At 41.9% G+C, this 57,162-nt stretch overlaps 1 protein-coding gene across 1 annotated transcript; it reads right to left on the bottom strand.

The window, feature by feature from the left end:
- Positions 1-7,649: 7,649 nt before the first annotated feature.
- FBP2 (fructose-bisphosphatase 2) lies at positions 7,650-47,544 on the bottom strand. The gene is made up of 7 exons (XM_027550173.1): positions 47,257-47,544; positions 41,996-42,158; positions 39,929-40,021; positions 22,776-22,916; positions 17,805-17,942; positions 11,285-11,404; positions 7,650-8,052 (listed from the first exon to the last, which is right to left on the bottom strand). The coding sequence occupies exons 1-7, from the start codon at positions 47,424-47,426 to the stop codon at positions 7,858-7,860; spliced, it is 1,020 nt and encodes a 339-aa protein (XP_027405974.1). The 5' UTR covers positions 47,427-47,544; the 3' UTR covers positions 7,650-7,857.
- Positions 47,545-57,162: the final 9,618 nt, after the last annotated feature.

A 57,162-nucleotide genomic window follows, 5' to 3' on the forward strand; every position in this document is an offset into this window, starting at 1 on the left:
ATTTTCTATTTCTTCCCGGTTCAGTTTTGGAAAGTTATACTTTTCTAAGAATTTGTCCATTTCTTCCAAGTTGTCCATTTTATTGGCATATAATTGCTGATAGTAGTCTCTTATGATCCTTTGTATTTCTGTGTTGTCTGTTGTTATTTCTCCATTTTCATTTCTAATTTTATTGATTTGATTTTTTCCCTTTGTTTCTTGATGAGTCTGGCTAATGGTTTGTCAGTTTTATTTATCCTTTCAAAGAACCAGCTTTTGGCTTTGTTGATTTTTGCTATGGTCTCTTTTGTTTCTTTTGCATTTATTTCTGCCCTAATTTTTTAAGATTTCTTCCCTTCTACTAACCCTGGGGTTCTTCATTTCTTCCTTTTCTAGTTGCTTTAGGTGTAGAGTTAGGTTATTTATTTGACTTTTTTTTGGTTTGTTTCTTGATAAGGTAAGCCTGTATTGCTATGAACCTTCCCCTTAGCACTGCTTTTACAGTGTCCCACAGGTTTTGGGTTGTTGTGTTTTCATTTTCATTCATTTCTATACATATTTTGATTTCTTTTTTTTATTTCTTCTGTGATTTGTTGGTTATTCAGCAACGTGTTGTTCAGCCTCCATATGTTGGAATTTTTAATAGTTTTTCTCCTATAATTGACATGTAATCTTACTGCATTGTGGTCAGAAAAGAGGCTTGGAATGATTTAAATTTTTTTGAATTTACCAAGGCTAGATTTATAGCCCAGGATGTGATCTATCCTGGAGAAGGTTCCATGTGCACTTGAGAAAAAGGTGAAATTCATTGTCTTGGGGTGAAATGTCCTATAGATATCAATTAGGTCTAACTGGTCTATTGTATCATTTAAAGTTTGTGTTTGCTTGTTAATTTTCTGTTTAGTTGATCTATCCATAGGTGTGAGTGGGATATTAAAGTCTCCCACTATTATTGTTTTATTGTTAATTTCCCCTTTCATACTTGTAAGCATTTGTCTTACATATTGTGGTGCTCCTATGTTGGGTGCATATATCATTGTTATAGCTTCTCCTTGGATTGATCCTTTGATCATTATGTAGTGTCCTTCTTTGTCTCTTTTCACAGCCTTTGTTTTAAAGTCTGTTTTATCTGATATGAGTATTGATACTCCTGGTTTCTTTTGGTCTCTATTTGCATGGAATATCTTTTTCCAGCCCTTCACTTTCAGTCTGTATGTGTCCCTTGTTTCGAGGTGAGTCTCTTGTAGACAACATATATAGGGGTCTTGTTTTTGTATCCAGTCAGCTAGTCTTTGTCTTTTGGTTGGGGCATTCAACCCATTTACATTTAAGGTAATTATTGATAAGTATGATCCCGTTGACATTTACTTTATTGTTTTGGGTTCAAGTTTATACACCCTTTCTGTGTTTCCTGTCTAGAGAAGATCCTTTAGCATTTGTTGGAGAGCTGGTTTGGTGGTGTTGAATTCTCTCAGCTTTTGCTTGTCTATAAAGCTTTTGATTTCTCCTTCATATTTGAATGAGATCCTTGCTGGGTACAGTAATCTGGGCTGTAGGTTATTTTCTTTCATCACTTTAAATATGTCCCCCCATTCCCTCCTGGCCTGAAGAGTTTCTATTGAAAGATCAGCTGTTATCCTTATGGGAATCCACTTGTGTGCTATTTGTTGTTTTTCCCTTGCTGCTTTTAATATTTGTTCTTTGTATTTGATCTTTGTTAATTTGATTAATATGTGTCTTGCCTTGGGTTTATCCTGTTTGGGACTCTCTGGGTTTTCTTGGACTTGGGTGATTATTTCTTTCCCCATTTTACGGAAGTTTTCAACTATTAACTCCTCAAGTATTTTCTCATGGTCTTTCTTTTGTCTTCTTCTTCTGGGACTCCTTTGACTTGAATGTTAGGGTGTTTAACATTGTCCCAGAGGTCTCTGAGATTGTCCTCATTTCTTTTAATTCTTTTTTCCTCTGTGTTTCATTTAATTCTACCATTCTATCTTCTACCTCACTAATCCTATCTTCTGCCTCTGTTATTCTACTATTTGTTCCCTCCAGAGTGTTTTTTATTTCATTTATTGCATTATTCATTATAGATTGACTCTTTTTTATTTCTTCTAGGTCCTTGTTAAAACTTTTTTGCATCTTCTCAATCCTTGTCTCTAGGCTATTTATCTGTGATTCCATTTGTTTTCAAGATTTTGGATCATTTTCACTATCATTATTCAGAATTCTTTATCAGGGAGATTCCCTATCTCTTCCTCTTTTGTTTGGTTTGGTGGGCATTTATCCTGTTCCTTTACCTGCTGGGTATTCCTCTGTCTCTTCATATTGTTTATATTGCTGTGTTTGGGTGGCCTTTCTGTATTCTGGCAGTTTGTGGAGTTCTCTTTATTGTGGAGATTCCTCACTGTGGGTGGGGTTGTATGGGTGGTTTGTCAAGGTTTCCTGGTTAGGGAAGCTTGTGTCAGTGTTCTTGTGGGTGGAGCTGGATTTCTTCTCTCTGGAGTGCAATGCAGTGTCCAGTAATGAGTTATGAGATGTCAGTGGGTTTGGAGTGACTTTGGGCAGCCTGTATATTGAAGCTCAGGGCTGTGTTCCTGTGTTGCTGGAGAATTTGCATGGTATGTCTTCCTCTGAAAGTTGTTGGCCCTTGGGTGGTGCTTGGTTTCAGTGTAGGTATGGAGGTGTTTGATGAGCTCCTGTCAATTAATGTTCCCTGGAGTCAGTAGTTCTCTGGTGTTCTCTGGATTCGGACTTAAGCCTTCTGCTTCTGGTTTTCAGTCTTATTTTTACAGTAGCCTCAAGACTTCTCCATCTATACAGCACTGTTGATAAAACATCTAGGTTAAAGATGAAAAGTTTCTCCACAGTGAGGGATACCCAGAGAGGTTTCACAGTTACATGGAGAAGAGAAGAGGGAGGAGGGAGATAGAGGTGACCAGGATGAGATGAGGTGGAATCAAAAGAGGAGAGAGCAAGCTAGCCAGTAATCACTTCCTTATGTGCACTCCACGGTCTGGACCGCTCAGATATTTTCACGGAGTTATACAGAGAAGAGAAGAGGAAGGAAGGAGACAGAGGTAGCCAGGAGGATATAGGGGGGAATCAAAAGGAGTGAGACAGATCCAGCCAGTTATCAGTTCCCTAAGTGTTCTCCACCATCTGGAACACACAAAGAGATTCAAAGAGTTGGATAGAGAAAAGAAGGTGGAGGTAAGAGATAGAGGTGACCTGGTGGAGAAAAAGGAGAGTCCAAAGAGGGAGAGAGCAGTCAAGCCAATAATCTCGCTCCCAAGGAAAAATGGGTACTGAAGATTGGGTTCTTAAAGGTACAAAATTGATAACAAATACCAAAAAGCAAAGATTAAAAATCTAGAGTAGAGGTTAGATTTTCAAAAATACAATATTAAAGAAAAAATTTCACAAAAATTATAAAATATATATATGTGAAGTTTGCTTTAAAAAATAGGGTCTCTTTTTTTTTTGCAAAGTAATAGTAGGTTATAAAAAATGAAAATTAAAGGAGTAATAGAGGACTTAAAATTTAAAAAAAATAAAAAATATAAAGAATGATAGTAAAAATAGTAAAAATATATCTAGGACTTTCTCTGGTGGTGTTGTGGGCAGTGTGGGGTCAGTTCATTTTCGGATAGTTCCTTGATCTGGCTTATATGTCTCAAGATCTATAGGCCCCTTCCCAGAGAAGGCAATGGCAACCCACTCCAGTACTCTTGCCTGGAAAATCCCATGGATGGAGGAGCCTGGTAGGCTGCAGTCCATGGGGTCGCTAGGAGTCGGACACGACTGAGCGACTTCACTTTCACTTTTCACTTTCATGCATTGGAGAACGAAATGGCAACCCACTCCAGTGTTCTTGCCTGGAGAATCCCAGGGACAGGGGAACCTGGTGGGCTGCCGTCTCTGGGGTCGCACAGAGTAGGACACGACTGAAGTGACTTAGCTGCAGCAGCAGCAGCATACTGGGTTTTAATCTATTGCACCTGTCACTTCCAAGGAGGTTCCCTCTGTTTTAGCATCTTCTGTTTGCTGGTCTCTTCAGTGTCTAATTTCCACCCTGACACAAGGGGGCAGTGGTGGACACTTAAAAAAGCTCACTTGTTCAGTCTTGCTGTGGGGAGGGAGGGATGCTGCAAACATTTAAATAACACTGGCGTGTGCTCGCAGTGTCTCAGCCACACTGGGTTTGCCCCTGCTCACGGCATGTGGGCTTACCCTGTCATCACTGCTTAGGCTCTAGGTTGCTCTGCCAGGAACTGTCTGAGGCCGGCCCTGGGTTGTATGCACTTTTCAGGTCTAAGCCACTCAGATTCAGGTATTCGGGTAGTTCTCAGAGGTGCAGACTCAGTTGCACCTGCGTTTTGTGCCCTTCGCAGGTCCAAGCAGCTCATGTGACCAGGGGTTTGGCGAGCGCAGTTACTCGGTTTTCTGGGTGAACAACCGGCACACCTTCTCAGGCGGATGTTGACCGTCCAGAACCCCAAGAGGTCTTGGTTAGCAACAAAGCCTGCTTGCAGTTTGGTAGGTAATGCCTCTCTGGGGCCACAATTGCCCCCTTCTGGCTCTGGCTGCCTGTCACCAGAGGGGGATGGTCTGCAGCCGGCTAGCTCTGCTCAGTTCTTTGTTCTGTGAGAGGGCCTGGCGGTGCTTAGGTTAGGGCTTTTCGCATGGTAGCTATCCCACAGTCTGGTTTGCTAGCCCAAGTTAGTTCCTTCAGATTGCCCTCAGGGCATTCAGGCCGTGTCCTTACTCTAAGCAATGCAGTCGGTGCCTCCCTGCCCAGCCCCCGCTTGCTAGTGGAGAATGCAGGCATCTGCGCTGCTTCTCCGCTGGGGGAGTTACCATTGGGCATGTAATCTATGGGTTTTAATTATTTATTTTTTCTCCTGGTTATGTTGCCCTCTGTGGTTCCAAGGCTTGCCACAGACTCAGCAGTAAGAGTGTTTCCTGGTGTTTGGAAACTTCTCTTTAAGACTCCCTTCCCAGGACAGAGCTCTGTCCCTACCTCTTTTGTCTCTCTTTTTGTCTTTTATATTTTTTCCTACCTCCTTTCAAAGACAATGGGCTGCTTTTCTGGGTGCCTGATGTCCTCTGCCGGCATTCAGAAGTTGTTTTGTGGAATTTCCTCAGCGTTCAAATGTTCTTTTGATGATTTTGAAAAGACCCTCATGCTGGGAAAGATTGAAGGCAGGAGAAGGGGACAACAGAGGATGAGATGGTTAGATGGCATCACCAACTCAATGGACATGGGTTTGGGTGGACTCCAGGAGTTGGTGATGGACAGGGAGGCCTGGCGTGCTGTGGTTCATGGGGTTGCAAAGGGTAGGACACGACTGAGCGACTGAACTGAACTGAACTGAATCTGACGTTATTTTACTTATATTTCCCTGATTATCAGGGAGTCTAACCATCTTTTCACTATTTGCATTTTCTCTTCTGCAAATTGCAGTTTTTTATCATTAGTTTATTTCTCTAGGATGGCTTCTTTTTTCTCTCAATATGTATGATTCTTGGTGTTCATTTTTTGTTATATATTATAAATATTTTCTCCTAAGCTATCAATTGTCTTTTTTAATTTGTGGTGTATTGTTTTTATGTTGATGTAATCACATCGGTCTTTCCTTTATACCTTGGGCTTTGTGTTTTTGGTCCTGTTTAAGGTCATAAATATATGCTTTATCTTTTTGCAATGCCTTTACAGTTTTACTTTTTATGTTTTATTTTTGAATCCATCTGCAACATGTTTGGGGATCCAGGTTTTGGGATTTTTTCCCCCCTCAAATGACTAGCTAATTATTCAAACATCAGTCATTTCTTGTCCCACTGATTTGAAACAGCATGTTTTCTTTTTATTTTTAAAGAACACCTACTAAAATGTCTTTTCTCCTTTTGATGTGTTAATGGGTCTGCTCTGAGAAGCTCATCTGTACAAATCACAAAGGAAGCCAGTGAATGGTCCTACTTTCCTCAAGTGGGGCCACACCTGGAGACTGTACTGCTGGAAAGTGGAAAGAACTGGACTTCTCCTGAATTGGACACCAGCATATAAACTGTGAAGATATTCACGGGGGAATGAGAAACCAAGAGAAAAGCCACTCTCAGATCACTTAGGCCAGAAGGCACAACCTCTTTCTGATGGTCTTTCCAGACTCTGCTTATGAAAGCACTGGCCACTCAGGCACCATTGCACTGATACCCTCAAATCTTTGATATGTAGCCACTAAGAATTGAATGAGTGTCCCATGCTCTTCACTGGATTCCTGTTTTCAGATTTGATGTGCAGGGACCAAGGGTCTCAGCTTAAAGAAGGATAGTGAATGGATCTTTCCCTGAGCACCTACCATATTCATCAGAGCAATACAAATCATGACTGAAGGTGCTATCATTCAGCTTTGCTTCCTGAAAAACTTTCCTCCTGGTTGTGATGTCTTGAAACCATGTGTTATAAATGCACCATATCAATTTATTCCTAAGAAGCAAAGACTTCAGTTTGAATCTTTCAGATATAAGTTTCAGATGAACTGTCTAATAAAGCATTCATAGCCCATTGCTTAGCATCAGAATTTTTCCTAGAGAAAGAAAATCTTTGTGTTTTGTGGGGGGAGATGAAAACTTTTTGATTATGCTTAAATTTTACTGCTTCTCTTACTGCTGCCAAGCAGAGGTGGACTGAGGAACACTGTTGGGTCCTGAATTATATCCAAATTGAAATCTACCTCTGGGATGTATGAACCACCTTGTCCAAAGCTAAAGTGAGGAATGTTTCTTCCCATGGTTTCTCCAAGCCCCCACTTCCCCACCATTGCCTTTTGCCTTAATCTAATGCATTATGTAATGGATTTTCTAATATTGAATCATTCTTGAAATTTGGAGTTAAGCCTAATTTTGTCCTGATGTATCTTTGTTTTATATTTCTGGATTTGTTTGTGAATATTTCACTAGGCATTTTTTGCCTCCGGGTCTATATACAAATATAGCAACTCTTGGAAAAGCAAACAGATTTCTGATGCATATGCCACTCATCCCAATCATAACACAATTTGGACAAATGAAGTAATTAACCAGTGTACTCTGGTTAGGATCTAGAATAGATTAAAGTATTTCCCCAAAAAATTAAAAAGGAAAAGTCACAAGGCTGAGAAAACTAGGTATTAATTTTTAAATATTAACTCCACTTAGTATGTGACTTTGTCAATAGGTGACCACATTTTTCCATTCAAGTAGTTATTGGTCATCCAAATCATTGCTCCTAAAAATGGCTTGACTTTGTCCTGATGTATCTTTGTTCGCTTGATCCAAAATTTTACAATTTAATAGCCATGAGATTTATAACTCAAAGCCTATCCACAATAAGACAAAACTTTTAAGAAATTAAGTCAGGCATTTAAATATCTATAATGGATATACTTATATACATTAAATATATATGTATAAGTATATATGAAATGAGTATATATAGTAAACATATGTATCTATTTTATTAGAAAGAAAATTAATCACTATAGGATTAAGACATTAGGTTCAAATTCTCAGCCAAGACAAATTCTTAACTGACCTCTGTACTTTCTGCCCACAAGGGATAGCTGCTGATTACTTGGGCTGATAAATAACAATCCTATTTACCACTGTTCATGACAGAAGACAAATCACAGTTGTTCTTTTCACGTGTGGGTTTTATTTTCAGCCCTTTACATTGAGCACAAACTCGCCTCTGGTTTCTAGACCTGTCATGAGCAGTTCGCTGCTGCTCTTCTGCACACGATTCAGTGAATTTACTTTTTGTTTCTCATCACCAGCATTCACTCACTTATTCATCCCTAACAAAGCACATACAAAGAGAAGAGGGCTAGTGGGTCAGACTCACTACCTGCCTGCCTGATTTTTCTGTACACAGGTGAGATATTCCTGTACATCTTCTGGGGACCCTAGAATGAGGGGGACTCGTTGGTGAATGGCTTCAGGCTTCACGTCCAGCACGGGTTGGGTGCCTGTGGTCGCCAGCCCTCCCGCCTGCTCGATGATGTAGGCCACAGGATTGCACTCATACAGGAGCCGGAGCTGAGGAGAAACAGAGTCAGGTGGACAAGTGTTCTAAGTTGCCAAGACCCCCAAACCATGTGCCTGAAGCTCCAGGAGGAATTCCAACTGCTGAGCCTCTGTCTCATTAGTGTGAGTACATTTGCCCATCTCAGGGGAGCTGCTGCCAGAGACCAACACTCTCCAGAAGGCTGGGTGCCCTAGCTGATGCTGATCACATATGCCTCTGGGGACACCTCCAGTCGATAGCTACCTGTCTGCTGACCTTTGTGATTATGAGAGACTTGGGAGTATGAGATCTTAGTGTTCACTTCTCATTAGTTTGTTAATGAGGTGAAGTGATTCTGGGTCCAGATTAGGAGCCTCTACATGCCAGACCTTAAGGCCAATAGAGTCAAGCTTGGATGGGATTGGAGGGTCACCTAGAGAGTGCTGGGTGGTCTCTCAGGATAACCACATTGTCCAGGATGGTGGGGAGGAACAGCTCAAGTGTCAACTTGGCTGAAGAGTTTTCTGGTGTTTAGATGACCTTTTCTTTTGACCCCTTAGACTGAATTGCCTGGTCTCTTGTTGCTTGCTCTCCCACAGCATCCTGTACTTCCCCTTTCGTGATAATTCTGACTCTGAGGTTTGTTTAACATCTGCCTTCCTCCTTGGACGCCCTCCCTTGAGGGCAGGGGAGGCATCTCTTAAGGTTGGTCTTTGTGGCATCTTCATTCCTAGTACTGCCTGACATTTAGGAAGTGTCCAAACAAGGCTGCAGTGTATGCTGCACAAAGGCTCCCAGTGGAGGGCAGAAATGGGCGGAAATCAGTTGTACTATTTTTTGCCAAGCCAGGTACATGGATCCAGTGCCTGTTCTGAGAAAGAAATGCCCTTCTAAAAGGCACTATGAGATGACTAGGTGTCAATCCTGTGTCCAGTTAGTATATGGTGAGTTGAATTGAAACGGGCTGATTGAATGTCCTTTCTGGGTCTTTTTCTGTCATTATGTTTTGACTTCTTCCTCATCCCCTGACCCACAGCAGACACACGCACACACGTCACACAGATTCAGGTGACGTTCTTGCTGCATGCTCTGACTCTATATCACACTATCCTCTCCTTCCTTCCCTCATAGGTATGAAATCTGTAACTTAAATTTCCTCTTCTGTAATCAGCTTTCAGAGTGATTGATCCAGCTCTGCACAACTTCTTTCCATTCTTTTCTTCATAGTTACATCTTGTGCTGATTTTTAAATTATTGTTATTTCAAAGAGAGGAACAAACTATTTCCAATCTGAATTGGAGAGCCAGGCACTGAGCAGAAAGTAAGTTAAAACTGTAGGGGGCATTTATTTCCATTTGGGGGAAACAGAATAAGATGCTTTTATTTGTACCATGTTAATTCAGATACTATAAAAAATAGATAGATAAGGACATGGATACTTACATAAAACTTACCTTGGGACCAAGTTTTGTTCTGACCTTAAGATATTTTTGTAGTAAACTCATTTTAAAACACAGTGTCCAGATCTTCATGGTGCCTTTACCTGCAGGCTATGTGATCTATTTTTTTCCCCACAATTAAAATCTACATTGCTCTACAGAGACAATAGGAGGAGAAGCAGTCACATCCCACTACCCACCCACTCACACAAACATGGTCACAGAGACCATGAGAGCTAAAACCTGGAGATCAGAAATCAGTGGTACCTAGATCTTGTTATATAGACTGAAGTAAATCAGAAAGAGAAAAACAAATATCATATATTAGCACATATATATGGAACCTAGAAAACTGTACTGATGAACCTATTTGCAGGGCAGGAATAGAGATGCAGACACAGAGGACAGACTTGTGGACACAGCAGGGGAAGGAGAGGGTGGGACGAATTGAGAGAGTAGCAGTGAAACATATATATTACCACATATAAAATAGATAATGGGAAGTCTCTGTGTAACACAGAGAGCTCAAACCAGTGCTATGTTGGGATGGGATGGGGTCGGGAGTGGGAGGGAGATTCAAGAGGGAGGGGATATATGTATACTTATGGCTGATTCATGTTGTCATATGGCAGAAACCAACACAACACTGTAAAGCAATTATCCTCCAAATAAAGTTTAAAAAAAGAAATCAATGGTACTATGAATGTAGGTCTATATATGCAGTTATATACCTTGTGGAAATATTTTTGTAATTATATGTAGGTATTTTCTGACTAATTTTAAATCATCTTAATATTAATAGCTAGTAGTAATTAGTCTTAATGTTCTCCTTGTTAGAACTGAGTAGATGGCAAATGTGGTTCTACCTAAGGATTTCCACATCTTCTACTTGATCTCATGCAATACTCCTTAGCACTGTTCTGCTCACTAGATTTATCTGTCCAACAAGCTAATATACAAGAGCTAAACCATCACAGGAAGAGAAATGCCTGATACACTAACCTGCATGTTAAAATCTTCTCTTTGGTTTCACATGGTGTGTTAGACTTCTTATCATGGCTTTGAATCTGACATTCCAATAATTCAGGTCAGATCGCCCGCACTGAGAGATGCATATATGTGTGGCTAGTTGTTAGTGTGTCAGAGAATATGCAGACATTTATTTGAATTTGTCTTCTTACCTATGATTCTGTGACTGGCTAAAAATCAGAAACCTTTCCATGGCAGGGTCTATTCAAGATAGACGCATTGGGATCATATGATTCCCACTTGATAACATGGGTATTTTAGGTTTTGTTTCATAAAGTTGCAATGAGATCTTTCCAGAGCTACCTTTACAGGTAGTTCAGAAGTTCTTAGCCTGAACTTCTGGAAACTCTCTAGGAAATTCTTGGGTCATCCTCAGGTTATTGTGAACCCCCTGACAATATATGTAACGTGTATGTTTACATGTAATAAGTTTCATGTAAGTTTTGTAAGTTTCATTAAGTTCTCAAAAGGATCTATGATCCAAAATCAGCTGGTAATGAAGCAAAAAGACAGACACAGCATGTGGAAAGTGGAGGGTGAACACAGCTGATTCACAGTCATTTGAGGAGCATGAGAGCCGCAGAAGTAAAGGCCAGTGACAATCACCAACAACTTCAGCCTCCTCCTCCTCCAGACCTTCTACCACAACCTTAGAACACTATTAATGGCATATATACTTCGTTTCTCTTCCACCTGCCCACTCACAGACAGATGGTAGCCAAAAACAGGCATGATGAGAAAGGGAATTGTGACCGGCTCCCTGAGCAGATTCAGCCAGCAGACAGAGGAGAGTTACCTTGCCCTTCGGACTTTTCTGGTTTGCTGGGTACAGGAAGATCCCTCCATAGACAAGGGTGCGGTGCACATCAGCCACCATGGAGCCCACGTACCTGGCCCCATAGGGAGCACTGCCGTCCTGGAGGATGGAGAGAGGAGAGGCAAGATGCAATGGGTTTAGCAATCAGTCAGCACCTGCTTCAGGTGACACATCCAGTGGGTGTGAGCTCTGCATTCCAGGTCCTCTTTCCTCTACCCACTAGCTTAGGAATTGAAATTATTATGTAGCTGACCATTCAGTTCAGTTCAGTTCAGTTGCTCAGTTGTGTCCGACTTTTTGCGACCCCATGAATCGCAGTACGCCAGCCTCCCTGTCCATCACCAACTCCTGGAGCTGACCATTAGGAGTTCCCAAACCTCAACTAGTAATCAGACTCATTAAATGTTGCACTACTTAAAGTGAGAGACAATATGTGTCCTAAGACAGAAGCTAATGAGAAAAAAAAAAACAACAACAAAACAAAACACTGGAAAAAGAAGTATAGACAAACACCAACTGTTGGGCTCCTCTTTGAATCTCCTCCTTGGCCCTCACAGTTCAGAACACTTTTTAGCTTCTTGAAAACCAGATCCCCTTGAACCATGACAACTTTTGCACTTAGTGTAAGCAGCATTTATCCACTGGTAAAATTATTTTAAATACCTTTAGAAATCATTCAAAGAAATAAAACAGCTTCCGTGTAAATGTCAATTTCATTAGTCTTGTAACGAAAAGATTTGCTCTGAAAGAAATAAGCCAAAGTTCATGATTTCCCTTATGTAGGGCATATCAGTAAGGCATGGCTATCTGATGAAAGGGCTCCTTCGGGCAGGTTTGCTTTTTCCTCACTCAGTGACCCATGTGATATTTCTGTGTCTAATCTAATAATTCTCTGACAGTACAAGGAAACACCAAGAATTTTCAGAGTAAATATCCAATGCTTTGTGTGGCATCAGCCACTATAAAGTGCATTGATTTTATAAGCATTTATATGCCAGATCTCTCCATCAGTGTGTGACACCCTTGGGGAAAAGACTGTCTGCTTTATCTTGGCATCATTCCCTGAGTTCAGCCTGGTGTGGGGCAAAAAGTAGCTGCTGGGGAAATACTTTCTGAAGTGTATACTTATGTGATATCTTGAAAGCACTATTCAGGTTGTATGTTAAAAATTACATGGGAGATTTTGCCTCCTCCATTTTATTTACATAATGATATTAAGTATACAAAACACCTTCAGATGCCAATTAAGAGACTTCTCAATAGGTAAAAGAATGCAGGTCTGAATTGGGGATGAAGAAAATGGACTAACTTGAGTAGCTCAGAGGGTAAAGAGTCTGCCTCCAATTCAGGAGACCCAGGTTCAATACCTGGGTAGGAAAGATCCCTTGGAAAAGGAAATGGAAACTGACTCCAGTATTCTTGCCTGGAGAATCCCCATAGACAGCAGAACCTGGCTCGCAAGAGTCCATGGGGTTGCAAAGAGTCAGACACAACTGAGTGACTTCACTTTCACTTTTTGAGGAATATTTAGGAAATAGAGTTGGTAATGCCCAGTAAATGATTAGTCATGGGCATAAGAAAGAGGTAAGCCTCTGGGTTCCCCAAACTTTGTTGGGAATGAACATGATGGTAGAGGCAGTATAGGTCCAGAGAAGAAAACCAGAAAGTAGTAAACTTGGGAGATGGTGTGTGTGTGTGTGGGTGTGTGTGTGTGTAGAGTGGTGGGGGGTGGGGAATAGGAGGGTCAGAGTTGGATATGTGGAGTTCTAGGTGTCTGGAGGAGCAGGCAGATCTGAACCCTATGAGAAGAGACTAGATGAGATCACCCTGGGGGGACAAGAGTGAGCCGAAAGGTTTGTTGGGAATAGAGTACTATATGTACCAAGATAGAAGTGTAGGCAGAGGTGTGGGAACTAAAAAAAGAAGAAGATGGTTAGGAAGAGAGATGGAAAACCAGACACAAGGCTAAAGAAGACAAGTTTCATGACGGACAGGGTTGCTGTTGTTGTTTAGCAACCAAATTGCGTCCGACTCTTTTGCAATCCCATGGACTGTAGCCCGCCAGGCTCCTCTGTCCATGGGATTTCCCAGGCAAGAATACTGGAGTGGGTTGCCATTTCTTTCTCTTGGGGATCTTCCAGACTCAGGGACTGAACCAGTTTCTCCCACATTAACAGATGGATTCTTTACCACTGAGCCACCAGAGAAGCTGGAAAGGAAGAGTAAACAACTCTAAATGCCATGGAGAGGTCAAGTAACATAAGGTGGAAACATGATGCTGGATTACGTAAAAGAGGATTACCAAGGGCTGATATTGGAGCAAAGAGGGTTAAAGAGGGAATGAAAGGAAAGAAAAACTTTCAAAAAATGAAAACTTTCTTTCCACTTCTGGGTATTTATCCAAAAGAATTGGAAACAGAATCTCAAATAGATATCTGCATATCCATGTTCATCGAAGCATTATTCACAATAGCCAAGAAGTGGAAGCAACCTAAGTGTCCAGTGACAGATGGATGGATAAGGGAAATGTGGTATACACACACAGTAGTACATTATTTGGACTTTGAAAAAAAAATCTTGTCTCTTGCTCAACTGATATCAAGCAGGGCCCTTTGGGGCTCCTGGGCACAAAGACTTTCTGTGTCCCACATTTTTTTGATTATAGGAAGCAGCCTTCATTCAGCCTTCATGACTGTCCCTGAGTTACAAAGGGCAGATTCAAGCAGTTGTTAATCAGAAAAGGGAGGGGATGGAAGATCAAGGAGAAACAGTCAAGAGCAGCCTTGGGACAAGGTCCTGTTTTCCCCATCAAAGGATACACACAACAATATCTTTGAACTATTTTGCAGATATTGAAACCCCCACAGGTGAAAGAAGATAACAATTAATGTTATCCAATGTATGCCACCCACAAGCATGTAGACCTCAGACCAGTTGGACCTGCAGGTTGATGATGTTGACTCCAACTCAGCTCACCACCAACCCATCAGAAGAATGTCCACAAACTGATCATGTCCTCTTTGGACAATTACTACGAAACTTCTCACTATCTTCCCCAAGAGGGGACTCATGATTTTGAGGGTATGAGCCTGCTGTGTCCCCCTTTGCTGGAAAGGCAATAAAACTATTCTTTTCTACTTCACCCCAAATTATGTCCCCAAGGTTCAATTCAGCACCTTGTTCAGCACCAGTGTACAGAGAAGATGAGCTTTCAGCATCACAACATGGATGAAACTTGAGGACATTGTGCCAAGTGAAATAAGCCAGTCAAAAAAAAAAAAAAAAAGACAAATACAACATTATTTAACTTATATGAGGTATCTAAAGTAATCAAATATATAGAAACACAAAGTAGGACATGGTTACTAGGGATGGGGTTGGGGGAAGGAGAAAATGGTGAGTTGTTGTTCAATGGCTATAGAATTTCAATTTTGCAAGAAGGAAATGGCAACCTACTCCAGTATTCTTGCCTGGAGAATTCCATGGACAGAGGAGCTTGGGGGGCTATAGCTCAAGGGGTTGCAAAGAGTCAGACATGACTGAGCAACTAACACACACAGAGAAATAAAAAGTTGCAGAACAGAGAATAACATTTGTCTTGTTGGAGTTTTAAAGGAACATCACACCCTGACCTACCTGGGCAACTGCAAGAACAAAGGATCCTGACACCAAAAAGTTTGCAACAAACAACCACATCCTCTCTCTTTTTAGTATAAAAGAGGCCTGAATTCTAACTCAGGAAAGATGGTTCTTTGGGACACTAGTCCACCATCTTCTTGGTCTGCTGACTTTCCTAATAAAGTCCTTATTCCTTGCTCCAACAACTAGTCTCTCGATTTATTGGCTTGTCACGTGGCAAGTAGTAAGAGCTTGCACTCCTTAACATTACTTGACTGTTCTGGGCCTCAGATCCTTTATTTGTAAAATGAAGGTTGTGGTATTAATACTTATCTTGTAATCTGTTGGAGAATTGAATAAGTTAGTACATGATAAGCACTTGGAACAGACACAGGACACACTAGCTATGATTATCATGACTAATAGAAGAGTGCAGTTAGGGATAGGAGAAACTGCCATTGGCAAGAGACAGAAATAGCAAAGGAGGACTGCTCTTTCCACAATGGTGGATGGTATAGAAAAGTGCTGGTCCACTTCCCATCTCCTTGGGGTGCAGCATGTGGAAGCAGAGCAGCCAGAACACAAAGACCCTGCCAGAAAGCAATGGCCTCCGGAAGAATGAGGAGTGGGAGGAGTGGGACACTGCCTGCACACCCTGGAGATGGGCTTCCCAGGGCAAAACTACAGACAGCAAGGGGACTTCTTTTCAAAACAGAATAGTCTATCTTCTTTCCTTTTTTTTAAGTGTAAGAGTAAACACTTATATTTAAAATAAGGGAGAAGGAATCACAACATATTACACATTTTTAAAAGCTGACTCTTACTAAACACCATAAAATCCAGAAAAAGAACATAGTATTTTTATTAATTAAATACTTGATATGCTTTTTCCCTTTCAATTTTCTTGGTTGCATACTCTTTGATTGCCTCTGCAAATGACAATGGTTTTTGTAATAATTTCTAGAAAGAGTTACAATGATTTCTTTTCAATGACATATTGCACATATTCATACATCAGAGAAAGTCAAGAACTCTATAATATCAACTTCTAGAAACCACTATTAACAAGATGGCACATTTTGAAGACATTTTATGCATACACACATCCTACATATACATATGTGTGTGCAGAAATACATTCACATGTATTTAATGGTGTAATCCATTTCGTTGACTGCCTATCTTGTGGACATGTCTCACTACCAATATATAAAGCAGGACTTAAATTTCTAATGGATGAATAGCTGTGTGGCACAACACTTCACTAGAATATTGTGAATGCCCCAACCAACCCTTCCTGTTGGATACTTCAGTTGTTCCTTCGTTGTTGTTATAAAACAATGCTGCAGTGACATATCCTTGTTCATTTATCTCTGTTTTTATTTGATCAATTGGTTTTTTAGGGTCAGTTTCTGGGGGAAATTTAGGATTAACTGAGTCAAAATATATGAATATTTAATATTGGAAATCATACTGTCAGATTGCCCCACCCAGAAAGCTTGAGGGGTGAGGGGGGACATTTAAGTTTCCTTTAACATTTTATAAGAGTATTTATTTTCCCACTGAGCACTATTCATCTGTTGAATCTGTGCAAATCTCAAATGATGTTGTATTTTAATTTGCATTTCTTTTTTATTAGCATCTTCCAATTTGCTGACTGGACATTCCTGTTTCTCTCATGACTTGCATGATCGTGCCTTTTGTCTGGTTTTCTGTTTGGGTGTTCATCCCTGTATTTGGGTCCTCGTGCAGTCAGACTCTTCACCTGTTGTTGGTCATGCATGGGATGACTCCTTTGTTTCTCAGTTTGAAACTTCTCCTTCAAAGGGATTTATGGCTTTTTTTTTTTTTTTTTTTTTTGCCTAAGAGTTTGGTTTTCCAGTGGTAAAATAAGTATCTTCCTTTATGGGTTCTAGAAGAGGTACCTTTTACCTTAGAATGAATGGGAACCACTGTGAAATTATCACCAAGACTGGGAATTTGTAAATAAATAATTTTGACTTTATCAACCTCACAATCCATATCCTATTACCTCTGCCCTTAAGATACCTGATGGGTTTTTGTGTGATGACAAAGGAGAGATACCAGAAACTGCATTCTAAGATTTTTGCTTCAAGAACAAACAAGACAGAAAGAAGAAAACTCTCTAAAGCTTCAGTCTGAGGCAGCAGAGGTAGGTCCAGCACCCTGCTAACCGAGTGCTCTGGACTCCATGGAATCCTGAGCACTTTCTGCCTAGAGCTTGTGAAGGGCTTGCAGGGACAGCCAGGCTGGCGCCTCACACCACTGTCCTTCCTGTCACTTCCAGTGTGGGTCAGAATTCACACTCTTGACCTGGAAACACTGTGACTCCCTCCCACACTTGTCTTAATAGGGCTTTTTGTATGGCAGACATACTTATTGGATTGTTTGGGCTGTCTGAATAGCCACATGAAGTCCAGGACTCGGTGTTCACCCTTAGAGCCGAAGACTTTTCTAAAACTTGGAGTAAACACCAGGTCCTGATTTTAGACCATGTGAAAGGGACCTTCACTTAAACATAACCGAGTGACCAGAATCCACACACATGGTAGCTTGGCAAAAAATCAGATGCCCTGGCCTGAAACTCTGGATTTTGAAAAATTTGTCTCTGCCTTCTTCATAGACAATTTCTCCTGGATAAACTAACCTAGAGAGTAATACCTTTAGTAGGTAAATCTTAGCTATGAAAGAAAGATATTGATTGATAATGAAGAAAGTCAGAGTCCGCCATGCTCACAGTGGTCAAAGCCACAAACAGGGGCAACAACCCCTTTCAGCCAGCCTCCCACAGCCATTTCCCAAACAGGAACCTACTGAGACAGTATTCTCCCTGCTTCTGTTTCAGGCTTTCTTCACTCACCTCAGGAAACTTCTTTTTCTGCACATATTCTGTGGTGGCAGCATCAAAATACTTGGCATAGCCCTCGTTGAGGCTGTAAATCTTTCCTTTCTTTTTAATCTTGACATCTTTTTCCACCAAGACAAATTCACCAAGAGCCTAGAAAGGTGAAGGGAAATACCAGGAAGAAGAGAGATATCAGGAAACAGAAGTCAATAGCACACACTCCAATAACCAGAGAACAATAACTGAGGTGGACCTGCTGAAAGGACCCAGGGGGTAGTAAGGTCCTCCTATAGCTTGTCCAGTGATGTTGTTATGAGACTTACAAATAACAGGGACAATGCAGAGCCTGCATGGGTAGCACAAGCTGCAATATAACAAAAAATAAAATAATTCAAAGGAATAAGAAGGAAAGTTTCCCTTGTAACTCTCATTTGTAAAGAACCTAGCTGTATTTATCCCCTCAAGTTCTCATCCCCAGTTAATCCCTAATGTTTTCAGGAGGATTTGGGCCATCAACAATGAGAGGAAGAAGTTACACAGATGGGATTTGTCATGAAAGTGGGGATGTAATCAGACCACTAATTTGTGGTCCAGTTATTTTATCTTAATGATTCAATCTTGGAAGCCATTCAAATTTTCTTGCCTCCCTAGGGACTTCCCTGGTGGTCCAGTGGTTAAGACTCCATGTTCACAATTCAGGGGGCATAGGTTCGATCCCTGGTGGGGATCCTGAAAGTTGCGTGTCACAGCAAAAAAAAAAAAAAAAAGAACAAAAAAGAGCAAAGTTCCTTGTACCCCCAAGTATTCTTATACAAGGTAAAGAGGAAATCCCTTCAATCAGAAACTGTATTCACTTGGCATGAAGAATAGTTGATAAAATTTATTTTAATCCTCAGAATTACTTGTAAAAGTGCCCAGTCTCCCTATAGCCACCTGGTCCCTTTCTGCAGGGCATCCCTCAGGTATCTCTTTAGCTGAGTGCTGGTGGTCTCATCTCTAGGGCTGCAATTAGCTAGCTGCAAATTCACTTTGAAAGGCTCAACGTCTCACTAAGTCACTAGGAAGGAAATCAAGACCCGGAAATCTAATTGGTTCTGATTAAACTTTGAAGACTGAGAAAGGAAAAATCCCCCAAGATGACAGCTCACAGCTAGAAGATTCCTAATGAACATTGACAACACTCCGACAAAGAGACAAGGCTACGCTGACTGTGTCTGAAATAAGACAATGACAAGGATATTAAACTGCAAAAATAACCAAACATGCTTCTTTTCTGTGAAATGTGAGTACTGACTGCTTTTTTACCAATGAATCGTCACCCTCACTTTAACCTTCCCACCTCCCAGATAAAAATTGAGATACAAAATCATTAATTGTACCCACATCTAGACAATACCCAATCCAGAATTGACCCTCTCTTTCTCAAACCTTCCTTAGAATCATCAAGCAAAAGCCCATGTTCTATATATAATAAGATCATGCCAACCTCCTCTCTCATCTGAATGAGACGGTTGAATGGCATCACCAACTTGATGGACATGAGTTTGAGCAAGCTCTAGGAGTTGGTGATGGACAGGGGGCTTGGCATGCTGCAGTCCATGGGATCACAGAGTTGGACACGACTGAGCAACTGAACTGAACCCCCTCTCAGCACAAGGCCTCATGATTCTTCTAGAATGCCTTCTCCCAAGCTTAGTAAACCCAGCTTCTTAGGGAAGTTCTTGACAGTCTCTGGATCATGAACTTAATAACCTGCTCTAGACATTTGTTGCTTTGGAGTAGACCAGTGTGGAGTTCCACTTTTTAAAAGCACTTGAACTTCCTTTGAATAATTAACTCTTCCTATTGGATGCCAGTCTAGAAAGACTCTAAACTGGACTTCCCCTAGCCCAAGGTCAAGTACTTAACTTAGCTTGGCAAAATAATTATTCCTCCCTGGGTGGTGTCCAGACCAGGGGCAGTGCTGTGGGACTGGTCCTGTGAATCCTGTCTCCTAGACCTGCCCATCTCTAACCTGGGGCCTCAGTTTTTCCATTAATACAATAACACCCTTTCCTTAGTTAAGCCAAGATCCTTGACTCTTTTAGTTCAGTCACTCAGCCGTGTCCAATGCTTTGCGACCCCATGGACTGCAGCATGCCATGTTTCCCTGTCCATCTCCTGGAGCCTGTTTAAACTCATGTCCATTGAGTCAGTGATGCCATCCAACCATCTCATCCTTTATCATCCCCTTCTCTTCCTGCCATCAGTCTTTCTCAGCATCAGGGTCTTTTCTAATGAGTTGGTTCTTCGCATCAGGTGGCCCAAGTATTGGAGCTTCAGCTTCAGCATCAGTCCTTCCAATGAATATCCAGGGTTGATTTCCTTTAGGATTGACTGGTTTGATCTCCTTGCTGTCCAAGGGACTCTCAAGGGTATTCTCCAGCACCACAAAGATCAAGACAGATACACAACTGTTGTCTAAATAATGTCTTCACTTGTTTATCCACCCCAGGGCTGGGAATGTGGACACTTAGGACCCTGGTGAGTTGTTCTGTATTGTGGGGTGAAGATGGTTGTGGAGCCTTACTCCAACCTGAAAAATACATACCTTTGTTCTGACTGTGATCACTAGCACCCACTGTGTATACAAATGGCCTTCCACAACTTGGACAAGAGGGCACCTGATGATCAGGCACCATATCCCTGCCATTTCGAAATTATATCTGTCATATGTAAACAAATACGTCTCATTGTGGCTTAGACCACAGTTAAGTGTTTGATTAAGTGAGGTAGTCCCTCTGTACCTGAACAAAATCTGTGTTCCGACAAAATCAAATTACCAGCCCTGCAAACTTGCAGATTAGGGAGGTTCTGGTTGCCCCACCAAGGAACTTTGTCCTGTGAGGCCCTGCATGAGTAACATGCAGGCCACCCTCCATGGTTTTCTACCTGTAACAAGTGCCATATGCTGCTTCAACCTCTCAGACAGGTCCTAAGCTTCATACATAGGGTCCTTGTTCAAGTGTCCTTTGTGGGTTTTCAGGCTAATAAAGAGAGCTCAGCAGAGAGCGTGTGACAATTGATACAGGAGGGAAGTGGACAGGGCACAGTCTTTAAAAGAATGACATAATACAAGGACACAAAATAAACTGACTAGAACCAAATAGATCCAAGATGGCAGACAGAGTTGACATTCTCTAGACCTTGAGCCTCGGTGCACATTAGCAAACTAAATGATACACCCACAGGCACCATGACCAGAGCTGTGTGCTTTCGCATGCATCAGCATGTAAACTCCTGACAGATAATTTCTGTTTGACCAGTGCACTATCTCCCTCCACTGCCTAGAATGGTATCTGAGGACTCACTGGATGCTCAATCAGTTCAGTTGCTCACTCGTGTCTGATTCTTTGCGACTCCATGGACTGCAGCATACCAGGCCTCCCTGTCCATAAACAACTCCCAGAGTCCACTCAAACTCATGTCCATTGAGTCGGTGATGCCATCCAACCATCTCACCCTCTGTAGTCCCCCTCTCCTCTTGCCTTCAATCTTTCCCAGCATTAGGGTCTTATCAAATGACTTAGCTCTTCACATCAGGTGGCCAAAATATTGGAGTTTCAGCTTCAACATCAGTCCTTCCAACAAACACTCAGGACTGATTACCTTTAGGTTGGACTGGTTGGATCTCCTTGCAGTCCAAGGGACTCTCAAGAGTCTTCTGCAACTCCACAGTTCAAAAGCATCAATTCTTAGGTCCTCAGCTTTCTTTGGAGAAGGCAATGGCAGCCTACTCCAGTACTCTTGCCTGGAAAATCCCATGGACAGAGGAGCCTGGTGGGCTGCAGTCCATGGGGTCGCGAAGAGTTGGACACGACTAAGCGACTTCACTTTCACTTTTCACTTTCATGCACTGGAGAAGAAAATGGCAACCCACTCCAGTGTTCTTGCCTGGAGAATCCCAGGGACGGCGGAGCCTGGTGGGCTGCTGTCTATGGGGTCTCACAGAGTCAGACACGACTGAAGCAACTTAGCAGCAGCAGCATTGACATAAAAAATTTTAAGAACAGTTGATCTCCTGAACATTTTTAATGTACATTTGCCATGAAGGCTCAATCTTTGTTTTTGAACTCTGTGTCTTTATCCAATTACTTCTCCCAATCAGCACTGTGTTATATTTTTCATCTACCCAGAGGTTGTGCTTCTTCCTCTTCTGCTACTGCTATTTTATCATTGTGGAAAGTGTGGAGAATAACACAGGATCTGATAAAACAGCTTTCTACCAGTGACTCCTCCTTTTGGGAAGAACATGTATATTAGGGGACATCGTCCAAACTGGTGTCCAATAGGGTACCAGTAGTCCAATAGTCACGTGTAGTAATTTAAATTAATTAAAATGAAATAAAATGTAAAAACCCAGTTTCTCAGTCACACTAACTCACTGCAAATGTTCAATGGTCACAAAAGGCTAGTGGCCATACCAGACAGCATAGATTACAGAACATAACCATTATCACAGAAAATTCTACTGGATGGTGCTACTGTAAAGAATCCATGTTTGGTACTTCCTTGGTGGTTCAGAGGTTAAGATTCTACCCTTCTGATGCAGGGTCACCAATTGGATCCCTGGTCAGGGAACTAAGACCCTGCATGTTGCACAAAGTGGCCAAAAATCAAACAAACAAACAAAAAGAATCTATGTTTCTGTCTGGAAATTGGCAGCATTGGGATTCTTAAGTCATTGTATTTCCACAAACCACAGAAGCTGAATATATTTTTTTGATAATAAATTCCTTACAAACAGGGCATGAGTGATACATTTAACCTTGTAGAGCCCCTCAAATACCCTCCCATGAACAGAGATCTTAATGTTTTTAGATTATGCTGTTGGTCCCCCAAACTAGACTCCCTGCCCCCCAAAACAAGTATTAGGAATAACCAGTAAATTATCCCAGGGGACAGAATTAAAGCACAAAGGCTCATACTTCATCACGAGGTACCTACTGGGTCAAGCATGAAGAGGTCCACTCCTTGCCCTGTGGAAAGAGCCACCAGGGTTGCACTTCCATAGAGTGCATAGCCAGCAGCCACAATGTTGCGACCTGGCTGCAGGGCATCCTTTTCAGAAGGCTCATCCTCTGAGGTCTGCAAAAGAGAAAGAGAAACATCACTGTCTCTGGAGAGAGCCCTTTGCCAGAGGCAGCATCACCGACTTGATGGACATGAGTTTGAGCAAGCTCTGGGAGTTGGTGATGGACAGGGGCACTTGATGTGCTGCAGTCCATGGGGCTGTGAAGTCAGACACAACTGAGCAACTGAACTGAACTGCACTTCAGATCTACTTGAACCATGGAAGGAAGTGCGGTTCTCAGATTTTCAAGCTGCAGTAAAGGTAGCTGGAGGAAACGAGTTGCCATGTTAATGACTGCATCTAGCTGAGCCATTGCAAAGGCCATTCTTGGATTTCTCCATTTCTTGAACATAGTTATCTCTATCCTGCCAAGAACAGCATGCCAAGGTGCTAAAATCACAGCCTTTCTTAAAAATCATAAGCCATGCTCCTTAATGATTATAATGACCAAGGTCATTGAGCTCTGATTTTGTGCAATATCTCATTATACATACACAACAGCACTCCGAGATAGATATCTTTATGGTCTCCATCATACAGATGAAAAACTTAGAGCCTGAGTGATTGGATAATTCACCCAACATCAGACGGAGCTGGAATCAACCCAGGTAGCTGCCCCTTCAAGGCTCTGCCCCTGCCTGTTCCCACCCTAGGGCCCAACTCTACAAATCTGGACATTTTCTTGAGGAAGCTTCTCTTGTTAGCTAAAAGTGTGCATAGAAGTGTGAATTCAGTGAGACAGGATGAGGCAGGCATCCAAGGGAGAAGCAGCAAAGGTTCCTGACGGAAGGGGGGAGCCGCAGATGAGACTGGATTTCACAACCTGCTTTTCCAAGGATCTCCTGAAGGGCTTGTCCTTCCCTACCTTCTTATGCTCAAAAAAGCAAGGAAGCAAATCTTATGAATTTGGAAAAAAAGAGAGTGAACTTCCTGCCCCCACTGTGAGGAGCTGATTGGATGGGGGAAGGAGAGGCAGGAACGTGGCCACTGGGGTTGCTCAGTTCTTTTTCCACCATCGTCTAAGATTCTGACTACACTGCACACACTTTGGAAGCAGTAGGGGAGAGGGGAATGTTTGCAGGAACACTCGGGCTCTGGTTCTACACCTTAACATCATTATGGATGGCAAATGTGAGAGGAGCTTTGAAGGAAAAGTGAATGGGCAGACCTGAATGAACTATTTTCAGAGCAACAGATCCAACTAGCTTCAGCTTCACACACAGAGCAAATAAGTATGACACATGACAAGTTGAAGCTCCAAACTTGCTTCCCAAAGATCACCATACCCAAAGACTGTGGTGCTTCCTATGCAAGGATCAAATCAAAAATTGTTGGCCTTACTGCTTCTGTCATTCGATTTTCTCCCATCTGTTTACTAGAGTAGCTACCACAGATATTCAGCTAGAGGCTGTGCTTTCTCTAGACACCAGTGAGTTTTGGCTAAAATGTCAGGGGAAACACTGACTGAAAGCACCCACATTGGTCAGGCACAATAGTAACCACTTGCATGAGTTATTTAAGCCAGGAAGTCCTGGTAAGGAACACAGAACTAACAAGCCACCACCAACTGGAAGAGTTGGGAAAAGGTCAAAAGGAGATACCACATGTCCTAACAACCTCTCAGAATTTTCCTTGCTGGAATCCATCTTGGCTGAGCAATGTGTGCACCAGTAGGCCAAAGTCAGAATGATTGGCCAGAGATGACCAGGAAATTAATCCCATCCCCATAAAACCCAAGACTGAGACTGGGAGCCACGTGGCAGAGCAGTCCTGGGTTCCCTCACCCTCTTGCTCATAACCAGGGCATCCCAATAAAGTCTCTTGCTCTGTCAGCACATGTGTCTCCTCAGACAATTCACTTCTGAGTGTTAGACAAGAACCCACTCTTGGGCCTTGGAAGGATCTCCCTTCCTGCAACAAAAAGACAGGTCCAGAAATACTACATAGAGATTTCCTCCTGAGCAGAAAATTCCAGAGAACTGGAAACTGATGGAAGTGAAAAATAGCACATTTAAAGTTAGGAAGACAGATTATGTTCATAGGAAAGAGAATGATAGTGAGCTTGAATATTACACACACATTGGAAGCATGTCCATTATGATAATTAACTCCTGAAAAAAAAATTTGGTGGTGGGGGTGCAGCCATGCCATGTGGTTTATAGGATCTTAGTTCCCCAACCAGGAATTTTAACCTGGGCCCCCAGGAATGCAATCATGGAGCCCTAACTACTGGACCATCAAGAAGTTCCTTAAAAAAAAAATTTCAAGGTAAAAAAATAAGTTGTAATTATATGAGATTTTATATCTTTTAAAGTACTATCAGGGAGAAAGAAATTTTCCTCTACCCTTTTAAGTTCTTCAGGCTCTTCTAAGAATTATATTGATATGAGACAAATTAACAGGATTAACAAAAAAAGGTTTAGTAATATGTATACATGGGAGAGACCCAGGAAAACTGTAACTTGCCAAAATGTCTAAAGCCCTCATCATCAGTTAAAGACAAAAGAGGATGTTGGAGGTAGTGGCTTGGGACTTCAAAGGTGAGGAAAGCAATTCACACGGAGATGGAAAAGCAAATGTTTGGTAAACAAATGTTCCTGGACCCTGCAGAGACAATCAGATACAGAGTGCAATTCTAACAAACAGATTCTGCTAAGTTTCTCCCAGTCTACAAGCCTAGTTTCATACTATAATACTGATGGCAATAGCTCCCTTCCGGAAACAAGATCTTACTATCCACATTGTTTTAGGCAACTGGGGTGTAGATTAAAGGTTCTTCCTGAGTCTTTCGGGCCTTAAAAATATTGGGAACATGTGTACACCCGTGGCGGATTCATGCTGATGTATGGCAAAACCAATACAATATTGTAAAGTAAAAAAAAATAAAATAAAATAAAATAAAATAATCAGCCTAAATGAATTTTCATGCCATGGAGACACTTTTTGGGGTGGAAAATTTTGCTTCCCTACGGCACAGCACTTTCACATTATGTTTTATGAAACAACGAAGAGGCTCTATAAAATTTTTTTGAAAGAGAATTTTTGTTTTTCAAAGAGAACTTTTCTCTTTTTCTGAAAGAAAAGAGAAGGAGGTCAGAAAGGTACACAGCATCTTGAAACCAGACAGTAATAAAGCTGGGGCTTGACCCAAGTCTCTTGGTGGGAAGCCAGCATTCTTCTCAACAGCACTTGGAATATGGGGCCAAGTTTGCTGTCTGCTAGTAAAATCACAATGACTTTTCTTTTTTTGGCCACGCTGTGCAGCTTCTGAGATCTTAGCTCCCCTCCCAGGGATTGAACTCCCATGCTTGGCAGTGAAAGCACAAAGTCCTAACCACTGGACGATCAGGGATTCCCTTAAGGCCTTTATTTTTACACCAAATTTCATCCTTCTTTAAAGATGCCACATTCCTTTTAATATTTTTGTTATTTTCATATTTCCTCAGGACTACAAAAACCATTAATTAAAAAATTAAAAGTGTATTCCCTTTAATACTTTTCCTTACTTTCACAATCTTACATTCTTTCTAACCTTTTTTTTTTTTTTCTTAAAGCTAGATACATTTTTATGCAACTTGCACATGTACTCGATAAATTCACTTTATTTCCAGATTCCCAGGCCACATACAAATTCTGAGAACCAGGCTCTAGAGAAATGATTCTCAATGTGGCTAAGCAGCAGCATTATCACCTGGGATCTTGGAAATGCAAATTCTTGAACCTCACCCCAGGCCTACAGAATCAGAAACCCTGGGCCCTCAGAATCAACCTTCCACACTAAAGTGTAGGAGCTACTGCTCTACAGCATGATCTCCTAAGGACTTTCAGCAAAGTAGAAGTCAAAGGCAGAATTGGATTTTTATTAAAATCTTTAGTTTTCCCCATTGAAGTTTCTGAAATATCTTCATTTTAGTCATCAGAAGGATTACATTTTCTGTGTATGAAACCAGAGTTCTGTTCTCTGATTTCTCCCAAACTAGAGCCTATTCTTTCTCAGAGCTGGGATCCTGCAGCCTCCACTTGGCATCACACCTTGTCCTTGGTCCTCTAGACTCTGCACTGGGGCTTGAAAAGAACCACTCCTCCCCCTTTGGCTCCTCTGGCTTTGAATTACAAATAGACCTCACTGGCCTTCAGTTCAGTTCAGCCTCTCAGTCGTGTCCAACTCTTTGTGACCCCATGGACTGCAGCACGCCAGGCCTCCCTGTCCATCACCAACTCCCAGAGCTTGCTTAAACTCATGTCCATGGGCCGGTGATGCCATCCAACCATCTCATCCTCTGTTGTCCCTTTCTCTTCCTGCCTTCAATCTTTCCCAACATCAGAGTCTTTTCAAATGAGTCAGTTCTTCACATCAGGTGGCCAAAGTATTAGTGTACAGCTTCAGCATCAGTCCTTCCAATGAATATTCAGGACTGATCTCCTTTAGGATGGACTGGTTGGATCTCCTTGCAGTCCAAGGGACTCTCAAGAGTCTTCTCCAACACCACAGTTCAAAAGCATCAATTCTTCGGTGCTCACCTTTCTTTATAGTCCAACTCTCACATCCATACATGACCACTGGAAAAACCATAGCTTTGACTAGATGGACCTTTGTTGGCAAAGTAACGTCTCTGCTTTTTAATACTCTGTCTAGGTTGCTCATAGTTTTTCTTGCAATGAACAAGCGTCTTTTAATTTCATGGCTGTAGTCGCCATCTGCAGTGATTTTGGAGCTCCCCAAAATAAAATCTCTCACTGTTTCCATTGTTTCCCCATCTATTTGCCATAAAGTGATGGGACTGGATGCCATGATCTTAGTTTTCTGAATGTTGAGTTTTAAGCCAACATTTTCACTCTCCTCTTTCATTTTCATCAAGAGGCTCTTTAGTTCACTGGCCTTAGAAAAATTTAAACAATACTTTGTAGACCCAGGGCTTCCCTCCAGCTATTGCCCCTTCTCCGTCTTCATCTAAGTTCTGGAATGGAGAACATCTGTCTACACTGGCTATCTCTCTTCTCCTGTCCTCACTGCAGGCTGCCACTAAATTGGGCATACACTTTCCAGTCTTCCTCTTACTCTGCCTCTTGGCAGCACTGGATCCAGTGGCTGCTACCTCATTCATGAAATGTGTCTCTCCTGAGCTTCTGTCCACTTCCCTCTCTTCTGATTTTCTTTCTAAGACTCTCCATATGCCTTCTCATTTGCTTTTGCCAACTCCCCTTCTTCTGACCTTTTAAACGTCCGTGCTCCTCCTGGTTCTCCCCAGCACTCAGAATATCCAGCCAGAACATCTAAAGAACTTTCTTCATTGCCACTTTGTGGAATGTGGTGACTCCAATTGGCCCACTCTATGCTCCAGAAATCTGTTTGGGGCTATAGCATTCTGGTGAATATCCACATAGAAGTTATTGGGTGACCATCTTTCCTCTGCCACTGGCTAGAGAACAAGAGAAAATTGGGAAGGTGAGATGAGAGACTTCAAGGGAAAAAGCTCTCCTGGCCTGACCTTCTCTGGTCCAGTCCCTCTCTGAAGCTTTGGGGTTTCCTGGACATGGAACAACAGACTGGTTCCAAATAGGAAACAGAGTATGTCAAGGCTGTATATTGTCACCCTGCTTATTTAACTTATATGCAGAGTACATCATGAGAAACACTGGACTGGAAGAAACATAAGCTGGAATCAAGATTGCCAGCAGAAATATCAATAACCTCAGATATGCAGATGACACCACCCTTATGGCAGAAAGTGAAGAAGAACTCAAAAGCCTCTTGATGAAAGTGAAAGTGGAGAGTGAAAAAGTTGGCTTAAAGCTCAACATTCAGAAAACCAAGATCATGGTATCTGGTCCCATCACTTCATGGGAAATAGATGGGGAAACAGTGGAAACAGTGTCAGACTTTATTTTTTTGGGCTCCAAAATCACTGCAGATGGTGATTGCAGTCATGAAATTAAAAGATGCTTACTCCTTGGAAGGAAAGTTATGACCAACCTAGATAGCATATTGAAAAGCAGAGACATTACTTTGCCAACAAAGGTCCGTCTAGTCTAGGCTATGGTTTTTCCTGTGGTCATGTATGGATGTGAGAGTTGGAATATAAAAAAAACTGAGCACTGAAGAATTGATGCTTTTGAACTGTGGTGTTGGAGAAGACTCTTGAGAGTCCCTTGAACTGCAAGGAGATCCAACCAGTCCATCCTAAAGGAGATCAGTTCAGTTCAGTTGAGTCGCTCATCATGTCCGACTCCCTGCAACCCAAAGAACCACAGCACGCCAGGCCTCCCTGTCCATCACCAACTCCCAGAGTTTACTCAAACTCATGTCCATTGAGTCGGTGATGCCACCCAACCATCTCATCCTCTGTTGTCCCCTTCTCCTCCTGCCCTCAATCTTTCCCAACATCAGGGTCTTTCCCACTGAATCAGCTCTTCACATCAGGTGGCCAAAATATTGGAGTTTCAGGTTCAACATCAGTCCTTCCAATGAACACCCAGGACTGATCTCCTTTAGAATGGACTGGTTGGATCTCCTTGCAGTCCAAGGGACTCTCAAGAGTCTTCTCCAACGCCACAGTTCAAAAGCATCAATTCTTCGGCATTCAGCTTTCTTTATAGTCCAACTCTCACATCCATACATGACTACTGGAAAAACCATAGCCTTTAATTAGGCCGACCTTTGTTGACAAAGTAATGTCTCTGCTTTCTAATATGCTATCTAAGTTGGTCAAAACTTTCCTTCCAATGAGCAAGCATCTTTTAATTTCATAGCTGCAGTCACCGTCTGCAATGATTTTGGAGCCCCCCCAAAAAAATGTCTGTCACTGTTTCCACTGTTTCCCCATCTATTTCCCATGAAGTGATGGGACCGGATGCCATGATCTTAGTTTTCTGAATGTTGAGCTTTAAGCCAACTTTTTCACTCTCCTCTTTCACTGTCATCAAGAGGCTCTTTAGTTCTTCTTCACTTTCTGCCATAAGGGTGGTGTCATCTGCATAGGTGAGGTTATTGATATTTCTGCCGGCAATCTTGATTCCAGCTTGTGCTTCATCTAGCCCAGCATTTCTCATGATGTACTGTGCATATAATTTAAATAAGCAGGGTGACAATATACAGCCTTGACATACTCCTTTTCCTATTTGGAACCAGTCTGCTGTCCCATGTCCAAATCTAACTGCTGCTTCCTGACTTTCATACAGGTTTCTCAAGACGTAGGTCAGGTGGTCTGGTGGTCCCATCTCTTTCAGAATTTTCCACAGGTTATTGTGACCGACACAATCAAAGGCTTTGGCATAGTCAATAAAGCAGAAATAGATGTTTTTCTGGAACTCTCTTGCTTTTTCGATGATCCAGCGAATTTTGGCAATTTGATCTCTGGTTCCTCTGCCTTTTCTGAAACTAGCTCGAACATCTGGAAGTTCATGGTTCACATATTGCTGAAGCCTGGCTTGGAGAATTTTGAGCATTACTTTGCTAGCATGTGAGATGAGTGCAATTGTGTGGTAGTTTGAGCATTCTTTGGCATTGCCTTTCTTTGGGATTGGAATGAAAACTGACCTTTTCCATTCCTGTGGCCACTGCTGAGTTTTCCAAATTTTCTGGCATATTGAGTGCAGCACTTTCACAGTATTGTCTTTTAGGATTTGAAATAGCTCAACTGGAATTCCATCACCTCCACTAGCTTTGTTCATAGTGATACTTCCTAAGGCCCATTTGACTTCATTTTTTTTTAAATCTCAGTTTTATTTATTTATTTTACTTTACAATATTGTATTGGTTTTGCCATACATTGACATGAATCTGCCATGGATGTACCTGTGTTCCCCACCCTGTACCCTCCTCCCACTTCCATCCCCATCCCATCCCTCTGGGTCATCCCCATGTACCAGCCCCAAGCATCCTGTATCACGCATCGAACCTGGACTGGTGATGTTTCACATATGATAATTTACATGTTTCAATGCCATTCTCCCAAATCATCCCACCCTCTCCCTCTGCCACAGAGCCCAAAAGACTGTTCTATACATATGTGTCTCTTTTCCTGTCTTACATACAGGGTTATCATTACCATCTTTCTATATTCCATATATATGTGTTAGTATACTGTATTGGTGTTTTTCTTTCTGGCTTACTTCACTCTGTATAATAGGCTCCAGTTTCATCCACCTCATTAGAACTGATTCAAATGTATTCTTTTTAATGGCTGAGTAATACTCCATTGTGTATATGTACCACAGCTTTCTTATCTATTCGTCTGCTGATGCACATCTAGGTTGCTTCCATGTCCTGGCTATTATAAACAGTGCTGCAATGAACATTGGGGTACATGTGTCTCTTTCAATTCTGGTTTCCTCAGTGTGTATGCCCAGCAATGGGATTGCTGGGTCATATGGCAGTTCTATTTCCAGTTTTTTAGGGAATCTCCACACTGTTCTTCATAGTGGCTGTACTAGTTTGCATTCCCACCAACAGTGTAAGAGGGTTCCCTTTTCTCCACACCCTCTCCAGCATTTATTGCTTGTAGACTTTTGGATAGCAGCCATTCTGACTTGCATGAAATGGCACTTCATTGTGGTTTTGATTTGCATTTCTCTGATAATGAGTGATGTTGAACATCTTTTCATATGTTTGTTAGCCATCTGTATGTCTTCTTTGGAGAAATGTCTGTTTAGTTCTTTGGCCCATTTTTTGATCAGGTTGTTTATTTTTCTGGAATTGAGCTGCAGGAGATGCTTGTAAATTTTTGAGATTAATTCTTTGTCTGTTGCTTCGTTTGCTATTATTTTCTCCCATTCTGAAGGCTGTCTTTTCACCTTGCTTAAAATTTCCTTTGTTGTGCAGAAGCTTTTAATTTTAATTAGGTCCCATTTTTTTATTTTTTATTTTATTTTCAATATTCTGGGAGGTGGGTCATAGAGGATCCTGCTGTGCTTTATGTCAGAGAGTGTTTTGCCCATGTTCTCCTCTAGGAGTTTTATAGTTTCTGGTCTTACATTTAGATCTTTAATTCATTTTGAGTTTATTTTTGTGTATGGTGTTGCAAAGTGTTCTAGTTTCATTCTTTTACAAGTGGTTGACCAGTTTTCCCACCATCACTTGTTAAAGAGATTGTCTTTTCTCCATTGTATATTCTTGCCTCCTTTGTCAAAGATAAGGTATCCATAGGTGCGTGGATTTATCTTTGGGCTTTCTATTTTGTTCCATTGATCTATACTTCTGTCTTTATGCCAGTACCATACAATCTTGATGACTGTGGCTTTGTAGTAGAGCCTGAAGTCAGGCAGGTTGATTCCTCCAGTTCCACTCTTCTTTCTCAAGATTGCTTTGGCTATTTGAAGTTTTTTGTATTTCCATATATATTGTGAAATTATTTGTTCTAGATCTCTGAAAAATACCGTTGGTAGCTTGATACGGATTGCATTGGATCTATAGATTGCTTTGGGTAGTATACTCATTTTCACTATATTGATTCTTCTGATCCATGAACAGGGTATATTTCTCCATCTATTTGTGTCCTCTTTGATTTCTTTCACCAGTGTTTTATGGTTTTCTATATATAGGTCTTTTGTTTCTTTAGGTAGATATATTCCTAAGTATTTTATTCTTTTGGTTGCAATGGTGAATGGAATTGTTTCCTTAATTTCTCTTTCTGTTTTCTCATTGTTAGTATATAGGAATGCAAGGGATTTCTCTGTGTTGATTTTATATCCTGCTACTTTACTATATTTATTGATTAGCTCTAGTAATTTTCTGATGGAGGCTTTAGGGTTTTCTATGTAGAGGATCATGTCATCTGCAAACAGTGAGAGTTTTGCTTCCTCTTTTCCAGTCTGGATTCCTTTTATTTCTTTTTCTGCTCTGACTGCTGTGGCCAAAACTTCCAAAACTATGTTGAATAGTAGTGGTGAGAGTGGGCACCCTTGTCTTGTTCCTGACTTTAGGGGAAATGCTTTCAATTTTTCACCATTGAGGATAATGTTTGCTGTGGGTTTGTCATATATAGCTTTTTATTATGTTGAGGTATGTTCCTTCTTTTCCTGCTTTCTGGAGGGTTTTGATCATAAATGGATGTTGAATTTTGTCAAAGGCTTTCTCTGCATCTATTGAGATAATCATATGGTTTTTATTTTTCAATTTGTTAATGTGGTGTATTACATTGTTTATTTACAGATATTGAAGAATCCTTGCATCTCTGGGATAAAGCCCACTTGGTCACGATGTATGATTTTTTTAATATGTTGTTGAATTCTGTTTGCTAGAATTTTGTTAAGGGTTTTTGCATCTATGTTGATCAGTGATATTGGCCTGTAGTTTTCTTTTTTTGTGGCATCTTTGTCAGGTTTTGGTGTTAGGGTGATGGTGGCCTCGTAGAATGAGTTTGGAAGTTTACTTTCCTCTGCAATTTTCTGGAAGAGTTTGAGTAGGATAGGTGTTAGCTCTTCTCCACATTTTTGATAGAATTCAGCTGTGAAGCCATCTGGACCTGGGCTTTTGTTTGCTGGAAGATTTCTGATTACAGTTTCGATTTCTGTGCTTGTGATAGGTCTGTTAAGATTTTCCATTTCTTCCTGGTTCAGTTTTGGAAAGTTGTACTTTTCTAAGAATTTGTCTATTTCTTCCAAGTTGTCCATTTTATTTGCATATAGTTGCTGATAACAGTCTCTTATGATTCTTTGTATTTCTGTGTTGTCTGTTGTGATTTCTCCATTTTCATGTCTAATTTTGTTGATTTGATTTTTCTCCCTTTGTTTCTTTATGAGTCTGGCTAATGGTTTGTCAATTTTATTTATCTTCTCAAAGAACCAGCTTTTGGCTTTGTTGATTTTTGCTATGGTCTCTGTTTCTTTTGCATTTATTTCTGCCCTAATTTTTAAGATTTCTTTCCTTCTACTAACCCTGGGGTTCTTCATTTCTTCCTTTTCTAGTTGCTTAGGTGTAGAGTTAGGTTATTTATTTGACTTTTTTCTTGTTTCTTGAGGTAAACTTGTATTGCTATGAACCTTCCCCTTAGCACTGCTTTTACAGTGTCCCATAGGTTTTGGGTTGTTGTGTTTTCATTTTCATTCATTTCTATGCATATTTTGATTTCTTTTTTTATTTCTTCTGTGATTTGTTGGTTATTCAGCAACATGTTGTTCAGCCTCCATATGTTGGAATTTTTAATAGTTTTTCTCCTGTAATTGACATGTAATCTTACTGCATTGTGGTTAGAAAAGATGCTTGGAATGATTTCAATTTTTTTGAATTTACCAAGGCTAGATTTATGGCCCAGGATGTGATCTATCCTGGAGAAGGTTCCATGTGCACTTGAGAAAAAGGTGAAATTCATTGTTTTGGGGTGAAATATCCTATAGATATCAATTAGGTCTAACTGGTCTATTGTATCATTTAAAGTTTGTGTTTGCTTGTTAATTTTCTGTTTAGTTGATCTATCTATATGTGTGAGTGGGGTATTAAAGTCTCCCACTATTATTGTGTTATTGTTAACTTCCCCTTTCATACTTTCTTACATATTGTGGTGCTCCTATGTTGGATACATATATATTTATAATTGTTATATCTTCTTCTTGGATTGATCCTTTGATCATTATGTAGTGTCCTTCTTTGTCTCTTTACACAGCCTTTGTTTTAAAGTCTATTTTATCTGATATGAGTATTTCTACTCCTGCTTTCTTTTGGTTTCCATTTGTGTGAAATATCTTTTTCCAGCCCTTCACTTTCAGTCTGTATATGTCCCTTGTTTCAAGGTGGGTCTCTTGTAGACAACACATATAGGGGTCTTGTTTTTGTATCCATTCAGCCAGTCTTTGTCTTTTGGTTGGGGCATTCAACCCATTTACACTTAAGGTAATTATTGATAAGTATGATCCCATTGCCATTTATTTATTGTTTAGGGTTTGAGTTTATACACCTTTTTGTGTTTCCTGTCTAGAGAATATCGTTTAGCATTTGTTGGAGAGCTGGTTTGGTGGTGCTGAATTCTCTCAGCTTTTGCTTGTCTGTAAAGCTTTTGATTTCTCCTTCATATTTGAATGAGATCCTTGATGGGTACAGTAATCTGGGCTGTAGGTTATTTTCTGTCATCACTTTAAGTATGTCCTGCCATTCCCTCCTGGCCTGAAGTTTCTATTGAAAGATCAGCTGTTATCCTTATGGGAATCCACTTGTGTGTTATTTGTTGTTTTTTCCTTGGTGCTTTTAATATTTGTTCTTTGTGTTTGATCTTTGTTAATTTGTGTCTTGTGGTGTTTCGCCTTGGGTTTATCCTGTTTGGGACTCTCTTGGTTTCTTGGACTTGGTTTCCTTCCCCATTTTAGGGAAGTTTTCAACTATTATTGCCTCAAGTATTTTCTCATGGTCTTTCTTTTTGTCTTCTTCTTCTGAGATGCCTATGATTCAAATGTTGGGGCATTTAACATTGTCCCAGAGGTCTCTGAGGTTGTCCTCATTTCTTTTAATTCTTTTTTCTTTTTTCCTCTCTGTTTCATTTATTTCATCATTCTATCTTCTATCTCACTTATCCTATCTTCTGCCTCTGTTATTCTACTGTTGGTTCCCTCCAGAGTGTTTTTTAATCTCATTTATTGCATTATTCATTATATATTGACTCTTTTTTGTTTCTTCTAGGTCCTTGTTAAACCTTTCTTGCATCTTCTCAATCCTTGTCTCCAGGCTATTTATCTGTAACTCCAATTTGTTTTCAAAGTTTTGGATCATTTTCAGAATCATTATTTGGAATTCTTTATCAGGTAGATTCCCTATCTCTTCCCCTTTTGTTTGGTTTGGTGGACATTTATCCTGTTCCTTTACCCCACTTGACTTCACATTCCAGGATGTCTGGTTCTAGGTGAGTGATCACTCCATTGTGATTATCTGGGTTGTGAAGATCTTTTTGAATAGTTCTTCTGTATATTCTTACCACTTCTTCTTAATATCTTCTGCTTCTGTTAGGTCCATACCATTTCTGTCCTTCATTGAGCCCATCTTCGCATGAAATATTCGCTTGGTATCTCTAATTTTCTTGAAGAGATCTCTAGTCTTTCCTATTCTATTGTTTTCCTCTATTTCTTTGCATTGATCACTGAGGAAGGCTTTTTTATCTCTCCTTGTCATTCTTTGGGAATCAGTTAGTCCTGAATATTCATTGGAAGGACTGATGCTGATGCTGAAGCTGAAATTCCAATACTTTGGCCACCTGATGCAAAGAACTGACTCATTTGAAAAGACTCTGATGCTGGGAAAGATGGAGGCAGGAGGAGAAGGAGATGACAGAGGATGAGATGGACATGAGTTTGAGTAAGCTCCAGGAGTTGGTGATGGACAAGGAGGCATGGTGTGCTGCAGTCCCTGTGGTTGCAAAGAGTTGGACAAAACTGAGCAACTGAAGGGAACTGAACTGAATTGCCTAGTGGTTTCTGCTACTTTTTTCAATTTAAGCCTGAATTTTGCAATAAGGAGCTCATGGCCTGAGCTACAGTCAGCTCCCAGTCTTGTCTTCACTGACTGTATAGAGCTTCTGCATCTTTGGCTGCAAAGAACATAATCTGATTTCAATATTGACCATCTGGTGATGTCCATGCGTAGAGTCCTCTCTTGTGCTGTTGTAAGACGGTGTTTGCTCTGACCATTGCTTTCTCTTGGCAACACTCTGTTAGCCTTTGCTTTGTCTCATCTTGTACTCCAAGACCAAACCTGACTGTTATTCCAGGCATCTCTTGACTTCCTACTTTTGCATTCCTTATTTTTACAATCCCCTATGATGAAAAGGACATCTTTTTTTGGTTCTAGTTCTCAAATGTGTTGTAGATCTTCATAGAACTGGTCAACTTCAGCTTCTTCACCATCAGTGGTTGGGGCATAGACTGAGATTACTGTCATGCTGAATGGTTTGCCTTGAAAATGAACTAAGATCATTCTGCCATTTTTGAGGTTGCTCCAAAGTATTGCATTTCAGACACTTTTGTTGTTATGAGGGCTACTCCATTTCTTCTAATGGATTCTTACTCACAGTAGTAGATACAATGATTACCTGAATTAAATTCACCCATTCCCATCCATTTTAGTTCACTAATTCCTAACATGTAATGTTCACTAACATCTACTAAGAAACAGATGTTCAGTCTTGCCATCTCCTCCTTGATCAGTGGCTTCATTCTTTCTGAACCTGTTAGTAATTGCCCTTCATTCTTCCCCAGTATCATATTAGATGCCTTCCAACCTGGGGGGTTCATCTTTTAGTATCATATGTTTTTATCTTTTCATACTGTTCATGGAGTTCTCCTGGAAAAAATACTGGAGTGTGTTGCCATTGCCTCCTCCAGTGGACCACATTTTGTCACAACTCTTCACTATGACTCATCTGTCCTGAATGGCCCTGCACAGTATGGCTCATAACTTCACAGAGTTATGCAAGCCCATTCACCATGACAAGGCTGGTACCAGTGACAAGAGCATTCATTTTAATTTAATTTGATAAACATAAGATAGCGCTGTTTTTTTTTTCTTTTTTCAACTTGGTCAACTTGATGGGTGAAAAAAAAAGATACTTGCTTTAGTTTCCATTTTGTATAACTAATAAAGTAAAATTTTATATATTAATTGACCATTTTATTTCTTATTGTGTAAGTTGCCTGTTTCACTTCATTGGTTACTTTTCTATCTAGATAGTCATCTTCTTATTGTTGATTTTGGGCTTCCCAGGTGGCGCTAGTGGTAAAGAACCTGCCTGCCAATGCAGGAGACATGAGAGACTTGGGTTCAATCCCTGGGTCAAGAAGATCCCCTGAAGGAGGGCTCAGCAACCTCCAATATTCTTGCCTGGAGTATCCCATGAACAGAGGAGCCTGGTGGGCTACAGTCCATAGGGTAGCACAGTCGGACATGACTGAAGCAACTTGGCATGCAAGCATTGTTGATTTGCTTTTTACATATGAAAAATATAAATGCCTTATATGTTGCAAACATTTTCCTCAATTGTCATCTGCCTGTTAATTTTATTTACAGTGTCATTTCTTTTGCAGTTTTTTTTTTTTTTTTTTGTAATTAGAGCTCTGAAGCGACCTGCTCTCTCACTAGAGCATTAAGCAATATTGTCCCCCTTCTTTAGCAATACAATCAGAGAGAATCTGTGGTTATTTGGACTAGCCTTCAGAGCCTGTGTTTTGCTTAAATTTTAAGACAAAATCTCTGTGTTCAAAAATCACCAAAATCCATATGTGAATAGCCCATATTATATATAATAATATTCCTCTCTTTTTTGTTTCAGACTTCATTTTTTTAGAACAGTTTTAGAATCACATAAAAATTGTGGGAAAGAAATAGAGATTTCCAACATATCCACTGTCTGCACACATGCACAGCCTCATTCATTATTCCTTTTCATTTTTAAATCAGTTGGTCTTAAGATGCTATTAAGACCATCATAAAAAAGGAAAAGGCAAAAACCGTTTGCAGATTATACATAGAATAAGGGATGAATATCCAGAATATATAAAGAACTCACACAACTTAATGGCAAAAAACACAATCTGACCAAATAGACATTTTCCCAAAGAAGACATACAAAGGGCCAACAGGTACATGAAAAGGTGTCTAACATCATTAACCATCAGGGAAAGGCAGATCAAAACCACAATGAGATATCACCTCACACCTGCCAGAAGGACTAAATAAAAAAGATGAGTGAGGACACATGTTGGTGAGGATGTGGAGAAAACAGAACCCTTGTGAACTGCCCGTGGGAATGTAAACTGGTACAACCACTATGGAAAACAGTGTGGTGGTTCTTCAGAAAATTAAAAATAGAGCTATATATAATTTCCAGGAATTATACTTTTTAGTATAAACATGAAGGAAATGTTTATTTCAAATGTGTGTGTGTGTATATATATATAATTCAGCCATGAAAAAGAAGGAAATCCTGCAATTTGTGATGATATGAATGAACTTTGACAGTGTTATGCTAGATGAAATAAGCCAGAGAAAGATAAGTACTGTATGATCTCATTTATATGTGCACTCAAAAAAAAAAAAAAAAAAAAACAACCCAACTCATAGAACAGATTGGTGGTTGCCAGAATCAGGGGATGGAGGTAGGTGAAGGGAGTGAAGGTAGTCAAAGATATAAACGTCCAGTTATAAAATAAATAAGTCCTTGGGATGTAATAGATGGCATGGTGACTACAGTTAACAATACCACACTGTATATTTGAAAGCTGCTATGGGGTTTCCCTGGTGACTCGGATGATAAAGAATCTGCCTGCAATGCGGGAGACCCAGGTTCGATTCCTGGGTTGGGAAGGTCTCCTGGAGAAGGGGATGGCAACTCTCTCCAGTATTCTTGCCTGGGGAACTCCATGGACAGAAGAGCCTGGTGGGCTACAGTCTGTGGGGTGGCAAAGAGTCAGACATGACTGAGCAACTAATGTGAGAGTTGCTCATCACAAGAACAAAAAACTGCACCTATTGAGAGGGTGGATATTGACTATTTCATTGAATTTTGCCAACAACCTCAATAAGCCTGGAAGCGAGCTCTTCTCAATAGGAGACCAAGCCAGCTAACACCCAGATTTTGGCCTTATCAGATACAGCTCAGCCATGCTGTCAGACTTCTGACCCAAGAACTGGGACACAATAAATGGGTGTTGTTTTAAACCTCTAAATGCGTGTGAATTGTTACAGCAGCAACAGAAAATGAATGCAATAAGATGTGAGATACACAAGGAAGGAACACAGAGGCCTTCAGATGTCGCTTGGAACTTAACTCCATGTCTGGCATTTGTATCACACCCAGATTTTCAAAATAAGGTCCCATGTATCCTCTCACCCTGCCTTCCCATGAACACTGAGACAAGGGCTGAGGGAAAATACCGACTTGGGTCTTCAATGAGGATTCTGAGGCAGAGGGAGGTTCGTAGCTTGCTTGCTGTGGTGTGTCTGGTTAGTGGGAGGACAAAGGTTAGAACTCCAGACTCGTGGCTCTGAGCCCAGGAACCTTCCTGAAACCATCAGAGGAAGGAGGTGTTAAAGAGCAGACTGTTTGCTCACCTTTCTGTAGATGGCAAATATGGTTCCAATGGAAGCCAGGCAGTCAATGTTGGAAGATCCGTCCAGAGGGTCAAAGCAGACCACGTATTTCCCCTACGTGCACAGAAGGCAGAACACCTGATCAACACAGGTCAATACACTGCGTAATTCCACACTCTGTTCCAGTGAACACACTCTGTGTAAGTGGCTGAGTCTGGCAGGTAAAACCCCATCAGAAGCGACTTAGACCAAAGGGATATCCTTATCAAAAATTACAATTACAATTACTTAAGGAAGGCAGAGCATATCCACATATATTAATTGTGCAGTTCACAGCTCACTTGCCCATAAACAGATTAGCTGATTCCCACAGGGGGTGAAGATTAGCTGATTAATCAGATTAGCTGATTCCCACCTACCCCCAAATATCTTTACTCCCACCTACTCTGGCTTCATCCTCCCCTCCTACCTGGGACCACTGGGAATTGCTGAAGGTGTGAGAGGAACTGGTCTGAACTGGGCACCATGCTGGAAGGAGTTGGAGAAGCTTCAGATAAACTTGGGTAAGTTCTACCTAAGTCCATAGTAAGGTCGTTATTGAATTATTGATACATCAAGCTTCTCCCCAGACAGGCTTTCTTCATTTTGGCACATTTTTATCAAAACAAAACTTTGGAACAAGGTCCCAGGGCCTCTGGGCCTCTCTTATTAAGATAGCAGCTGTATGAAAGTACATCCAGAGAATAAAAGTATTCCTTTGGGTTTTGCTGCATCTGCCTTTCCTTTCTGACGTGAAGACCAGAAGACAGACCAGGTGGGGTCCTGGGATACCAGGTCCCTCATGTCCGCCCATGCTGCTGTCACAGACAACTCAGTGGAAAGAAATCACCAGATAATTTTTACTGACCGCCTAGGTACGAGGTTCTGTGAGAGCCTTAATGATGGGGACTGGGGTCTCCTGGCTAATTAAATACTGCCAGTACAACATCAAGTAAAATGGGAGTCATTTCTCCCACTGCCTAGCTACTTTTCCCCTGACTTTCCAATGAGTAGTGCCCTAGATTAATTTGGCTTTCCTTCCTTCTTTCTCAATAGGAGGTGGGGGTAGGGGAGTGGAATCCATAAACTTGGAAATCTCTCATTCTCCCTGTAGATAATCCAAATCAGCTCATTCATTCACGCCTGCATGCATTCAGCAGTTATTTGCTCAACATCAAGCACACACTGGAGAATGTTCAGGAGCCGGTGTGACAGTTGAGAATAACAGGTGTGACTTAGCCTGAATTACGTGAGACAAGTACAAAGGGCTTTTGCACAATCCCCAGTATATAGTAAGTGTTTAATAAATTTGGCTTTACTTTTTCCATCCTTTCAGCTAATCATAAAGCAATGGTACCTTGTCCTCAAGATCCAGTGTATAAAACAAGAGCCAACAGTACTGGCATTTATGTGGTATTACTGTATCGCAACTGAACATGGGTTAAATTTTTGGCCACGAATTTTTTAAAAAATAAACTGTGGAACCATACTGAATATAGACCCTCCCCAGGCATGCCATGAACTAAACAAGTTTACCATTGTATTAAGGCAAGAGCAACAATCTTTACAATTTCTTTTCTGTTGTAGTCTAACAGGTTGCCAGGCATGAGGAAATCTCTGCTAAAACCAAACCCCCTTGGGGAAGGGGCGAAGATTGTGGGGATGAGAAAAGTAAAAGACCAAAAATATCGCTCTTCCCAGGAACTCTACTTTTTACTGGACCTGATTTTCAAGCTCCAAAACATTGGGACTTGTTACTAATACATTAGGTAAAAACCCAAGATGAACCCTGTCCACTGATAAGTTTCGGTAAAGCACTCTGATTTATTTCCTGAATGAATCACTTCCTTATTACGGAGTCTCTTTGACTAAACAGCATAAAACTTCAAAGTAAAGAAATATGCAAACCGTGGTTTCTGGAAAACAAAAATTAAGCAATAGAGGAAAAATCCCAGAAACTGAAATAAAGCAAGGCAATCAGATTCTTCCCAGCTCAGTTGCGCCCTCCACTGGTGAACAGAAGAACCTCAGCCCAGCTGCCACACGTACCCTCTTCTCCTTGGAGGTGATAATGGCTTCTTTATTCTCTTCCGACACCAGGACGCAGGTGCTGTAGGAGGACTGGAGCATGTTGATCACCAGGGCATTGGATAACACGTCCAGTTTCTTCACCTCATCCCCCGTCACGTTCACGCTTCCCGCGATTCCGTACCTAAGACGGCAAAAAGCTGGAGGAAATCAGGAAGGGAGCCCAGGACTCCAGCGAAGATGTCAGGACGCCAGGACACCTCCCCTGTATCCCTCTTTTCCCTTCATGGCTCCAGGGTCTCCAGATGATAAATACGACCGAATGCGTCCTGTCTCACAGCGCTGGTTCTTACCCTGGCTCGGAGCCACTGTTGCAAGTTCCTAGTCATCTCAGTAACACTACAGGATTCAATCTTACTAATGTACAACTCTGCCTCACCCCCGCCTCCCTCGGGGCCCTGAAGGACGGAGGGGGAGTTCATAAAGTCAGACACATCGCCATAATTAAAAACTTTAAAAAGTAAAGGACTGTGGATTTCCAGCCTTGGAATTTCTAGTATTTGTTGATTATCCTCAAATAGTGGCCTGTTGGGCTGAAATAAAAACTGTTCTGCTGTAGCCTGGCATTACTTGAATAAAGAAGGAAATTAGGGATAAAATTTAATTTGGTTCTTTATTACCATTACCAAGCAATATAAGAAAGAGTGGCAGTGTAAAAATTCTATTTGGGTGCTTTGGGTTATAGAGGATTGCTATCTAAAGTCTCCGGCTCCCGTCCTCGTGGTTAGGAACCTTCTAAAAAGCCAGTCAGATCACCCCCATCTCTCCCAGAGTCCCCAAGTCCCCCATACTTGGCTTCAGACCCTATCAAGGAAGCCCTGGCCCCACACTTGGCCTTGCCGCTTAGCCTTTCACCCTCAGCCTCTGGAACCCTGCGTGTGCACACACCTGCCTTCCATGGACTCCTGGTTCACTGTCCCCTGGCTTCATGCTCGTCTCTCCATGAGCCACATGGCTATCACTCCCCTCCAGCCTTCCACATTCCAACAGCCTCAAAGGTCCTGAGGCCACCAGCACCCCACAAGCTGCTTTTCTCTTTCCCACCTTCAGTCATGGGGTGTCCCCCCACCCCATGGAAGTGCTTTCTGCCCGCTGACAGCTTAGCCCTCCTAACATCTTCCAGAAGCTTCCCTGGTCCCACCACATACCAGACACAGCCCTGTCAGCCCTTCCACAGCAGCTCACAGTCTGTTCATGGAAATGTCCTCCCTGATGGATTGTCTGCTCACTGAAGGCAAGAGCTATGCCTCACTGTGCCTGTTTGCACAGTGCTCAGAGGCTCAGTATACCTTCACTGAATTACAAAGAATGGATGGCAGGAAAGTAATTCCTTCCTCTCCTTTTTGTTAACACCATTTATTTACTGAAGGATTCTTCAAGTGTTTCTAGCAAGTAGCCAGGGTTGAGAGCCACTGATTTACCCTAAACTGGGAGACAACTCATTTCCCATCCCTTTCCCTGACTGACAACATCCCCCCTCTCCCCAAGAGGTGTCTCCCATCACTTGATGTCTGATGTGATGAGATCTGCCTTGGAAAATGATACTGGTAGACTGACCTCAAAGACTGTACCTTCTACTTCAAAATAAAAGCAAACAAGCACACAATGACAAAACTAGATTGTTCTGCATCAGCGTTTACAGTGTTCACAAACCCTGTGAACTCGGTTTTCTTGTTTAATGCAGCTTCTACTGGAGAATGAAAAGCTGGGGTGCCTGGGGCCTGTGGGTGGCGGGGAAGAGAAACAGGCTCTCTGTTCGATGTTTTGCAAACACCGCTCCCCAACACCACACTAACCCTGTCCTTACCCTACCTCTCAGCCCACCCTGTGCACCCTCCTTGCAGGAACTGGGCATGTTGCTCTGTCTCCCTCCCTTCCTACAATCCCTCCATCAACACCTCTCCTTCCAGAAAGAATGGAAGCTCATTCACAAGAGATCTAATTGCCTGACAACTGCTCCAAGTTAGATCATGGACAGGAAAATGCTTTATAAGCCATAGACAGTATCTTCTTACTGCTTTTACTAATGTTAAAACTTTACTGACATATTATAAATGAATTGTTCTGCATTTTGACATTAGGAAGCTGTGGAGAGGATTCTGGAGACAGCATTCCCAGAATGCTAACATTCCCTTCTTCCTATAGCAGGAAGCAGGAAAAAAAGAAGAAAAATATGAGACTTTCAGATCAGTTTTGCATTTATGGAGCATGTGCCTAGAAATATCTCCCCAAAAAGAGGAAGCAGAGGAATGAGGTGCTTGAAGCCCCCTAAATGGGAAAGAGACAGAAATATCTGAATCGGCAGAACACATGGTCTCTGTCAAACTTAATCCTGCCTCTGTCCTCCGGTGAAGTGTGAAATTCTGACATCTTGTTTCCACAGGCTGCGCCCGCCACCTAGTGGTCAGTTGGCAACATCAACCTGTTAGCCCGCAAATTTCCCCAGGTTTGGACCTGAGTTTGAGCAATCCCCGGGAGTTGGTGACAGACAGGGAAGTCTGGTGTGCTGCAGTCCGTGGGGTCGCAAAGAGCCAGATACAACTGAGCGACTGAACTGAACTGGGCTTGGAACCCAACAACCTCAGATATGCAGGTGATAGCACTCTAATGGCAGAAGGGAAACGGAACTAAAGAGCCTCTTGGTGAGGATGAAAGAGGAGAGTGAAAAAGCTGGCTTGAAACTCAACATTCAAAAAACTAGTATCATGGCATCCTGTCCCATCACTTTGTGGCAAATAGTTGAGGAAAAAAGTGGAAACAGTGGCAGATATTATTTTCCTGGGCTCCAGAATCACTGCAGACAGTGACTGCAGCCACAAAATCAAAAGACACTTGCTCCTTGGAAGAAAAGCTATGACAAATATAGACAGCATATTCAAAAGCAGAGACATCACTTTGCCAACCAAGGTCTGTATATTCAAAGCTATGGTTTTTCCAGTAGTCATGTATGGATGTGAGAGTTGGACTATAAAGAAAGCTGAGTGCTGAAGAATTCATGCTTTTGAACTGTGGTGTTGAAGAAGACTCTTGAGAGTCCCTTGGACAGAAAGGAGATCAAACCAGTCAATTCTTAAGGAAATCAACACTGAATATTCATTGGAAGGGCCAATGCTGAAGTTGAAGCCTCAATACTTTGGCCATCTGATGTGAAAAGCCAACTTATTGGAAAAGACCCTGATGTTGGGAAAGATTGCAGGCAGGGCAGGGGGAGAAGGGGATGACAGAGGATAAGATGGTCAGATGGCATCATCAGCTCAAGGGACAAGACTTTGAGCAAATTCCAGGAGATGGTGAAGGACAGGGAAGCCTCGCATGCTGCAGTCCATGGAGTCTAAGAGTCGGACACGACTGAGTGACTGAACAACAAATAATGAGCACTTACTGAGCACTTATTATGGGGCTGGCAATGTCAAAATCATCATCACATGGGCTTACTAAGCCTTACAACAGCCCCACAAGTTAGTTAGAGGCTATTAGTATCCAAGTCATTTTACAGTTTTACAGTCCCTAGCGAGAGTGGGTCATTGACTATAATCAGATGGCATGAAAAACCAAGTCAAAGGAACACCTGAATTATCCAATCCCTAAGTCCACTTCCTCTGGACACTACATGACCACGAAGTCAGAGTTCTGCAGCAATTAGCCACAACACCTGCCCTGCCCAGCCCCCTGCACAGGGGAGCCCATTCAGGTGAGTAACACTCAGCAGACAGCCTGGGGAACTGCTCTACACACAGCCCCGCTCACCATCAGGCAGGAGCAGAACAGAGACAAGTGGCTGTGGCTCACATTCACAAAGGTCCTTGAAGATGGAGTTGGCCATTACTGCCAAGTGAGGTACTAAGACAGTTAAAGCAACACACAGAGAGAAGGGAAGCCAGTCACAATCTCCTCTAACTTGGAGCTCATTACTGGGTTACTGGGTCACGAAACCTTACATTAATATAAATAAATTCTGTAATTATCACATTGTTTTTGGTGTTAAAAGTGCTAAGTTGTTAAGAATAAATATTTTTTACTTTTTTTTTTTGGTCCCTTGGCTGTCAGGATCTTCGTTCCCTCACCAGGGATCAAACCCATGCACCCTGCAATGGAACCACAGAGTCTTAATCACTGAGCCATCAGGGAATGCCCAGGAATAAATATTTTAAATTATTGGATTTGGCTATTTCTTCATTTTGGAATAATAATAATAATGAATGATGGGGTCTCTTCATCTTCTGAGAGGACCTCCATTGGAATTGCTACCAGGAAAGTGGAAACCCAAAGACTAATCCTTTTCACCACAGACTGGAACCGGACCCTTGGCTGTGAGGATCAGCAGCACAGCCTGAACTTGGCCTCTTGGGCTTGGGTGAAGCACCAAGAGAGCAAAGTGGAAGAAGGCCCTTCATTCCCTGCTCCCAGGCCAGCACCTCCCAGCATCCTGCATACCAAGTGGACAGAAGGTTGAGTCACAGAGAAGAAATAACAACTGGTTTTAAAAGCAAAACACTTCTTTCAACAATCAACAGGAGATGGATGACGGGCCTTAAGATTTGGTAAATGAGAGAAAAAAAGATTCGGTAAATGATTTCTAGCTCCTGACAACTTTGGGCAAAGGTCGTGACAGTAAAACCACTCCTATCTGCCCAGGGCGTCAGGAGTGGTCTCAAGTCTCCTGGTGGTCGCTTTGTGCCAGTGAGAATGCTAATAAGAGTCTCCTTGTCAGAGGTGGGCTTCTCTGTTGGCTCAGAGGGTGAAGAATCTGCCTGCAGTGCAGTACACCTGGGTTCAATCCCTGGGTCGGGAAGATCCTCTGGTGAAGGAAATGGAAACCGACTCCAGTATTCTTGCCTAGAAAATTCTGTTGACAGAGGAGACTGGTGGGCTACAGTCCATGGGGTTGCAAAGAGTTGGACATGACCAAGCAACTAACAGATTTCAGATTTAACTGAGGATATGTTTTCATGGAACAAGCCCCTGAGCTTGTCATTAGAATACACAGCGACTGGAAAAATGATGCTTTTTTTCTCCATAGCATGTCTCCAAGAATTTTGTGCCTTTCCTGAGACAAGTCAAAGGACTCCTTATCAAACCACACCTGGCAGAAACTTGGAAGGCCATTTCCCTGCAGGGTGTGCGGGTTAATACTTTTGACCCAGTTTCCGGCCCAGACTCCCGCAGCTCTGCCCACCCCCACCGGACCGGGGTCGCAACGTGTCGTCGGGGATCTCACTCACAGGTTGGCCAGGCCCGCCTTACGCACGGCTGAGGAGATGGCTTTGATGGCCGTCAGCATGGAGTTGAGCAGCTGCGTGAGCTCCCCGGTGCCTTTGGCCTGACGCCCCTTTTCCATAACATAGCGGGTCAGGGTGAGCATGTCCGTTTCGAAGGGGCTTCTGTCCCCCATGGCGGCGGGTAATTTTTCGGATTCTTTTCTCACTGCAGAAGAAAGCCTTATCTTTAAGGGCTGATCAGTGGCTCCGCAGTATCAGAGCTGATTAGAAATCTGTACCTTGGTGCCAGGACCTTTAAGGGAAAGTGCCTCAGATCACGTGGTTGAGATAACTGGGCGAGCCCTCAAGGAAACCTCTCTGGCTGGCTGACCTGAAGGCTGCCAAGGAGCCATAAGTCAGCTGTAAATAGAACCTGGAACACAGACCTGCTTTTTCTTGATGAACTTTTTTTCTTTAAAGACCTTAAGAAGCAATCATTTAGTAACAGGTAGGAGATGAGAAATCCAGCCACTAGAAAAATGAGTCATAACACTCTTATTCAAAGACTCAAAAGTATTCTTCACATGTATTTCCTGCAGGGTTTCATTCCTTCCTGGGGCAGGAGTCAGTCTGGCAGATAACTTATCTGGGGTATAGGTCACATAACAAAATATTGGCAATCCGCTTAGCCAGGCTTCTTTCATATGTTTGAAAAGGATGCTTTTTAATTCCAAAAGGCCTATATGACTGAGTGGATATTTATAGTTGATATTCAAATCTGGAAGAAAAAAAATTTTCCAGCACAGTGCCTAACACCAGAGTTACTTGATTAATTCTTTAGTTGTCCAATTTCTCTACATTTGTATTTTCAAAACAAAAATAATACTTGCTTCTTGAAAAGGAAACACTGTGGAAATGGCCCATCCCCTAAACCACCCTGTAGAAATAGCTGTATTAGAGCTGGTGGGGTCTGTATTGGTAATGGGCTTCCTTGTGGCTCACACAGTAAAAAAAAATCCGCCTGCAATGCGGGAGACCTGGGTTCAACCCTGGACTGGGAAGATCCCCTGGAGGAGGGCATGGTAACCCACTCCAGTATTCTGGCCTGGAGAATCCCTATGGACATAGGAGCCTGGGAGGCTACAGCCCATGGGATCGCAGAGAGTCAGGCATGACTGAGCGACTAAGCACACACAGTACTAGTAATAGGCACCTCAGGCAGGTGTGTGGGTGGGGTCTGCATAGGGTGCTCCAAGCACTTTCTCTAGGAGCAGAGAGAACCTGGTTCCAGTTTCCAGGCTAACCATCTGCTAGTTGTACGGTACAACTTTGGAAAAGCTCCTGAAGCCTCATATTCCTCACTTATAAGTGGTGAAAACAATAAAACATCTACCTTTACAGAGTGATTGTGAGGGTTAAAGTGATAAGGTATGCTTGTCACACAGCAGGTGCTCAATACTGGTTAATTACTATTACCTTTCCAATTTTATGATGTCTGTATAACTATTAGGTATACATATACAATTTCATTTTACGAAATAGGACAATATGTGCATTGCTGGGCAATTTGATTTTTTCCTTTGATAGTTACTTCAATTGGAATGTGTTTAGCTGCAAGTAATAGAAAATATAGAGTGATTTAAATATGCGGGAAGTCTCACATATTTTTCTCATATTTTCTCTGAGGCAGCAGCTGGCATTCATGTAGCTGGTCAAAAGTTCCATTAGGAACCTCTCTGTCTCCTCTCTGTAATCCCTGGCCAGTGGGCTTTTGCCTCCATGCTTATCATCTCATCGTCACAAAATGGCCATTGCAGCTCCAAACATCTAGCTCACACTGAAGATTCAGAGAGGAGAAGGCAGCTTCAACCACATTAGTTCTCTTTTATTAGGAAATAAATAAGTCATTCCCCGGAAACATCCATTACCACCCCTCAGCGCTGTCCCAAGAAACCTTCCACTTATGTAGCATTGGCCAGATGGGTGATGCTTTCTGCAAGAGTTGGACACTGGTGTTGAATCAACCAGTCTTAAGTGTCTACCACAGCAAACATCTTTGTGTCAATACACAGAGACATACTGCATTCCCACGTGTGGACAGTTAGATTTTCTTCTAAATGTTTGTTCTTCCAGCAGTGCTGTACCAAGCTTCCTCACCTTTATGCCAGTGCTTGTGTGAGGGCTTCAGTAAGATACAGCTGTAGAAGATGAACTGCTGTGTTGGAGCATTTTAATTTTGACATCACCAGGATCTAAATTTCTTTAAGAACATAAGAAAACGTTCTTTTTCTTCCCCCAAGAGTTTCTGGGAATTGTGAGGACTGTAGAATGGAACTTTCTTTGGTCCTCATGTATCACGTTGCCATCCATAAGTAATTCAGTTTTGTCCTTCGCACGGGACATCAACCATAATTCTTCAGACATAATTATAGAAAGGGCAGTGGCTGGATATTAGGCTACCTGGGTCAGTAATTGGCTGTAACTGAAGAGACTGGCCTGGTTCCTTGGTTTCCAGGTTTCCTTTGAAGTTGAATGTTGTCATCTGATTAAGAGGGTTTCCCCCCGGTGGTACAAAACAATGCCACTCAGTGGACTGTCACATCTCTTCTGGAGAAATGAATGTGTATGTTCATGCCAAAAGCCACTCATAAATATTTATGACAGCTCTATTTATAATTGTCAGAAACTGCTAACACCCAAATGCTCCTCAATGGGGGTAAAGAAACTGTGGTATTAATAGATGCACAAAATAAAACAATATTCAGCAATGAAAAGGAACAAACTATTGGTACAAACTGCCTGTGGCACTGGGATGAATCTCAGAGACATTATGCAGGTGAAGGAAGCCAAGCCTAAATGGCTATATGCTATATGATTCCATTTATATGATATTTTCAAAAAAAAACAAAACTATAGTCAGAGACCAACTTCATTGTTGCCAGGGTAGTTGGTGTGGGCAGGGAGGATGGAACAGGGAATTCTTTGCTGGTGGAACTGTTTTGTATCCTGATTATGGTGATGGCAACTTGAACCTATACATGTGTCAAAATTCATAAAACTATTCATTTAAAAAACATTATTTTATTGTAAAGTGAAACTCTATGCCCATTAAACAATAACTCTCTCTTCCCCCTCAATCCCTAGTCCCTGGCAGCCAGCATTCTTTCAGTCTCTATAGATTTGATTATTCTAGGTAGTTCGTATAAGTGGAGTCATATAATATTTCTCATTTTGTGGCTGGGTTATTTCACTCAGCATCATATTTTCAAGGTTCATCCATGTCGTAGCATGTGTCTGAAACTTCCTTTTTAGGCTGAATGATATTCCACTGGTGGATACATCACATTTTGTTTACCCATTAATCCGTTGAGGGACAGTTTGTTTCCACCTTTTCCTATGAACAATGCCATCATGACCATAGTAGGACAAATACATGTTCAAGTCCCTGCTTTCAGTTTTTTGAGGGTACATGCTCAGAAGTAGAATTGCTGGGTCATATGGTAACTCTGTGTTTAACTTCTTGAAGAATCCCTGTACCATTTTCCACAGAAGCTGCACCATTTCACTTTCCCGCCAGCAGTGCACAAGAGTTCCAGTGTGTAGACATCTTTGCCAAGAATTTTTTTCAAAATTTTATCTATTTGTTTTTATTTTTGGCTGTGCTGGGTCTTTGTTGCCGCAAGCAGGCTTTCTCCGGCTGTGGTGAGTGGGGAGTACTCTCTAGTTGCGATGTGCAGGCTTATTGCAGTGGCTTCTCTTGTTGCAGAGCACGAGCTGTACAGCACGTGGGCTTGGTGCACAGGCTTTGTTGCCCTATGGCATGTGAAATCTTCCCAGACCAGGGGTTGAACCTGTGTCTCCTGCACCAGCAGATGGATTCTTACACTGGACCACCAGGGATGTCCATTGTGTGTGTTTGTTTATTTTTAAATAACAGCCATCCTCATGGGTATGAAATGGTATCTGATTGTGTCTTTGACTGGCATTTCCCTAATGATTCGTGATGCTCAGCATCTTTTCATGTACTTCTTAGCCTTTCTAGTTTCCTTTTATTATGTTTTCTGAAAGTATTTGTTCACAAGAGATTGGAAATGAAAGTAACAGACTAGTGCTTTATCACAGGCACCCAGGGTTGATAATTTGAGGATAGGAGGGAGAGTATTGGCTGGTGTCACCTCTAAGCAGTCAACCACTCGTTTACAAAGGGATCCAAGGCAGGGGCTGCCAACCTCCTGCCTGGGCTAGGCTGGAGCAGCAGTCCCACCCCTTTGCAGCTGCATTTAAATGTCAGAAGTTTGAGTTACCCAGTGGTCTAAGATTGCAGCTGATGACCTTTCAGCAAATGCCAAAGTTCTTTCAGGGCACATGACAGGGTGAAAACATATTAGGAGCTATGGTGAAAGCCCCGAGGAAGGGAGAAGAGCATCCAGATCACATTTATTTCAGTGCTAAGGATACACTGGTGACCACAAAGCTATCTCTGGCCTTGCTCTGCTTAGTGAAAAATGCTCACAGACCTAAGTCTAACAAAGACAAGCAGACCCTTCTAATAGCCAGGACCATCTCATGTCTGCCTCAGGGCCCTCCACCCAAAGGCAGGGATCCAGAATGTGACTCTAGACTGTCAACTGAGGGAGTACTCTTTGTTAGCAAAACTCTGCTAAGATGCTTTATGTATACTCTCTCATGTAATCCCAACATAGCTTCTTACCTTACTTTGTTTTTGAAGTTTTCAATCAGAGAAGATTTTATTATGTGTTTAATTGCTCAGTCGCATCTGACTCTTTGCAACCCCATGGACTATACCAGGCTCGTTTGTCCATGGAATTTTTCAGGCAATAATATGAGAGTGGATTGCCATTTCCTGCTGGAGGGAATCTTCCTGACCCAGGGGTTGAACCCACATCCCACTGTGCTGCCTGGGAAGCCCTATCACAATGCCTTCAGGTAAAAATGGGAAAAAAAATGTAATGCAAAATATTATGCAATTATGGCAAAATGTGTCAGAATATCTACACACTTGTCCCCATAGGACTATAGTACTTACTATATACCTGAGCACTGACCATTGAACACTGTGCTAAACTGCTTCACATAGGGACTTTGTGAGACCACAGCTTCCTTCTCTCATGCCTCAACCGGCTTGATGCTTAAGCATCAGCTTTGTAGGTCAACAGAAAACAAAGATAAAAAGTAAAGAATACAATTTCTACTTTACTATAACATAGCAATACCAAGTCTAGCTTTCAATGTATAAAAATATGAAGAAAGTGCTGTATACAGTCTTCAAATGCAAAAATGAAGTTAAAGTGGGACTGGCATATGTTGGACCTCTATTTTCTTTTTTCTTTTTAAAAATATTTACTTATATATCTGCATCAGGTCTTAGTTGCAGTTTTCAGATTTTTCTAGTTGCAGCACACTGGCTTTACAGCGTGTGTGAACTCCCTGGCCAGGGATCTAACCAGAGTCCCCTGCATTGGAAGACAGATTCTTAACCACTGACATGCATGTGTGCTAAGTTGCTTCAGTCATTTCCAACTCTTTGTGACCCTGTGGACTGTAGCCCTCCAGGCTCCTCTGTCCATGAGATTCTTCAGGCCAGAATACGGAGTGGGTTACCATGCCCTCCTCCAGGGAATCCTCCCAACACAGGGATGGAATCCGCATCTCTTGCATCTCCTGCATTGGCAAGCAGATTCTTTCCCTCTGGCACCACTTGGGAAGCCTCCTTAACCACTGGAACACCAGAGAAATCCCTGGACTTATATTTTAATTCTTTGGTACCCACTGCACCATTTACCTATATTCTCATGATACTATGCTTTTTAAAAAATAATTTTTTTTTAAGCTTTACTTTTTAGGGTAGTTTAGGTTGACAGCAAAATTGAGAGGAGGTACTGAGATTCCTCATTTCCCACTGTAACCACACATGCATAGTCTACCCTGTTATTAACATCACTCACCAGAGTGGTATGGTATTTTGTTCACTTTTTTTTTTTTTTTTAACAAAGAATGAACCTACATTAGCACAGCATTATCACTCAAAGACCATAATCAACCTTAAGGTTCACTCTTGGTGTTGTATATTCTGTGAGTCTGAACAAATGTATAATGACATATGCCTATCATTATAATATATGTTATATATTATAATATGATATATATCACACAGAATAGTTTCACTGACCTAAAAGTCCTATGTGCTGTGCCTTTCACCTCTCCTCGCCACCTTACCCCTGGCAACCACTGATATTCTTATTGTCTCCATAGTTTTGCTTTCTCCAGAATGTCAAATAATTAGAAGCATACAGAAGGTAGCCTTTTCAGATTGGCTGCATTCATTTGGAAATAGGTGTTTAAGATTCCTCCATGTCTTATCACTGCTTGATAGCTCATTTCTTTTAAAAATGAATAATATCCAATTGTCTAGAAGTACCACAGTTTAGTTATTCATTCATCTACCAAAGAACATCCTGGTTGCTATTGCCCACTCATCTTTATCAAAGATCAGTTCAGTTCAGTTCAGTCGCTCAGTCGTGTCCGACTCTTTGCGACCCCGTGAATCGCAGCACACCAGGCCTCCCTGTCCATCACCAACTCCCAGAGTTCACTCAGACTCACCTCCGTCGAGTAAGTGATGCCATCCAGCCATCTCATCCTCTGTCGTCCCCTTTTCCTCCTGCCCCCAATCCCTCCCAGCATCAGAGTCTTTCCCAATGAGTCAACTCTTCGCATGAGGCGGCCAAAGTACTGGAGTTTCAGCTTTAGCATCATTCCTTCTAAAGAACACCCAGGACTGATCTCCTTTAGAATGGACTGGTTGGATCTCCTTGCAGTCCAAGGGACTCTCAAGAGTCTTCTCCAACACCACAGTTCAAAAGCATCAATCCTTCACAGCTCAGCTTTCTTTATAGTCCAACTCTCACATCCATACATGATCACTGGAAAAACCATAGCCTTGGCTAGACAGACCTTTGTTGACAAAGTAATGTCTCTGCTTTTGAATATGCTATCTAGGTTGGTCATAACTTTCCTTCCAAGAAGTAAGCGTCTTTTAATTTCATGGCTGCAGTCACCATCTGCAGTGATTTTGGAGCCCCATAAAATAAAGTGTGACACTGTTTCCACTGTTTCCCCATCTATTTCCCATGAAGTGGTGGGACTGGATGCCATGATCTTCGTTTTCTGAATGTTGAGCTTTAAGCCAACTTTTTCACTCTCCTCTTTCACTTTCATCAAGAGGCTCAAAGATCAGTTGACTGTATTTATGGGGGTCTATTTCTGGTCTATCTGTTCTGTTCCATTGTCTATTCTTTTGCCAATACCACGTTGTCTTAATTACTATAGTTTTACCTTAAGTCTTCAAGTCAGGTAGCTTAAGTCCTCCAGCTTTTTCTTCTCATTCAATATAAATTTTAGAATCAATTTAAATCAATATAAATTTATTTCTCTCCATATAAATTTTAGAATCAATTTGACAATATTTGTAAAATATCTTGACTGGAATTGCATTGAATATATAGAACAAGTTGGAAAGATGTGACATCTTGATAATATTGAGGCTTTCTATCCATTCATTTAGTTCTTGATATCATTCATCAGAGTTTTAAGGTTTTGTTTGTTAGACTTACACTATTTCATTTTTCAAGGTGTCAATGTCAATAGAAATATTTATAATTTCAAATTCTACCTGTTCATTATTGGTATGTAGGAAAATGGTTTGCCTTTGTATAATATCCTTGAAGCCTGCAGCCTTGCTATAATTGTTTAGTAGTCCCAAGAGGGGTTTTTTTTTTTGTGTGTGTGTATCAATTCTTTTGGATTTTCTACATAGACTACAATGTCATCTGCGAACAAAAGCACTTTTCTATCTTCCTTCCCAATCTGTGTATCTTTTATTTTATTTTCTTGCTATATTGTTAGCAAGAAATTCCAGTATGACATTGAAAAATAGAGATGAGAGGGAGCATCCTTGCCTTGCACCTGATCTTAACAGGAATGTTTTGAGCTTCTCATCATTAAATATGTTATCTGTAGGGTTTTTGTAGATAATCTCTATCAATTGAGAAAATTCCCTTCTATCCCTGGTTTACTGAGAATTTCTATCTTAAATGGGTTTTGTCAAATGCTTTTTGTGCATCTATTGATATGGTTATGTGATTTTTCTTTCTTAGTCTATTATGTGATGGATTCAGTTCAGTTCAGTCACTCAGTCGTGTCCGAGTCTTTGCGACCCCATGAATTGCAGCACATCAGGCCTCTCTGTCCATCACCAACTCCCAGAGTTCACTCAGACTCACCTCCGTCGAGTAAGTGATGCCATCCAGCCATCTCATCCTCTGTCGTCTTCTTCTCCTCCTGCCCCCAATCCCTCCCAGCATCAGAGTCTTTTCCAATTTTCAAATGTTGAGCCAGTCTTGCATACCTGTGTAAGTCCCACTTGGTCATGGTATATAATTATTTTTACAATTTTTTTATTTGATTTGCCAATATTTTGTTAAGAAGTTTTGCATCAGGGAGGTCCTAAGATGGCAGAGGAATAGGACAGGGAAACCACCCCCCCCCACCCCCCCCACCCCCACACACACACAAATTCATCAAAAGAACATTTGAACGCTGGGCAAATTCCACAAAACAACTTCTGAATGCTGGCCAAGGACATCAGGCACCCAGAAAGGCAGCCCATTGTCTTCGAAAGGAGGTAGGACAAAATATAAAAGATAAAAAGAGAGACAAAAGAGTTAGGGATGGAGACCCATCCCGGGAAGGGAGTCTTAAAAGAGGAGAAGTTTCCAAATACCAGGAAACCCTCTCACTGGCAAGTCTGCAGGGAGTTTTGGAATCTCAGAGGGCAACATAACTGGGAGGAAAAATAAATAAATATATAAATAAAACCCACAGATTATGTGCCTAATGGCAACTCCCAGCAGAGATGTAGCCCAGATGCTCTCATCCACCACCAGCAAGCCGAGGCTGAACAGGGAGGCATGGGCTGCATTGCTTATGGTAAGGACTATGCCTGAATGCCCTGAGGGAAATCTGAGGGAGCTAATGTGACATAGAAACCCAAACTGTGGGATAGCCAGAGAGAGAGAGGGGGAAAAAAAGAGAGAGAGAGAACTATTCCCGCAAAAAGCCCTAACCTAAGGCACTGCCAGCCCACTCACAGAACAAAGGACTGAGCGAATACCAGAGGAGAGCTAGCCGGCTGCGGACTGGCCCATCCCCCGCCGGAGGCACGGAAGTAGGCGGGCGGCAGCCAGAGCTGGAAAGGAGCAATCTCGGCCCCAGAAATGGCATCCTCTACCAAACTACGAGCAGGCTCCCAGCTTCTAACCAAGACTTCCTGGGATTCTGGACGGTTGACATCCGCCGGGAGGGTTGCAGCCAGAGATCAGCTGCCCAGAAGAGACACACCTGAGGCAGTGTGACTGCTGCGCACCCAGGAAACCAAGCGGCTGGGACTGGGGAGGCGATAAGACGCACTGTACCTAGGGAGAGTGCGCTCGCCAAGTACCTGGTCACCTGAGCTGCTCGGACCTGAGAAGGGCACAAAACGCAGGCCCAACCGAGTCTGCACCTTTGTGGAGTACCTGAGAACCTGAACCTGAGTGGCTTAGACCTGGGATGTGCATGCAACCCAGGGCCTGCTTTAGACAGCTCCCCTGCAGAGCAACCTGGAGCCTGAGCAGTGTAGACCGGGAAAGTACACGCGCCATGAGCAGGGGCAACCCAGTGTGGCCGAGACACTGCGAGCACTCCCCCCACGCACCAGTGATATTTGTTTGCAATGTTCCTCCCTCCCCACAGCACGACTGAACTGCTGCTGCTGCTAAGTCGCTTCAGTCGTGTCTGACTTTGTGCGACCCCATGGACTGCAACCTACCAGGCTTCTCCGTCCATGGGATTCTCCAGGCAAGAACACTG

The sequence above is a fragment of the Bos indicus x Bos taurus genome, chromosome 8 (assembly GCF_003369695.1).
Source record: "Bos indicus x Bos taurus breed Angus x Brahman F1 hybrid chromosome 8, Bos_hybrid_MaternalHap_v2.0, whole genome shotgun sequence".
Lineage (NCBI taxonomy): Eukaryota > Metazoa > Chordata > Mammalia > Artiodactyla > Bovidae > Bos > Bos indicus x Bos taurus.

Coding starts and splice junctions, on each gene's coding strand:
- FBP2 (XM_027550173.1), bottom strand. CDS start 47,426: ATGGGGGACAGAAGCCCCTTCGAAACGGACATGCTCACCCTGACCCGC. Junction 40,022..41,995: donor TCACCTCCAAGGAGAAGAGG/GTACGTGTGGCA, acceptor CTGTGCACGTAG/GGGAAATACGTGGTCTGCTT. Junction 22,917..39,928: donor TATTTGCCATCTACAGAAAG/GTGAGCAAACAG, acceptor TCTCTTTTGCAG/ACCTCAGAGGATGAGCCTTC.